Consider the following 72,089-nt stretch of genomic DNA (forward strand, 5'->3'; position numbering starts at 1 on the left):
TTACACATGCACTTCAGGGACACTGGTTGCAACATTCTATCGGACTTTCCTACCGATCATATGCACTTCAATGACACTGGCTGCAACATTCTATCAGACTTTCCTACGGATCAAGACCCTTCTGCTTTCTTCATTCAGAATGTTAGCAGACAAAGACCAATTATTAAAACTACCTTTGTTTTTCAGGGGAAAAACATTTCGTTGGACCTGATGGCAGACACCGGTGCAGACGTTACCATCGTCCCTCAGGCAGAGTGGCCGCGCGACTGGGAGTTAGTGTCCCCTTGTGGCACAATCTCCGGCGTTGGAGGAGCCGTCAATTCCCGACGCAGTAAGCACCTCGTGTGTGTGGAGGGGCCGGAGGGCCAGGTTGCCACAATTCGGCCTTTCGTAGTTGCATCTAACATCAAATTATTAGGCAGGGACGTATTGTCCCAATGGGGTGCCCGTCTCGACATCCCTAGCCCTGCGTGGGATTTTTAGTCTGGGCCACTGCGGAGCGCACCTCCCCACCGCTTAATTGGAAAACTGATACACCGGTGTGGGTGGACCAGTGGCCCTTGCCAATCGAAAAACTTAATGCGCTCAACGAACTAGTAGAGGAGCAGGTGCGCCTGGGGCATTTAATACCTTCCACCAGTCCCTGGAACACACCTGTCTTTGTTATTAAAAAGCCCGGCAGAGACAGGTGGCGCCTGCTCCAAGACCTACGCAGGGTTAATGATGTTATTGAGGATATGGGGCCCTTGCAACCAGGCCTTCCCTCTCCCTCTATGCTGCCCCGGGATTGGCAGCTCGCAATCCTTGATATCAAGGATTGTTTCTTCAACATCCCGTTATACCCTGGAGATGCTCCCAGGTTCGCGTTTTCGGTTCCTTCTCTCAACCGAGGTGAGCCGTACAAACGGTATCAATGGACCACTCTGCCACAGGGAATGAAGAATTCTCCGGTGCTCTGCCAAACCTTTGTGGCACAGGTCCTTTCCCCAGTTCGTCGCCTTTTTCCAGAGGCCATCATCCTTCACTATATGGATGATATTTTGATTTGTGCTGCTAGCTCAACATATCTACAAGCAGCCTTGGACAGGACCATTAAAGCCATTAAAGATGCGGGGTTTCAAATCGCAGAAGACAAGATCCAGCTGTCGTCCCCCTGGAAATACCTGGGCTTCCTAATTACGGGAAGGACCGTCGCGCCCCAGTCTCTTGTCATCAAGGACGACCCACGGACCCTGCGGGATTTGCAGCAGCTTTGCGGTACCATCACCTGGATTCGACCTCTCCTGGGACTCACCACAGAGGAGCTGTCGCCACTTTTCCACCTGCTGAAAGGCGACGGCGACCTGGCATCCCCACGACATCTCACACCGGATGCCCGTGAGGCCTTGGAGAGAGTCGCAGCTGCTATCAAGTCCCGCCAGGCGCATCGGGTCGCGCGGTCCCTCCCAATCCAGTGTGCCATCCTGGGTAAGTCCCCCAACTTACACGCCCTGCTATTCCAGTGGGACGACAGCCAGAGAGACCCACTCCTTATCATCGAGTGGCTGTTCCTCCCCCACCAACCCGCCAAAACAATAACAACATATCCTGAAATCATGTCTAAACTAATCATTAAGGCCCGCCAGCGCCTCCGGACCCTCGCAGGGTGTGACCTAGCATGCATCTATTTACCATTAAATTTGGACCAATTGGATTTCCTTTTACAAACAAATGAAAATTTGCAGATTTCAGTAGATAGCTATCCTGGTCAAATTCGGATACACTATCCCAAGCACAAATTATTTAAAGACACTTTATACCTGGCTCCAAAAATTTTTAAAAGCAAAATACCACTAAAAAATGCTCTCACAGTGTTCACTGATGGGTCGGGAAGATCCCACAAATCAGTGATCACTTGGAAGGACCCGGACAGTCAGAAGTGGGAATCTGACGTCCAAATAGTTCAGGGATCCCCCCAAATCGCTGAACTTGCAGCGGTTGTGAGAGCCTTCAGAAAATTCCAACAACCTTTCAATTTGGTAACTGATTCGGCATATGTAGCCGGGATAGCAGAGCGGGCCGAACATGCCCTGCTCAAAGAAATTCAAAACAAAACGCTCTACAGCTTGCTCTCAGAACTAATTTGGCTGATCTCCCACCGAGAGCAACCTTATCATATTCTGCATGTTAGGTCACACACCGACCTGCCAGGTGACATCACTGAGGGTAACCGGAGAGCAGATACCCTGGCGATGCTGGCCACCTCCACTTCTGTAAACCAGACAGTTCTAAGACCCACCTTGCCAGATGTCCATATGCAGGCTAAGATGAGCCACGCCTTTTACCATCAGAATGCTCCAGCTCTATGCCGCCAATTTAAGATCTCTAAGGAGCAGGCGCGAGCCATCTTAGCCACCTGCCCCAACTGCCAGTCCCACGCATTACCATCAGTAGCGACGGGGGTTAACCCCCGGGGACTGGGAGCATTGGACATCTGGCAGACAGACATTACTCATTTTCCTTCCTTTGGGCGGCTCAAATATCTCCACGTGTCGGTGGACACATTCTCGGGGGCAGTGTTTGCCTCCACACATACGGGGGAAAAAACCAAAGACATTATAAAACATCTATATATGGCTTTCTCCACTCTGGGTGTCCCAAAAACTATAAAGACTGATAACGGACCAGGGTTTGTGTCCAAACAGTTCATGGAATTTGTGCAACTATGGGGCATTGACCACGTTACAGGAATTCCACACAACCCTACAGGGCAGTCAATCGTGGAACGAAAACACCAGGAAATTAAAAAATTATTAGAACAACAAAACTATTCGGCCATCACCACGAGCCCTGTAGAGAGGTTGTGCAAGGCCCTGTATGTTCTCAATTTCATGAACTGTTCAGACCGCGAGCCAAACCCCCCGATCCTGCGCCATTTCCATAATAACACCAGGGCGCAGTTGAAGGAGAGGCCTCCTGTGCTCATAAAAGACCCTGAGTCTAAAGTTATCAAAGGTCCATACCCTCTAATAACGTGGGGGAGAGGGTATGGATGTGTTTCAACAGAACAGGGCCCCAGGTGGATCCCCGGGAAATTCATCAAACCGTACCGGGAGGACATCTCTACAGAAAGCCAACCCCCGGAACACTCCCCCGAGACGCCAGCTCCATCAGAAACCACCGTCGCGTGGAGTCGAAGGAAAAGGAAGAAGACTAGACCAGCCAGTATCGCCGTCAGGACTTTAATAACTAACCGGCATTTCCCGCCGGCTTGGACTGCTTATCCTCTGACCCCATCCCCTACCATCCCTCACCCTTTTCCGTCCTACCACTTTCCTCACCCTTTCTTCCCTCATACCTGACCTGATTTTGTTTTCCTGTTTTGTTACTATTTCGATTTACACGGGGGAGGATGGGGATTCAAAGGGGTCACTATTCTTCTTAATTTCTGTTGCGTTAAGAAATTGTTAACTAGGACAATGGGAAATGTTTTTTTAATAAACCAAAAAGGGGGAGTTGTGGGAGGGGTCCCCGCCCTCCCTTGGGAGGCAACTTCAATATAGCCAGAAGTTGTCAATCACATGCTGTTTCCCTCCCCAGTTGAGGCTGTCTGTCAAAGCTTAACACACTCCCCGGTTCTAGAAAGTTCTTCTGTTCTGTTAATCCCATTGGACCCTGTTAGAATGCCACTCCTCTCCTGTATCCCGATTGGTTCATTACATGTCACCCCATCCCGTCTCCTCCCCTCTACCCGTTACCCATTGGTTGGTTTGTGCCCTAGCCACTCCTATCCCTCTGCCCTTATATTCTCGGTCCCGCCCTTGTACTAGGCTCCCTGAGTCAGTTTTCCCTCCAAGAGTGTTGCTGCTCCTTGCCTTCTCCTCGTGCTCCTTGCCTTCTCCTCGTGCTCCTTCTCTCTCCTACAATAAACCTCTCGGATCCTGCTGCTCGGGAGACGTCTCGTCTTTATTTGGTGGAGCTTTCCGGGTTTCATCTACCCCTCCCTGCGGACCGGCCAGCCGAGGATCACTCTCCGGACTGGCTGGGAACCCAGGGAACCCCCGGAGGACCTAAATTTTATACAGTGAACCATACCTGTGTTTAAGAGTAGAGAAGTGGAGTCAGCATAAGGAAATCCCTTTCACAAAAATCACAGAAGGCTGATAAGGACTGGCACAGCTGTGGAATGGCCTTAGTGACTAGAGCCCTACCCATTATAGGTGATGTCCCCATGGTCACTTGAGAAGTCTGGCACAGACCCTTGTCTTGAAACAGAAAGAACCCCCTGTTTCCTCACCTGATAATCTACTTTTGAACTGAAGAAGGGCATTGCCAACAGTTCCTTATTTGAAAGGCATTAAAATATGATATGGGTACGTTTCTTTAGTAGAGATGTGTGAAGATTTTATTGAAATATACAGAGAAAAGTTTGTGAAAAAGAGCAGTAAGTATTGACAATAGGTATAATGAAGATGATATTGAATCACAAAATCACTGTTTCTAATAATGAGCTGCCAGTGCCACAGTTGAAACCTCCAATTTGGTCTGATACGAAATGAAAGTGAGGAAGTAAAAGAAGCCCAGTCTACTGGGAAAGGGAGCAAAATGTTAAGGTAACTGTACAAATGGTTACAGAAGAAAAAATTACTTATTTAGTTCTGCCAAGCTGAGGATCCTCCTCCCTGGTACTATGTTTTGTAAGGAACAAATGGCAGAAGCAAGCCAAAGCTGAATTAGTTTTATGCATAACTGTTTCTTGGAGCAATAACCAAACCTATTAAGCAGAAAACTCTAGGGTGGGGAGAATGTATGTGGAAAGAGAAAATTAGACTGGGCCTTGTATTTTATGTTATTACTTCTTTAAGTCACTAAGGTCTTTGTCATTATTACCACTGATGATATCTTAGAATGCAAATGAGTTGAAGACATAAACATTTTCAGCTTTCCTACGCAGGATACAGGTCTGCTCTCCCCACGTTTTCCCTTGTAATTATTATGTGTCCATGGTTATCATGTCTCTCAGACTAACAATTGATTTACAATCTTACTTCAAAGCATTTGTCTTTTCCCTGGTAGCAGTGAGTAATGACAATGGGCAAGAGACCCAGATATGGGATGCTATTTTGCATCCTGAAATACCTGAAAAGTATTTCCTTTTTCTGCATTTCTGAGACTGCATGGGCAGAAAAAGCACTCTGTTATGACTGGTTCACAATATTTTTGATGTTAAACCTCTAACATGTTGTTCTAGCAATGTAATCTATTCTCAAATACCTAATAAATGTTCATTAAAGCTAAATTTCACCATAATTCTATTTTCCAGCACACTCTTTATCTCAATAAATAGCTCTTCATCTCATCTCTGGGCATTGGAGGTCCTATCACATTGCTGGAGGAAGCACCAATGATAAATGATGGGAATGCTATTCAGCAAGTATTTGCATTTTTCATCTCTCATTAAATAAGAAGAAAAGTCTCATAGAGAGATTTGAGTGTAGGTGCAACTGACACATTCGATATCTATCAAAATATGATAAATTGACAGTTTTACCCTAGCCTCTTAACTCTTTGGACTGAACAGCTGGAGGAAGGCCTTGGTTTTTTTATGAATTACCATCACATTCATGAGGTAAAGTGGGCTAACCATAATTCCTTTCACTGAGGTTTAAGGTAAGGGCAGTGTCAGAAGCCATTACTTAGCGTTTTAGCTCAAGAAGTTTTCTGACAAATCTGCTTGACATTGCACTGGGCTGAAATGAATTTTTGCTCTATGATAAGCAGTGTAGCCACTTAATGTATAGAGGGAAATTCCTAGGCATCTGTGTCTCTGCTGTGCTCTGCCCTACAAAGCTTTGCTGACTCCAAATTCTACTGATTTCTCAGGTCTTGCTCAGAATGCATTAGTGAGGAAAATGTATCCCTTATGCTTGTCTTTTTCCCCATCCGTGTTAACATTTTGAGTGCTTTCCTAATCTGGAGAAAACTGTACTTAATGAATAATTAAATATTTCCAGGTGGAATCTGTTTACTCATGAGGTCCTTAGAAATGTATGAATTACCTGTTTCCCAAATATTGGTGAAAGTGCTTAGGCGAAGAAGTGAAGATAAATATCAGACATTTGAAATATCAGACATGGGGAATTGTAGGCAGGGAAAATGAAAGAGATAACATAGCTGATTGAGATGCTGGAGGCCTTTTTTAAGTCATTATGCTGTATCATTCTTCCATTTAGTGTAATTTATATTTTCTCTCTTGAACTTTTGCAGATAGATTTATTATAACACTGAATCTATTCTAAAATATGTACACATTTACCTGCAGTAAAATTGCATTTGCCATACAGTAGTCCAGGTACTTAATATAGATGACATAGTCCTTCTGGTTTTTATTTAGACAGCCCAAATAACTTGCAGTGTTGATGTGGTAATTACAATTTTGAAGTTTTAATGTTTTTTGGCTGAAAAACTTTTTTTTTACTGTTTAAAAGAATCTAATTCTTTGAAATTACCCCAGACATAATTTTCTATAAAACAGAAGTGGAAAAGAATTCGGAATTGCATATATGACTCTAACTGCAGTAAGTAGTATAAATTTTAGTAGAGGTTAGTTGCTGATAAACATACACCCTCATGTTAATTGTTTAAATACCCTGTGCTTAAGTGGTGATCAATACCCTGTTTTAATCTTAAGGTATCTAAAACTGCAAAATTAAATCTCTGGCTAGTCTTAGCTTCAAAGGGACAGAGAGCTCATCCAAACAGATACAGTATCCAGAATGTAAAAGTTTAATACTCTACCCTAACCCAATCTATGGTGAGAATATCTTCTAGGGAGCATAGAGTCAGTGGAGACTCATGATCAGTAGTAGAGCAGCTAATGATGTCGGCACTTTACTTTTTCTTAAGGGGCTTTTAATAAAATATATGTAAAATACTTTAGGGAGCCTGATACATCAATGAGTTACATATTCACTGCCAGATGAAGTAGGAAATGTGCTCTTCATTGAGTCATTAGGCCAATTTCTCTAAACCTATTGGAATTTCTGCACTGAAAAAGGACAGCATGAATTCATCAACCGCTTCCTCCCTTTACTTGCAAGGCCATTCAAGAATCAGACTGCTTGAGATACTCCTTGCTAAGCTTTTGGATTTTAATTAATATTATATATTCACATCAAAAAGATACTACTCTTGCAATGTATAAAACTATTCTATACATTTTCTTAGAACTAAGTATCCTGAATGTATCCTCCCTCGCTTTGCTATGTACAAGGGGGTTATTGGGGGTTATAGCACTAACAAATTCTGCCTTTACAGTGGTTATAGCTGCTGGTAACTGTTATGGGTTGGCTGGAAGCACACCAGAGACTCTAAACTAGCGTATTTCTCTGGTGCCCCCAGTTCTCTTCAAGATATCAAGATAATCAGCATAAATGTTTCTACTATCCTGACTGAGTGAACTTTTGACAGTGAACTGAAGAAGGTGTTCACATTCAGGCTATATATTTGTAGATTTCTCTGTAATTTCCTTTTATCTTCAATGTCAAATATAGTTTAGAATAAAACTATACTTATGTTCATAAGGCCTGCAAGCTTGTGGTTTAAGCCAATGATAACTTTGCAGCAGCAAAAATCTAGACAGCAAGACAATGGGAGATCCAGGGATCTTAGCTTTATGAAGAATAGCCAGATCCTGAACTGGTAAAATATTTGCTAAATTGACTGGTAAGCAGCATAAATTGTCACCCTGGGCACCTCTTTGGTGAAATACAACCTGGTATTTCTGGTTCTGCACCCGAGATTTGAAACACACCTTGAGAGATCATATAATTTTAAGGCAGAATTAAGTGTACCTCTTTTATTTCATTAATATCATTTTCTTACCTAATTATCAAAAGTGTGTGTTCTAATGTTTTAGAGATCTTTAAGAACATGTAACTGGAATGAGTGGCTGCTTAATAAGTTTTTCTTGTCCCACATACCCTGAGAAGGTAAGAAATGCCTCACTTCAGGAGAGAAAATGATTTCTTTGTAGAGAAATGCTGTTGAGGGAGAGCACATCAGCATCCATGCTTTCTGTGCCCTTGCACTTCACTAGCACCCAGACCTCTTAGAGTTTACATGCCTAATTCTGCAGCCCCTTAAAGAGTTTGGTCCTTTTGTTATCTGGTTGTGGATCCATATATTTCTATCATCCTCCTTTCAAAGTGCACCTGACAGGTGCCTCCTCAGTGTCCTGTGGCATAAAGTTCCAAAAGGTCACTGCCTGTTTTACAAAGTACTTATTTTTATTCATATTGAATTTCTCCTACTAGTTTAATCTTATTTTCCCTTTTTCTGCACTATTTTATGGGAAAATGTTGTGCATTTTCTTTATGATGGATTATTGTATTTGTGATAGGTATGGTAATTTTTAAGTTTCCTTGCTTTTTTTTTTCCTGTAGTTTGAATGCTTCAGGACTGTAATGACTTGTCTATTTATTTTGTCTTTCAAAAATACTGGTGGCAATACTTTCCCTTCTTCTGATTTATTTTTCAGTTCTGTTTCGGTTGTGCAAACATAAAGCTTTGTATCTGGCCTGAAACAAAGTCTCCATGCTTGAAGCCATTCCAATGCTGAATGAAGCAGAAGGCTCCTTCCATGCCTCTCCCTCTCTCCTACTGCCTCAGCCCATTTGCTTGGCCTGTCTTACACTTCAGCTGCTTTGGGAAGTTTGAGTTCCATAATCTAGAAATCTTATCAACCAAACTATTTTTTCAGAAAGCCACCTTGAGGCGGTTTCAAAACCTTTAGTTGAGATTTATGGTTTCTCCACTGTCTGTAAAAGAAGCAAATAGTTTGGCTTGACATGAAATCTTTATTACTGTGATACTTATCACACATTTCTTGCTTTTTTCCCAAATATTCACAAATTGCTTCAAAATTTTCTCAGATTTATCAAAATGGATAATTTTTATTAAATTAAATAATGACATACTTATGGTGTTGGTTAATTGCCCCAGAATTATAGGTGAGAAAACATGTAAATTTCTTATCATTGCCAGGAAATTAGTCTGGTTTTTCTTTTATTTGCCTACTGGTCCACAGAAAGAAAAGTTTAAGCACATGCAAAAGTGTGGATTTACTACTGCTTTCCTGGTAGAAATACAGCATCATTCTTCAGCAGCGTCCTGCAGCATCAGCAGATCTGGGTAGCTCAGACTGTAGTTGAGTGTCATCACAGAGACAAGGACCGAAAGCAAAGACCTCAAATTCACTGGTAGCAATCAGCAGCAGATCCTCACTCTTTCTTCTCCTCAAGAGCAAGGAGGTGCCTCTTCAGAAGCATCCCTGTGCCCCTGTTCTCAGTTGCCACTCCACATCTGATGGTTTTCCATAACTTTTCCATAACTGATGTAAGACTGGAATAAGGCAATGCTGAAGGACATGGCTGTCCTGTGTTTTAAACAGAGGAAGAAAATCACTGCCTGAATACCAGACTGAAACTGTTCTCTGTACTTAAACAGATTGTTTTCCATATCAAGGGGAATGGTTCCAAACAAACAACTGAATAAAAAAGGGAGTGAAAAATGATCTCACTAATGCTAAGCTAAAATATCTTAAGATGGAAAGTTCCATCCTATAAAGTGGAAATATACACATGAAATTTTTATAGTTATATCACTTCTGTTCTAGTTCTCAAAATAAAGCAAATCAGTGCATCTGATGAGAGTCTCAAAGCAAAAAGAAGCATAAGGGAAAAATGGAAATATTCATGCTGAGCATCATTTGTAAGTGTTATATAAAAGACTGTAATGTTACTCAGCTTTTATTCTATACTAGAGACTAAAGAAAGAAATCAAGACTTAGATGCCATGATGATCTTAGATCTTTTATCATTCAGTTACAAGTAATTTTTAGAAAATGCTTTGAAAACAGCAATGGTCATGTTTCAAATATTCAAATGTATCCAAATAAAACCTGGTTATTTTTGTAATGTTGAAACAATATTGTTTATGCTATATTTTTGTGCAAAAATTCACTATGAGTTAATGTGATAAAAATCTACTGAAGACAATCCACCAGGTCAGCATAAGAAACTCCAAACATCTCAGAACTTCAACAAAAAAATGGAAATAAATTTTAATAAAAATCAACTGAGATCAAGCTGTGAATGCTTAAATTTCCAGCAGCTTACTTGTGGTCCTCTGAAAAGTACTGTCTGGAGCTCAGTGCAGAAAAGTGGACAGAAGTGCTGTTTCCTCCGAAATTTTGTCTTGTTTTGAGTGTTTGTTTGGGAGGAGGGACACGGCTCTCCAGTTAAGCCAAAAAAGATTGCTCTAACACTGTACATTGTTGCACAGTGGTTATTTGAGCTTCTCAGATAAAGATCCATTATTGTTGCCAGTTTATGTAAAAGAATACAAAATATTTTTAAAATACCAAAAAGGTACCTTTTCATTTCTCTAAGAAAGTCTTGTGTTTGCTTTTAAATAAGAACTTGCCTGAACTATCTGAAAATGAACATTATTGCCAAAACCATTTCTACAGAAATGAACGTTAGTTTTCAAATATATCTATCTTTCTCTGATATCTCCTTTCCTCTTGCTAAAGGCTATATTACATTGGAATTTATCCAGTGCACTGTGTCTTCTTAATTGTCCATCAGCTTCACTATTATTGTTCTTGCAACTCTTTCTGACATAAGTTGTGCCAAGACTTCAGTACAGAGCAAATGTGTGGCCACAGAGGTTTCTCCCCTGGTGATTTTAACTGGCACAAGTTACAACTTATGCTGTGATTTTTTTATGGTGTGATTTTTAGTTCAGTGAAGATCATATGTGGGTGTGCTGGAATAACAACTTCTCTCTCTTGTATATTCAGTTTGTAATTTTTGATTCCATATCTTGTGGATTATCTAAGTGAAATTCTGGTTGGTATTTTATGTGATGGCACCTTTCTCCACAGAACTATAGAAAAACTCTAATGCAACTTGTTCAAAGCGGGGTAGTTGTGAAATCAGATCAAATTGGTCAAGGTTTTACTCTCTCTTCCCTCATTGAGAAAAATATTTGAATAGATTTCAGTAATTTTATTTTTATTTTTGAGGAAATCTTAATCTAATTTTTTGCTTTAAAATTTGAATATTCAGTATCATTAACTGTAATACTCCAGTTGCTCAAAAGAGTTTTAGCTAGAAGACTATTTTCTGAAGGACTGTTAGCTTACATTGCTATATTCACTTATTGCTCAGTCGTGTAAGGTATTTCTAAGTGTGAGTAATCCTATCACTTGTATTTCTTTTTCTGTGCATAACAGGAAAACTGAAAGGTACCATAGCAAAGTGATTGCAATTTGAAGTGCATGTGACTGTTCAAAAGCACAAAATGAAACATATAAATCAAAAGTAGATGCATGAATAGGCACAAAAATATCCTGTCTTATAGTATTACACTGAAGAAATTCTCATCTGTTTGTCACTATCAAAAGCTGTGCATGTTTAATAAAAAATAATTCCAACTATGAGTTAAATTGGTTATTGTGATCCCCCATAAATTATAGATGGAAGAGGTACTGTTCTCAGTAAGAAGGAGAAAGGAGGAAGAAACCTGGCTTCTAACCCAGTTGTTGAGTTAATTGCTACTAACAAAGTCACATTTTTATTCAAATTAATGTTTAGCCTATAACAAGTCCAGTGCATGAGCTCAAGAACAAATCACTGGTGCATTATTTTTTCCTGATCAGATGGCTTTGATTTCATGACAGTAGAGGAAACAAAGACATGTTTTTAAATATTTCAGAGAAAGCTTCCATCCACTCTGTTCTATCTCATGTAGTTCTGAAAGAGAGAGAAAAAAAATTTCTTCTTTTGTGTTTGGGTTTTTTCCTTTCAGTTTGAGATGGAGTCCTTTATACAGAAAAGCTTTTATTTCCAAGCTGTGTTATAAGCCCCTTGGAATGGGTCTTAGTGATGAAAGTGCTGAGCCACATTTGCAGATTGCCAGAATGGCACATCTGTCACTATAAAAGCTGTACTGTGAAGTGGCAAAAGAGAACCAATATATAATATGATTTGTTTTTAATTGTAAATATAATGCAAAGCAAAGACAGGGCATTTGCAAATTAAACTTGGCATGATCTAATCCTGGTTTTGCAGTGTTTAATTTTCAGGTGTCTGAGCTATGTAACACACAAGTTAGGAAGACCTCTACTAACACAAATTACAGTAACTGATGGAGGCGTTAGCTCCTGCGCCTTTTAAATTGTGGTTTTTTTCTCTTTATGCAGTCCATCCCTGGATCACTTACAATACATTATAATTATTGCTTAGTGACATCGCAGGGAGTAAAGCTGTTAGAACTGAAAAATGCTTATTCAATCTTTCTCCTTAAGTAGTGCCTCTTGATAGCTCATTTCAAAATGGGAACTGACACCTCATCTCTTTGTCTCTCGTAATCAAATTCTCTTCTTCTTTCATGGGCTGCTGTTCAGAGGAAATTGCATTTTGCTGTAGTTTTGATGTTTTGTGAATCTGTGTTACAGGTAAAGGGGTAGTTGAAGGTACAGAGTCTCAGTTGTGCCCTCATAAAAAGGTAGTCTTAATTTTGTTTGTATTAAATTGAACTGAATAGCAGTTCCATGAGGGCAAATAGAACTGAAACTTAGCTGATTTTAATTTTAGTTGCTCAGTTGTTGAGCTGTTGATAAGACTAGTGATATTTTGTACAAAAAAGAAAACTTTTCACTGCAGATTTGGATAAAATAAAAGTTAATGAGACCTCCTCTGGTGGCATTTTCTCCTTTGCATCCTGATCTTCCATAGCCCTGCTTATTTTCCTACCCAAATTTAGCAACCCAAAATATGCACCTCAAGTTATCATTCCAACTTGAAAAATAATCATACCTTAAAAATTTTAAGCCAAATATATCTATAGATATATTCAATGCAAAGAAATGGACCTTTTATTTTAAGCAAGTAAATAGACTGTTTGCATCAGCCCTGCACAGCTGAAGTACTATAGCTAGGTGTGTAGTCACTGTGGGTGTTCTCTCTAGTCAATGGGGAGGAAGTAGCTCCTGAGGAAGAGTTTTTCATCCTCTTCATTTTTTCATCCTCTTCATAGCTGAACTGCCTTTGTGGACTTGTCTCCATTTACAGATGAGAGGTAGAGTCCAGTTTCAGTGACATCCCAAAATATGCATGCCATATGATGAACTTCTGTCATATTGTAAAGCTAACTGCAGAACTGCAATTGCAGAGCCGGGGAGAGGGAGAAACTGTTTGGCAGAAACAAATAATTAACCTGGAAAAAGAGGAATCTGAACTGGGCTAAGATAACTTCAGTGAGTATTTTCACAAGTGATGTTTTCCTCTCCTGTGTTTGATTCTAACTGTGTTTCAAAGATCTTAATAAGGATCAGTGTAGATACTACAATGCTTCCCACCTGATCATGTTATAAATCTCTGTGAAAAGCAGAATGAGGATCTGCTGGTGCTGGAACACTTACAACCTCCTCTATGAGAACCTATTCAATGCAGAAGTAAAAATTAATTATATATTCTGTTCTGTTTGAAACAAGTTTGTTTCTTTACCTGTTCTAATATCAAGGGTGGAGGGGGTGGTGAGGGGGGGAATGCCATGTCCTAAGGCAGCTGAAGTTGTGGGTTTTATTTGTGTGGGTTTTTTTTTTTTTTCCCACCTTAATGTGTAAATGAATAAAAACAAATTTGAGTACTATATTTGTTCTTTATAAAGTTGACTCTCATGAAGTTGAAAACAAATAACTTCTTCATTGGCTGTTTAACCACAAAGCCCAGTGTAAGTTGATACTGATACGTGTGATGCAAGGATTTGGATTCTTCAATCAGATATCTAATGTCTGGTTTAGCATCCTCAGGAAAGGGTTTTCAGTAGGAATAACTGTAGAATAAGGCTGTGAATGCTGTGACAATTTGAGCCATAACCCTTTCCCTTTCCCTGTCCTTTCCCTTTCCAACCTTCCTTTTGTTCAACTGAATTAGAAACTGTGCAGGGAAGTACTGCTTACACTTCTCTGCCCTATTAAGAAAAAAAAAAATCTGTTCTCTTTAAACTGGACAAGTAAAAAAAGGTGAGTTCTACACAGTGCAAATTCAAACACAAATCTCTAGGCTGCTATACTTACATTGGGGAAAAAATTCTACTGGAGGTAGATTCCACTGAGATTGCAAAAGCCTTCACCGGACTTGAAAGACACACGCCATTTACAGCAGTATAATTAATATGCATTATTATTTTTAATAGCATAATTGCTCCTGTTTCCTTTCAAGGCTTGTTGTTTTTTTTTTATCTTCAGTATGGCCCATACATGTGTGTGGTTTTGTTCTTCAGTATAGACCAGGATTGTTTCTCACTGCCAGCAGAGATGTAGGATGACTCATCAGTTCTCCTGGGCACACAAAGGGACAGATGGCTGCAGACTGTAAATGCTGAACACTATCTGAAGGAAAAGGCTCCCTTTTTATTGCCTTTTGCCCCCACATCTCACAGCCAATATCAGCCAACCTGATCAGTTGCCAGCATGGTTTCTTTTACGGATGTTGCTTCCAAATATGCATAAAGTGTCCTGTGCTTCCACATTCCCTCCAGCTCAGTAACAGAAGCTCATAAGTTATTTTGGACAATTTATAGAGCATGTGGTAGGATGTGGACAGCATGTTATGCCCCTTTTTTTTATACAGTGGAACTACTTTTAAGAGATATAATTTTTTCACAATTATAATTTTCTGCACTTTTTTGTGGTTTAATGGGAGAATCTTTTTTACCAGAGGAGAGAACATACCAATATATATGACTGATGTGAAAAATAGGTGGAGCTCAGATGCTGTGAAAATGGCATCACATTAATATCTGCAGATACAAGACAATATGTCATTATAGCTCTTTTAATTTTCCTTTAAGTTAGGTGTCAATATTTAGTTAAAATTTACAGTATAACAGAGGATTTAGTTTTGATTTTTCTTTCTACATTTAACAAGAAAATTAAATCTATTTCATTTACAGAAGTATAAATTACAGTTCTTCACAAAATCCTGCTAAATTCAAAGAGAGAATATGTTCAGGACAATGATCTGTGGAATTGGAGAAAATTGTAATTAGCAGTGGTCAAACAGCATGGGGAGAAAATGCAGGAAACCAATGGTGAAATTTCTAATTTATTGCAGGGATAACATATTTGTATGTAACAATTTCCTGAAAGGTCAAGGGTTCTGTACTTTTTCTGTAAGACAGTGATCACTTGGATTCAGAATAGGCCTGCTGGGACTTTGCTCAATTTAGGTTTTCAATTATTATTTATTAATTTTGTGTTGTTTTTTTGACTTATCTCTGAGACTGATGACTTTTGTTTATGTACTATGAAAGGTATCTTCTTCCAGCAGTTCATGTCTGCAATGGTTTTTCTGCTGTAGCTCATACAATTTAGCTTTATCTTAATTTCTTTAATTTCTTCCTGTGTTACTTTCTATTTTGCAACATAATGTGTTTGATTTTGATTTCTTCTAAACCCTATCTCACTGTTTTCTGCAAACAAGGCAACAAACTTTATATTCAACAGGTAGGTCACCTAAAAAGTAATGGAATATCATACATCCTACAGCCCTTACACAGATAAAGTACAGATTGCTTATACTTTCTTTCTAGTTTATGTAATTCAATCTAAACGTAGCAAAATAAATTCTGTCTAATTTTCCATTTTTCCTCTCAGAAGACGGTAACTGAGCCACACAACAATGCAGGTCGCAAAACTTTGTTTATATACCTAACTTTTAACTCTTAGAGGAGAGAGCAGGAATTAAAGGGACTCTCCCAGCTAAAATGGTAGCCTTTTCATTCCTTTTGCCTTGCTAGTCATAGTGTCCCTGTGCATGGAGAGCAAAAGTGGGAGTGGAGCACTTCCTTATCTACTCAGAGCTTTTCTGCTGTGCTTAGGAAATTCAAACAAAAAATCACTGTTTAGAAAATAACAGACAGCACTTCAGCAAGGCAAGTAAATGAATGTTTAATAAAATTATGCCCCAGAATACAGTTGCAGTTCAACATTAAAGAAGGAAATCTACAATTAAGAGATCAATAAATCATAACAAGGAATTAAACTTCTTTTAAAATAAGAAGTTTCGGTAGAAATAATTTCCAAGTCATCTAAGATAACATATTAATTTTTGTAATGTGGAAAACAAGGACTGATGAAGACCATTGCATGTATTCTGGCTTTAATTTTTTCACTAAAGAAATGTTTCAAATAAGTTAGAAGCTGCTTAGACTCACTGTTTTAATTTTAATTTTGATTAGAATAGCCTAATTGAAAATGAAAGTAAAACTAAATATTAAAATTAAAATATTTAGAAAAAATTATTGGAAGAGTTTTGAAACATTTAAGAAGGCTAGAAAAGCTCAGAAAATCTTCTCCCGGCTCAACAGGCTTTTGAAATGTTCATTGGATGCACTCTGGCCCAATCAGTTGTAACACCATAATCATTATTTATTTTGAGACATCTCACAATCATAATCATTGATTAATTGTGTCATGCTTATATGCAGACAAGGATGACATCTGCCCAAATTACAGTGTATTAATTGTCAATACCTGTTATGTTTCTTTGAGATCTTTAGTGTATGGACCTTATTTTTTTCTTAGCTTTAATTCTAAAATTTCAACTCAATAAAAACTTTTCTAGCTTTGGAACATTTCAGTATGGGAACACTATAATAGTCATATACATGCATTTGGGGTTTCAGCTATTACCACAGCAAAATCTTCTGGTTTTCAGAAACTGCCAGAAGCAAAGGGAATAAAGGTCATATATAGTTTTGATAGCCCTCATCATCATCCTTCTATGGCTACAAGGATATTTTTATTTATATGTACTCCATTTTTTTCTCTGCTCTATGCCAAGTTTTACTCCTCAAAAGAGCCATTTCATTTTCAAAGAAAGATCTCAGGAAATCAAAACCTTTTTTTATAGCTGACCTACAGTGCTTATAAATCAAAATCACCCAGGCAATGGAGAAGAAAGAGAAATGTATACATTAAAAATGGAACTCTATAAAAATAGAGCTGTGAGCATCCATGAGTACAAGGAGTCCTTCAAATATGGGAATCATGAATAATGTAGTTCTCTATTGGACTCAATATACCTCAAACAGAGGGCAGGTACATTTTGCCAATACCAAGGGCCATGAAGCTAAGTAAGAACATAAAAGAAATTACTTCTTCCTTTTCACTCAGCAGGGCAGTGACAGAACTTGCTCAATTTTGAATTTTTCAGATATATCATGACTGAGATAGAGTTGACTGTAAGATAATGAAGTTCAATGGAGAAATTGGTTTAATGGAGAATATTCAAGTCCAGCAAGTCCCGTTTTGTATCCTGGTCTTGCTGCTGATCAACACCCTGCTATGCTTGGAACTCTTACTTGTGCTGGCACTTGTGCACCCTGTGGCATTATTTTTTCTCTGCTTAGCAGGCGCTAGCACCTACCTTTGCAGAGCATGACATAGAAATGTGATTTTGTGCTTGAAATCTGTCAGTAAACACATGCTAGTTTGAAGGAATTTATCCTATTCCTATAAGCCTACCACCCTCTGAGACTCCTTTTCCCCTTTCCTCACTCCCTGGACAACTGCAGGAGGTAATTTTGGCACTGTGCAGCTGTCCTCATTGGGAGCATTGCTGTGCCATGAAGGTGACCATGCTCGTCTCTGCTGAGGTTAGGTGTGCTTCCCTTCTACAAGATGGACTTCTGTCTTGGTCAAGCCAGGCTAGAGTTTGTCCACCTAGCAGATTAGGCTTTAATTGGCCTGGTCTGGGGTCACCGGTGCCACCACAATGGCAAAGGATTCAGTCTCTCTTTAGGTCTAGTGCCCTTTTTTCTGAAAATGCTGCAGCATGCTGTGGCAATATGCAACAGGACCGAGTGTTGCTACCTCTCCTTCTGCAGCTACCTCTCCTTCTGCAACTGCCTGGGAGTGAGTGAGAATTGTTCTCTTAACTGGCTTGTCTGTGTCAAACTGGAGAGGAGTGCCAGGGTTGTCCAAGACCTGTCATTCCCAACCACTCAATGCTTGGATGCTGCTTCTGAGCTCAGAATCATACAATTGTCCTTGGACTCCCTCCCCATTTAGCCTTCCACTACTAGAAGAATAACATCAAGAGTGAGCTCCAAATACTTTGCATGAATTTGGTAAGACCTTTACTGGAGTGGACTGACTCTGGCTGCAGGCAGACTCCCTTCTTTCTGTATCTATTTACATGGCAGTGCCCCTTTTATCACATGCTGACTCCCGAGCCAGTACATGCATAGCAGACAATCTAGTTTTGAGAGAGTATTATTCCTGTAATAGGTATGTGGTGGGAGACTAAAAGGTCAAATATATAAGTTTTGCATAGTTAGCAACAGAAAATGAACCAAATTTCAAGGCTCTCATTTAGCAGAACCTCTAGAAATTAACTTTGGCAGTAAGTAATTTTATTGGAGTAATCAGTGTGAGACTGGATGCCACTAATAATAATGTTAGATGTGTGAATTTAAAATCAAGTCGTCATGACTTATTTTCAGGAAGACTTAATGCCTAATACTTCAATTCACTCTCATCAAAAACTGAGATAATTATCTCTAATTCTCTCCTCTGGTCCCATGATTTTTTTATTGTGTAGAGACTATGTATTCTTAAAACATGTAATTTTTAAGTGCTAATCAGACCACATATGACAGTTTCCATGACAGTCTAATAGAACACTAGCTTTTAAGTCAGAAATATGAAATCATTTAGACTTTTTATTTTGCCTGCATGTTAATTAATCAAATACATTTCCCAAGGTAGTGATTATTTTACTCAATATTCATCTTTCATGTATGCACGCACATCCATACAGATTAGCTTTTTAATAAAGTTAAACTTCTCCCATGAATATCATCAGAGTAAAAAAAAACCCAACTTTGTCAAGCAATATTATTTTGGCCTGAACATTTAGTTTCCCATTTCCATAAAATAAGAATTATTTCTTAAATTATCAAGGTATTATATTTTATAATGTGTATCATCTGATATTTAAATAATTAAAATTTCGAATAATTAAAAACTTTTGATTTCTTAATAATCTTAATATATACTAATTAATTGTTTTTTATAGTTTTTGGTTCTGATGTTGACTCCTGTAATGATATTGCATACTGCAAGATAAGCATGTAGCAAAAAATTGGGGAAAAAGCCATTAGCTAAAGAACATTATATATTTTACTGTTAAGTGATTAATGCTTGGTCACATTCTGGATTTACTGTTGCAGTATACATTATTTAAGGAGAGATTGAATTTATCATTGTTATCATATGATGCAGATTAAAAAATTAAAGAATTTAAAGTCCTTTATTTCTCATAAAGATTAGGAAAAGGGTTTATGTGAAAAATTTTAAATTCTGTTGACTGCCTAAGGCAAACTTTCTCATAGAGCATCCTGATCTTACATCATAACTTTTTCATAGCTAGTTCACCTGACACAGCTGAATTTGCATCATCATAGGGTCTGGCATTGGACAAATTGAAATGATACAGGAAAAAACAGCCTTCTTTTGCTAACAACAGTTGCAAGAATATCCTACAAAAGTGAGAACATTTAGAGACAACATTATCCTCTTTGAAGGAAAATTCAGTGTGTTTTAGAAAATTCCTCATTTCACCACTTCCCAACACCCAGAAAGGGAAAATCCCTTCAAACTTGACAGAGTACTTCAGGAGGAAGTTTGATATTGTAAACTAATTCTTAATGTTTACATATGGACACATCAAGGCTCCAAATCCTTTGATATGTACATTGGTTTTTCTTGCTGTCATAGTTGTATCTTTAAGACTCCTTGGTGTGATAGGCTGCGGCCAAAATGCTGCTAGTTATTCCTGGTTTCTTTTTAAATAACGTGGAGTCTAGCTGCACAAAACAAGATCTAATGACATTCTTCTATTGCTAAGTGTGACAGACTGGTGCAAGTAGATTTTATTGAATTGTTTCTGCAGCAGTTGTTGCAAAAATAGAAAACAGATTCATAGATTAATAGATTCATGGGGTTGGAAAAGAACTCTGGCAATCAACTGATCCAGCTTGATTTCTCTATTCAGGCAGTGTCAGCTACAGCAGATTGCTCAGGACTCTGTCCGGTCAGATTTTAGTTCTAAAATTAAACAGTTTGTTCACTTTGGAAGTATCGGATTGTCACAGGAAACTGTATTTTTTTTTTTCTGGGAATAAACAAAACAAAACAAACCACAAAAAAGAAACAACACCAATGTGCGGAAGGATTTTGACATCTTTGCTACTTTTGCTTTTCATATTTGACTGAATCCTGAGTAGTGACATCTATTTCCACCTACAGATATCTCATTGTTTGACCAAAAATCAAAATTTAATAGGCAAAAAGCTGTGTAGAAGTATTTTAATTCAATTTTATGCTTTCATGGTAGGTTGACCCAGGCTGGATGCCAGGTGCCTACCAAAGCTGCTCTGTCTCCCCTCCTCAGCTAGAGAGGGAGAGGAAAATATTGCAAAAGTCTTGTGGATTGACATACAACAGGGAGAGATCACTCACCAGTTACCATCATAGGCAAAAAGGCCTGACTTCAGCAAAAACTAGTGGGTTTTTTTGACAAAAACACTACAGAAATATTTAGTGCCTTGGTTACAGAAGTATAACTCTCCATTGAAGTATTTTTCTGAGCACCACAAAAATTTGTGGTCACTCTGCTGCTGCATATGGGGTTCAATACTTGCAAAGAAACCACACAGTTTGTAGTGTAAGTTCTGAGAGGCAGTCTGCACAGGGTGAAGCATTAGAGGGAATGAGTTTAGCAAAGCACAGAATCCCATATTCAGCTCTGCTGTGGGTAATGCATTGCCTCTGGCAGCAGTCAGGCTTTTTTTTTAGTAGCTCAATAAGTAACATCTTCAGAGCAGATCACTCCGAATTTATACATGCACTCATAACAACAGGTATTCTGTTTCAACCCTCTCTGCATCTGAAGGCAATGAAATTACTTTTTTTTTTTCAAAAAGTACTTTCAAACACAAGACAAACGACCTAATTGAGAGCTAAGTATCCCCTTTGTACTTGTGTAAGCATCTTAATATGTATTAAGGCTTACTCCAGAAACCATTGATGGTTAGCTCATTCATTATATTCATTGTCAGTAAAACATCAAGAAAAGCATCTATCTGTGACCACTTTGTCAAGAGAAGTACTGTCTGAATGCTGCTGTCACCGTGTAGTGTATGTTGGCATTTTGGCACAACATCTAAATCACTAACAAACAAAATGCCATTCTAACGAGCACTTTAATATTGGTTCTGACAAAGCATTTAAAAACAAGCAGAAGATCAGAGAATCCCAGCTCAAGGACAGCATTGGATCAAGTTTTATCTGCAGAATTTTTCTTTTTGTTTGCTTTTGTCTTCACACCCATAGTCTCCATTCTGTATCTGCCCTTTCCTCTCCCCCGCTCCCCTCCTTCTCTCTGATATTTCTTTTTATTTCAAATCTTTTAGAGAAACAATGACAGAATTAACTTTTTTTTTCTTTTTAAATTTGTTGAATGTTTATGAATCTAGAAGACTTTCAGTGCTTCATTTTTGTTAAGATTTTTGTTTTGATTTGCTTTTCCATCAGGAACTATAATTAGCCAAGAGCGGTATTCAGGATTGTAGGATTTCAGGTGGGGTGAAGCAGATGATGCTATATAGGATGAGTAGCACTGCAGTGAAACCAGTTAAAAAGCAAGCTTATCAACATGAGGGCTTACAAAATAATTTGTGAAGGTATTCGGTTAATAAGATAGAGCAACTAGTTTCTTCACTGGCTTAAGAAAATGAGGCAAGGCAGCTTCCAGAAGACAATTTGTATTTCACTAAAATCTAGAATTGCTCAGCTTCACCATTCATTGGGAAAAAAATCATGGCATTATCTATGAAAGCTCTAGCAGCCAGATGAAGACAGTCCTTTACATTAAGCAATTAAACAAAATTAGAATTGACAATTGAAGTCACAGCTACATAAATTTGCAAACAATAAATGGATTGTATGGAACTGTAGAATCACAAAAATTACCTCTCTTTATTGAGTGATCTGGACTATGGTGATCCCTTTATTAAATCTATGGCACATCTAGGTGCATAGTCGATGGACATTATACTTACATTTCCATTCATGTTGAGAATGATACTTGCCATGAATATCACAGGTCTCATGGGACTGCATGTCAACTGGTTTTGAACCATTCTTCAATAGAAGTAAGTTTTTCTGTACAGTTTGATGTGATAATTCTGTGACAGTTCAAGAAAGTAATAGCAGCTAACAACCCAGAGAAGTACAGTGTTGACGGAGATCAATATATGTTACTTGCTTGTACTTGTGAGCCAAATTTTAGAAGGCTATGTGTGCAGGTTCTGGATTTATCTGCATATACTGTTGTTTCATATTTATTAATTAAAAAAAAAAAAGTAAAATTTGGGTGAAAAGCACGTTTGATTTGTACTCAGCCTTGGGGAAGGAAATATCCAAAAATAAAAGAGCAAGTCTTCTGCAAAGGCAATTTTGTACACGGGATTGTAATTTCAAAAGTTGCCAACGAGAGTAATCAAGCTCTTCAGATGAAAGTCAAATTTAATAATAGACCATAGTTTAAATGATTCTTAATGTACTCATTTCCTAAATGGGAAGATAATCTTTTTTTGGAGGCACTTATGAATTATTTTTGGATCCACTTTTTCTGACTTTGTAATTCTTTTGCACAGACATTTAAAATTCTGCTGTACATACATGCTGAGAGACAAAACAGTCTGAAAAGAACATCCCAAATGAGAATTTTGAAAAACAGGAGATAAAAAAACAAAGCTCCACTACAATGATATGATTCCTTCTTTGCAACCTTGCTTTCTATCTTCCAAAGATTTTCTTATCTGTGAGTAGTTATTTTTCTATGTATATTTATATTTCAAAATAAATTCTCTCTCTCTTGGCATTCTTCATAAGCAGTATATGAACTGAATCCAAGTTAATGTCAAATTGAATTTTGGGGTACTTTAAGCCTCTTGTATCTATTTCCATTTAGAATGTTGTCACTCACATCCAGATCAACTAGGCTTCCAAAGTCCCCAGTGGATATACTCTCCACTCCATTTGTAGTCTCCACTACACAGTGGTGGAAGCAGAAAAGGACTTGTTGTCTTGGCATCATGCAGGACTAGCCTAACTCAGAAGAGACATGAGTCAGGCTCAGTGTGATGTATTCAAACCACAGAGAGTCCAAAAACAAGTGCCCATTGTAGAAAACAGTGCAAAGTAGACAAGATGGCACTGAATTGGTGACCTCCACTACCAATGAACAGACTTGGAAGGGGGAGCATATCTTCTCAAATTGCCAGCAAATATGGTGTACTACCGTCTGGTGGGTTTTGTCAGCCAAGAAACACGCAAGATATGTAACGCTCTTGGTCTGCTGCTTGGTAGCTGATGTCATTTGAGGAAAAGAAATGTCTAATTTTTCTTCTGTTATTTCATACAAAGAAACCAGAAGTTTGAGTGGGAAACAAGATGAAACTTATTCAAGAGTCATTAGTTTAAAAACCTCTGTTGGCAGTTAAAATTGTAAATATATTATCTGTTTGTTACAAGGTCATTAGCTCTTTGAAGTTGCAACAAAAGGTTTGAATGAATAAAAGATCACAGTTAAAGTTCTTAATGTGACATAAAGGAACATACTCTCCCTGAAATATCAACGAGTAGCCATAGCTTCATACAAACTGAAAAGTTACCTGGACATGCTTTGTGCAGAAGAACGTATAATTAAACACTTCCTGGGCTACATGCTATACAGAACATGATTCTTCTGTATCCAAATGTTAGTTAAGGACCACATGGTTAAAAAAGAGAAGAGAGGTAAGCCATTTCATATCAGCCAAATATTTCTTCTGTTCACTGAGGTGTGTTTTAGGTAACAGCTCAATTGCTTCTCCAGACAGCAGGTAGTGATAAAGCAAAGGATGGTCGTTTTACTACCAAACTTGGTAGTAAAACTCCAGTAGCCCTGATTCCTTGCCTCCAACAATGAGTTCAGGCTATATTTTCAGTTAAAGTGATTTGACATAGTTCTACTTCATAATTCTGTTTAAATCTTGTGATGCATTATTTGCAATTAATATTTTTCATAAGTATAAGCCTTGCCTGTAAACAGTATAATGTTTCCATAGCACCTGACAAGCCTGTTCTTGCAAAAAATTAATTCAAGTGAAGTGAAATCCCATGATACATATAATAATAGCCTGTGGAAATGCTATTGTGATGCAAATTCTTGGATGACAACCTTCTACTTCCCAGGCAAGGCACATGTTTAAAGCTTATTGCTCTAAGCTTGGGACTCAAAGCCTATCCAAAGAATTTATTGAAGTTACAGAATGTAATTTAGAAGAAACCTTTGAAATATCCAAGATCAGGACCAAAAGTTGATTTTAGGTAGAGACCACATAATAAACATACAGCTAAAATGATCTTGTATTAGAGATATGCCAACTCTTCTGCTTTTAACTAAAATTGAAGACAAGTATTGTCAGAACGCTCAGGAGAATTTCATTGCAAAATATTAAAGTCTTATAAGTTCCATCACTCCAAGAACTACTTTAGAGTAAATGCAAAATTACCACTGAATTGTTTCATAAATAATTGCTTTCATTTTGGTAACCTCTTACTAGAATTTCAGTAGCAGTAAAATAAGAAACCTGACAATTAATCATACACCAGTCAACTATCGATCACATAAAAGAAAACCTCCAACTTCAGAGTTGTCTATAAGTAGCAAATACAATTGACATTGACTTCTGATCCTCTGTGTATTCCTTAGGTTTCATTAATTTTAATTATGTTTATCTTGCTCTATGAGCAGTTTCAATAAATGCTGAGCAATGAATATAACAAATTATTAATGTCACATCATAATTCAAAGGCAGCTGGAAATGTGCATACATTTGTTCTTTTAATTTTCATGCTCGATTGTCAAAATGTAGATTATGCTAAGTGTTCTTTTGGGAATTATTAATTAGTCCAAATTCCATCACTAATAATGAAGTTAAAAGTCTCTAATTGTATGAGTACTTTGGCATGATTACATTATACTAAAAATGCAGTGGATTGTGAAGAGTGATAGTGGGGACTGTTGGTTAAGAGCAAAACACTGAAGAATAGAATACCTGCATTCTAATAATGTGTCTCGATGTGTAATCGATGAACCATATTTTCAAAGGGTGATGTTTGTTTTTCTACCTTTGCCTCTGTCAAATAAGTAAATATTTAGCTTAGAAGGGTATCAGGGTTTTTTAATACTTGCCATTTTACTATCAAAAGCACTTTTATACATGTAGAAGAAAACATTGTAGAAGAAAAAGTTTGTATAAAAACATGACTGTTTGGGACCATTTTATATTATTATTATTATATATATAATATTCTAGAATATGCACATTAGGCAGAAGTGTGACAGGTGAAAGGCATAAGTCCTGAACTTCATAGTCTCAGTTGTGTACATTAACATATGCAGTAGCTGTACAAAGTCATGGCCACTGTGTTCTTACACAGACAACAGACTTCCAAATGCAATTTGCTCAGCTTTCCAAACAAGTCAAAGAAGGCTTTTGGCTTGTTTCATCATTCAGAGTTTACATTTTGAAATTCAGTTACAAGTCTGAGAAAGGTTGTAGGTGAGTCTCCCAGGCCAGTTGTGTTTTCTACCCCTGCTGATTGAGATCTTCACTGCAGAAAATGAAAAAAACTCAAGCCTATAAGCTATTTGCATCCAAAAGAGATGGTGTGATATCTTCCTCAAATGAGGATACCAGACAAAGATAGGACAGGACTAAGTAATTCTTGAAACTTCGGATGCTTTTGTACTAGAACAAATAATGTGTTTCTGTTTTTGTTGTTTGGGGTTAGGTGGGGGTGGTTGGGTTTTCTTATGAGTTTGGTTTTGAGAATATTTTGGGGTTTTTTTTGTTTTTCTAATAAGAGAAAATATTAAGAGCTGTGTAATATTGTGCACAACATCCATAACTGAGATGTAACTATGCTACTATGGATAACCGATCCACAGTAACTGTTGTAGTGAATTCCCCTCTGCTCCTACCTTCTGTTTCTACTGAACCTTGAGAAAGCAGACCAGCTCCCCATCTTGTCTCACGTTGGATTTGGTGGAGGTATAAGTGTTATTCAGTTTGAACATCTGGCCACATATATTTTAATCTTAGCCTTTATTTATATTTTCCAAGACTTTGAAAAAAATCATGTATGTATACTTTGAGCACATGTTCATTATATATGGAGACATAGCTTGTTATATGTCAGCCTGATCATCTTTCACTTTAAATGCTAATTGAACCATGTAGAAGCAATTGAGTAGAAAGCAAAAGAGGTGTTTATTTTCCAGAAAGTATATTCAACCTGAAAAGGGGAGGACGTTGCTAAAAAAAAACAATCTCTGTTCTGCTGTGTAGATCTATTTCCTGTTGAAACTCTTAGTCCTTTGGTGTAATGCCAGATTTAGCTCCAGAAATTTATATATTTTCCTCTCTTTATTTTATTTTATTTTATTTTCAATTTGTTTGTTTGTTTACACTTTTTTTGCTGTGATACCCTCTGGATTTCAGGATGAGATTGCTTTTTGTCCACAGAGATAGTCTCCATAGATTAATGCAAACACAAGAACATTCTGTGAAGCTTCTGTACAATTGAAATCTCAGAGTTTTGAAGGTGGAGCATGAATGAATGCACATCTTCAGGGCCGCTGTTGCTGCAGGTGTTTCAGCGGCATATAAAGAAAAGATTTTTCCCATTAGGGTTCCAGTAAGGAAAGGCCACAATCTTCACTTTGAATTGACAATGAAAAGTCTGTCTATGGAGAGATGAAGTACAATAGGCATTTGCTGGTTGATAATAAGTTGCACCAAGACTTGAATTTGAATGGATATGGATACTTGACTCTGTTAATACAGAGGAACAAAACAACATTTCCAACTGAAATGCAACAGGTACAGAAATTACTATATATATTGTTCTTAAAAAATAATTTAAAAAAATGAAAGTAAGCATTAAAGAGGAGATTAAAAAAGACCTAAAAATGAGCTGAGTGTTTTGATAAATATTCTTGCTCACTGTTACTTGTAAGCTGTTTTTTTACAGGGAATTTTTCTATTTCGGGGTGACTTTTTTTCCCTATTTTGAAACATGACTTTTTAGCAATGTCAATTTTTTCTTTTTAGTGTAAAAACATATATGGGGAATTAACAATGTCCTAATGAAACATTTCCAGGCAGCTCTGGTTACTATAAGTCAAATCACAATCCTAATTGGCAAGCTGAGCTACCTAAATTATTCTAGCTACTTGCAGCAGGACAGAGAAGGGTGATCCCAGTGATGTTGAAGGGGATTTGTGCAGGAATCAGATCAAGAAACTTCAAATTGATTTTTTTTTAAATTTACATTTGATTTTGGATAGAATCTTGCATAAACTTCTGTGGAAAGATAATTAGTTTTGCATACTGCTACTGTAATTATTTCCCACCTTCTGAGTAGTCTTAATCCAAGTATTTGCCCCCTCTTTGGTTTGCTTTTGTAATTTCTTTTAGATTCTTCTTTGGAGAAAGACGGGATTTGAAATTACTCCCTGTTTTGCCTAAGTATATATCTCATGAGATCTCATCATCTGTTGTTGAATTTCTTATTATATTTAATTTATTGCTGGAATCATAGAACCATAAAATGGCCTACTGTCAAAATTTTATGCTGGCCAAATGCCTAGCACCCACAAAAGCCTCTCAGTCACTCCTCTCCACAACTGGACAGAGCAAAGAAAATTTAATGAAGGGCTCATGAGTTGAGATAAGGACAGGCTTGACTTAAAGATATTAAGTGAATTTATTACTAACAAACTCAGAGCAGGAAAATGAGAAGTAACATAAGCCATTAAGAACACCTTTATTTTGCCTCAACCCCTCCCTGCTTCCCACAAACAGCACCGGGAGAGAGGCAGTGGGGATTTTTGTCAGTATTTAATCCCAATTACAGTTATAATATTGGTTTTTAGATAGTTTCCTGAAAAGCTAAAGACATTGAGGAATTGTGGTGTGCTCTTCAACGTTGAGGAAAATTTATTCAAAAAGTTCTGTCTGATGAGGTGAGATAGTGATAGAATCATAAAATGATTCAGCTCAGGTTGTATGGACCTTAAGAGGTCATCCAGTCCAACTTTTTGTGGGAAAGGGAGGCAAGACAAGCTTATCTGACACTCTGTCCAGCTACATCTTGAAAGTCTCCTGGTGGGTGCTCCACCATGTCCCTGGGGATGTTGTCTGAGTGAGTGATTGTTCTCATAAAAATTTTCATTCTTAAACCAAGGTGAAACCTCTCCTTGTGTAACTTGTGCGTATTGCGCTTTGTTGGCTCCCTGTGACTGACTTCCTGTGAAGGGAGAGAGTGCTTCTGTCCTTAGTAGCTGCTCTTTAAGTACTGAAATACTGCAGTGAGTTTTCTTAGGGTTTTTGTGTTTTTTTTTTTTTTTTTTTTGCCTGTTTATTACTTGATGCATTTTGGTTTATCAATAAAAATATCAGGTCATAAAACCAAACTTTTATGTTTTGTTAATAATCTCAGTAAGGAGTCATTATTAATAATCTCAGCAAGGAGTCTAACCTTGGTCCTGTAGAAACTATGGGATAATTTGCTCTTTGCACTGAAGAGCAGTCATCTGGGCCCACAGTTGCTAAGCCAAGGTGCTTGGTGTGCAGCAGCTTCTCTTCACCAGTGCATGGCTGAGCATTTTCTCTAACTACAGGTTTTGGAATGTTTGCCTACAAACAAGCTCTCATTTCAGATGAGACCTTTGCATAACTACCAGTATGAAAGTGAAATGCTTTCCACATTATTTGGCTTAAGTTCATTTGAAAAGCCTTTTGGTAAGCTGCTCTCAATTGCAAGTTTCCTAATAAAGACTCAGAGGGTCTGAGTTTTGCTTGACACAGTATTTTGTGACTTGAAATCTGTGCAGGATATTATGACCCATTTAAATCTGTAGCTTCAGTTGAAAAATATCCTGAGATGTGTTTGTGTTCCACTAGGGCATTAGAAGAACATCTTCAGAAGAAAGGTCTTCACAATGCCTCAGTGTGCAAGCCAGGCTTTTAACAGGCTGGACATTAAAGCCTTCTTACATACTATCTGTCGCTATCGGACACGAAATGAGTACGCAGAAGCTTGGTAAGTTCAAAAGAGAAAAAGAGACAGTTTTATTCAAACATCGGGTATTTATAGAACTCCAAAGGTGACCGTGGATTGGAGGATGAAATTACCACCTCTCCAACTACATTGGTCCAAAGATCAATCAATCATTTCTCTCCACCACAGAGAAATATGTAAACTATTCGATTTATACATGAAATTGTGTGGGAACTCTGACTCTCAAATATGTAAACATTATCAGAAGGCTAAAGAAGTTTTATGAGAACTTTAAAACTTTCAAAAGAACTATAAAAGAAAACACTTTTAAAAATCAGGCCAACAACTATCTAGCTGAGTCTAGATTATAGAGTATATTAATTACATTTTAAGGAAAACTTGATCAAAATACAGTTTAGTTGGAAGCTTGTCCTTAGGAAGACTCTTATTAAAATATATTGAAAATAGTTTTACTTGATAGGTGGATTTGTATTGGATGCTCCATAAACACTTTTTGTCAGAACTAGTCTTCAATGTATTGCTGTAAGCTACATTATTTTTTGCCTAGACTCTTCATATTTGTGCAAATTGATTGGAATAGTCTAATTCTGCATGCTTAGCAGTATGTCTCATTTTAGGTAATCTAAATTAAGTTTTAAAAGTCTTTCTATTTGCAGGGGATTCAACTTGCTTCCATAGTGATAATTAATTGCATTAATTTTGAATGTTTCTTTCTATTTATCTGTCTGTCTACCTATTTATTGAATCATTTGAGCTGTTTCTTTTTTTATTTTGAATAACTTCTCTGAATAAATACAGACAAATCATCATCTCTGGTTGAGGCGCTTTTCAAGGGCAAAAGTATTTCTTCCATTATGAATTCACCATTAATACTAGAGCAGTTTTTTCTTAATACACGAGAGATACATACATACTTCTTAATAGGGAGTTAATTTGCTGCTGTGGTGCACTGTGAAAGTATTTAAGTTATTCTATTATGTTATATGTTACTGTATTAAAATTATCAAACTCTATAATAATTTAAATTCTTTAATAGTGTTTTCTATGGAAATTAAAAATAAAACCATCTTTTCATAAACTTGTTTTAAAAAGCTGCTTCCAAATATATGGATTACACTAAATTCAGAGACACTGTCCTTATTGAAAATTCAATGACACAGCTCCTATTAACATAAATACAACTTGCTATAGGCATAATCTGTCCCTTCCCAGAAAAGCCCAACCATACTCTGGTGTCTCAAGGTTCTGGGTAAAAAAGGACATTTTTAGATTAAAACCAGTTGATATATTTTTGTCTTCCATTCCTCAAGGCAGCATACTTAAATTTAAAAAAATTCTGAATTACAAAAATCATAAATATTGAAACAGCATGGTTATACTACACAGGATTTGCAATGAGGCACTTGTAGATGCAGAATTAATTTCTGCCCTTGATTGATGACCTCACAACAATCATTCATAGCTGTGCTATGCTCTGTCACTCACAAGTTACACATAAGGTCATCAGTAATGACTAGAAATGAATAATGTATTTACAATCACTTCGTTCAATAGCCTTTATCCACATACATCTCCTTGAAAACAGGTTTCCAATGAGGTCAAGACCTTAAGAAAGACAAAACAGTCATAAGCAATAAAGTAGATATTTAGACAACAGGTTTTTTTAAGAATATTTATTGCATCTAATTTTTAATACTTATTTAGTTATGTCATCTTCAGGCAGATGCAGAGAGTTCTGACTCAGTGGAAAGTCCTACATTGAATTCAACAAGGTTTGAGCTGAGTTTACTATCCAGATTTTGACACTTGTTTGCTTTGCTGAATAGGAGATGTGTAGAACTGGAAGTGGCTAAGGAATCCATTTAGTGTTCTGTCATTGAGTCAAAAAGTAACAGGGAAATTCTTTCTCAAAGATACCATCAACTCAATTAAAAAAACAAAAAAAAAAAAAAAAAAAAAAAAAACAAAAAACCCACCAAAAAACCCAAAAAGAAACCCCCCCAAAAAAAACAAAACAAACCCCCCCCCAAAAAAAAAAAACAAACAAAAAAAAAAAAAAAAAAAAAGAAGAAAGAAAGGCAAACCTTCATGATTGTTCTCCTGTCCATCAACCCCTTCTTCCTCACCTTCCATAAGCCTAAGCCCTCTCTCAGAAAACTGAGACATGGAGGGGAAAAAAGAGCTCCTCAATAACCAAATGTCCTTGCTGACTGCAAAGTCAGGCCAGATGGATTCTTCAAGAATGACACAGGACAGAAGGAGTTACTTATAAAGGAGGCCAGATTTAGATTGCATAAAATTCAAAAGTTTTCTCATCACATACTTGTTAGAATTTCTTTTTGCTTCATCTCTGACCTTCTCTATTCCCAAGGGCTGCATTGTAACAACATTTTCCTTCTTTCAGTATGATTTACATTCAGTGAGCTGACGCAGCACCAATTTTTCTTCCATACTACTATTGCAAAAAATTCAACTGCAGAGCTCAGTGTGACTAACAGACTTTCAGCTGCCTCATTGTATACTGCCTCAAAATGGTCTCTCTAGCCTAACTAAAAGTGCCATCAGTGGACATAAAGGAAAAAAGAATCATCTGTAATCTATGCCTACCTGCTAATAATGAATATTCTTTATACACAGAATAATTTCAGATTTCAGGTTTTTTTTGAGTGGTGCTCTGGGGAAGAGGGGGTGTGGTAAAGAAGGGGAGGATTGGCATATACCTAATTCTAAGCAATATAATAAGTATGAAAAAATGTCATCTTATTTCCTTTCAGAAAGTTTGTCACTATCTTAAAAAGAATTTGTACAGGGCCAACACACTTATTAAAATTCATAAGGTCTTTACTTACCTGGCTATGCCATTAACTGACAGGCTGTATTTCTATCTGTCTCCATTTCTAATCTCATTCTCACATGAAAATGGGTTATTTTTAAACGTGGTAAATAGAAAAATGATGTCAATTTGATTTCTCTGTCCTTTGTTTGGCTTATTCTTTGTCAATCACATTATCTGTGTTAGGTATCTGCAGCCCTTCAATTCCCTCCTTTTGTTCCTCTTATCGTTCCTACTGTGTACATACACGTCTCAACCCCACACCCACGAGCACACACCTATAAAATCTTGACACGCAGCACTGACAGGCCCCTTAGATTACCACATGCAGATAAACAGATGTGACACTAAATATGTCATCGCTCCTCTATTCAAATAGTTCTTTAGCTTCAATGACAAGATAAAATAAATTTTGTCTTTTTACTTTCTCCGGTCTCATTATATGTGCAAGGGACTTGATGCATAAACTCTTTTCATTTCTTAGTCATAGAAACTCTTTTTTTACTCCATAATGAGATGCTTTGTTGTTGTTGTTTTAAAACTTCTTTTCTGTACTCATTTGAAAGGTATGAAGTTAGAAAATATTCAGAAGTTGAAAGTAGTGTTAATTTAACCCCCTTGATATGATAAAAGCATATTGCAGGAAGGAACTTATTCTCAGCCATAGGCTAAATTAATACCAGCAAAGTCAGCCTTCCTAAATGCAAGCCTTCTCCAGAGCTTAGTGACTTTGAATTTGTACTGATTGAATAAGTACTGATTTCTTCACCTAATTAAAGTCAGTGCAAACTTTGGCATTGACTTTATCAGGAACACAATTTGAAAAAAAAAAAACAAATTTAGTTCATGCCATTTCTGCATACCTCTTCCTCTTTATTTGCAGCTGTGGATTGCATTGGTGAGTATCCTGAAAGGATTGCAAGCTGATGAAGAGAAACATGGAGAAGCTTGCTCTTCAAAAGTAGCCATACACCACTATAGACCAAGCTGCAAAACAACGTGGTGAGGTTTTATAACTTTTTACCTGTAAGTAATGTTAGTAGGGGTTTGTTTCTAAAATGTTTGCTCAATTCTGGAATATTCTGTTTTATTGTCTTGTTATTACAGGGGAGGTCTCTGACATTGTCACCAGACTCATTCCCTGCTGGCCAGCTTTTTCTATAATTTACCTCTGCTCAGAGGTTTTGTTGCCTAGGCAACATATTCCATTCAATTCTGCTTTTGTTCTAAAACAACCACAAGCCCCTCTTTAGTATATATCTATGTCCCTGGAGGTGGACGAAGGTTGTTTGTTTGTTTAAAAGGCCAGGAGTCAGCTCTTTTCCTGATGTGAAACTAATGCTTTTCTAAAGTGAGCCAACCAAACCCACCAAAATGCTTCTAAATATGAAAGGTTGGTCTATTAGGACATAAACTTATTACTGAAACAAAATACTTCCCAAAAACCTGCCACACAAACCCAATACAGTCCACAGGGAAAAAAAATCCCCTTTCTACTTCAGCAAATTTGCACAGGGTCATGCTTGTTTATGCTCATGACCCCGTCCTCCAAAACCTGAGCAGTGGACACCTGCCAGCTACTTGTATTTCCATTGCTATACTCTGAATTCTGAGGACTTCAGAATGTAATCTGCCTTCTCTATAGCTTATATAGATATCCTTGAGCTGCTAGACAAGAATTAGAGTTGATTTGCCCACCATGTATGAGGCAGAGTTTTCCTCAGCCATAAGTTATGAAATGATGAGAAAATGGCTAAAAAGTTCTCAACACAGATACTCGTCTTACACTACATTATTTTAGGATTTAGTAAGAAAATGTAGACAACCAGAGGTTTATTTCCCACTTTTTCTGTATACCTGGAACTAAAAAGTTCAACAAATATTTTCAATAGCAAATAGAGTAAACTTCAGAAGCTATTTTTCTAACCTGGGTGAATGTTTGAGAGATAAAAGAAAAGTCTCATTCAGAAGAGAGGAAAAGAGAACCAAAAGAAACTACAAAACCAGAATTAAAATAAAGCTGAAACAAAAATAAATATTGAAGTGAATGTACCATTAAGTTGAGAAGTTATTAGTGACATTTTATGAAGAATTAATTTATTTAGAGGTCTTAAATAAATTTAAAGAGAAAAAAAATCTTAGTGAAAGATCTTTTTGGCCCTCCAAGTTCATATTACTAATATTCAAAACACACAATTCAACAACAACAAGAAACTTTTTCTGAAAAATTTTCAAAATGAGAAATGTGATGTAACCTGCCTTTTTCTTTCAATATAGCCCCTTTTCTGTTGCTGGTGTCAGAAACATTTGTTTCCAAATCCTACATTGTATGTGGTAGAAGGAACATCTCATGTATCTGCTTCCAAATGCTATCTTCTATTACTTCTTTGTACCCCAGCTGCACAAAACACAGCTACATCTAAGATTTTGGGAAACAAGCTCAAATATTTGATAGAAATATTATTAAGTGTTTGGATATTCCTTTGTAAATCAGTTGAGATTTTTTTTCTTTGTTCCTTTCTTTTTCCGCCATGCACTCAAAGATGAGATCTTTATTTTACTCTTTGTCTGACACTGTGGCTATATCATTTATTGAAGATTTAGCTACAGTGATATCATAGTTACAGATAATATTGTAAGTGTTTTGCATTTAAAACACTGTTTCTGTCTTAGACTCTGTATCCAGAGCCTGCATCTTGTCATTGCATTTAAATAATTATTTGGATGTATAGACCCTTAGACAAAATGTTCCAATCTTCCTTTATTGAAAGCAAATACGTAGTGTTACAAATTCATCAAGCATTCAGTAATAATGAATTAATGTGCCTGCAGAAACAAGAACAGTGTAACTGTAGCCACATTCTTTTTGCCTGTCTCTGAAGATTTACTTTAACTATTAAGAAATAGCTAACACAACTCCTTTAGAACAATGAAAAATACTGTAACACATTGTATAGTATTGCTCTTATCCTTTAAATAAGCCTCTTTTACTACATATTGCACATGACATATTTTATTGGAACATAGTAATTCCATATTAATTGGAGTATAATCTATGATTTGAAAAGCCAGTTTTCTTCGTAACAGAAAGCCTTTGGATTTTTATATGAGAATAGTAAAAAATTCGTATTACTTTATGAGGCTTATAAAGCAAAGCAGAAAGATTATACTGCTGTATTTTAAATTCCTTTTTCTTGTCTCTTAATGTATGTAGTGCAAGTTGTATGATTTAGGTAGGAGCTAGATTAAAAAGGTGACATTTTGACATGAATTGCGGTTAGGTTGACTTTAGGACCCTCTGATTATTACTGCCCAGATTGAAGTACCATGGAGGATCTTGATTTTCAGACATGGTCATCATGACATCAAATCTCTTATCACAGCTTGACTACCTGATAGCAAGGTACATAAAATCTGCCTTGATTTTGAAACTGTCAGCCACTATGTCAGCTTCCCCAGTTTCTGAGATGTAGGGATCTTCCTTTAGACTCATCACCAGGAACTGGTGCAGTTCAGCTAAACTGCTTGTCAGATGTCCACAGGAAGTTTATGCTATTTCTTTAGTACAGACCTACAGAGATATTATCAGTATATTTCAGCTGGCTGGAGTGCATATTATTTTTTGTCAGAAAATTACGTTGAGTCTGTCAAAAGTATGAAAAGGATTTTTGACTCGGTGGCCCCACAGCCTTGTTATTCCCTGCTCCAGCATGCTGTGGAGCAGGGAGGGCAGCACTGCTTCACAGTGCTACAGAAGCACAGGACACCTGTCTCCAGCCTTAGCTGTTCCCTGCAGTGGGGGCAAAGCCACAAGGTGGAGAGCATTATTCCCTCTGGAGAGAAGGAAAGAGAGAGGTTGGCATCACCTCCCTTGCCCTTTGGCATGCTAAATGTTGATGTATGCCTACATAAGCACACAGGACCTGCTCCCACCTGAGCTCTTTGGGCACTTCTGTCAGCAGCAGTAGAAAAAAAGGTGTTATTTATTGACATTTCTAGAGGTGCTTGTGGCAGGTGGTGCCAAGCCTGCCAGCGCTGCACTGTGAAGTGCTGTGGTGAGCACTGCACAGCTCAGCCCAGAGCTGCTGTTTAGAGGAATTAGTCTGTCAGCATGGCTCAGCTCTTACAAATTACTAATGGATTTTGTGCATGTGTTATCTTGAGCTCCAGTCCTGCTGGTTTTGTGTGAATGTACTTCTGGAAAACTATGTCGTTATAACTAATAGCTCTATGTCATGCACAATTGGGAGGAAAATTCATTTCATATTTCTGTCAGGTTTGTTTTCCTTTTATTCCAGGTGGCACAAAGTCCTCATTTTTCAGGTCCTTTTTGTTCTTCAGTTCTTTCCTTGTATGTAAAGGCAATATTTAGTTTATGTTTTTCAGCCTTTCAGCTCTGTACTAAAATCATAGAACCATAGAATTTTTGAGTTGGATGTGATCTTAAAGGTTCTCCAGTTCTAACTCCCCTGAACTGGGCAGGGACAACTTCCACTAGACCAGATTGCTCAAAGCCCCATCCAACCTGGCCTTGAACACTGCCAGGAACAGAGTGTCTATGACTTCTCTGGGCAACCTGTTTCAGTGCCTCACCACCTTCAGAAGAAAAAAATTATTCCTAATATCTAACCTAAACCTTCTGCTTTTCAGTTTGAAGTCCAGCTAGGCAGACCAAAGGTATACAGAATCCTGTACCCTATGACAGCAGACAAAAGAGGATGCTGAGGGAAGAGTATGAGAAGTGGACACATCTAAACCCATCCACATTACCTTCTCATCTTTAATTTTACATTCAAAATAGAGAAGGTAGATGATGACTGGAAGAAAAATTAATTGCCACTTTTTCACAGACAATGACAAGATATGGAATAAATTCATGGAAAATTTCACCCCGGCATACAAACCAATAACTGAATTCATTTGTCTTAGGCCTTTCCCAATAAGCAGTAAGATATCAGAGTGAGACAATATCTGATGTTCATGTAAAAATTCTTTTCTTATACATAAAGTCACTCATACTATTAGACTTGGACTAGATTTAGGACTGAAATCTGTATTCTGACTTGAAGCTGTAGCATTTACGTAAATACAAGGAATCTACTATAGAGTCAGTTCCTAAAGTGAGAACTTCTCAATGCTTGTGTAATTCCCAGGTGCAGGGCTATGGCAGGAAAAGCTGGTCACAGTCCTAAGACCTAAATTAGTGTAATGGGAAATTTCAATGTGCAAAACAAGGACAGCAGAAACCTTAGGCCACTGTGCATGGAATTTTCTGGGCAATCCAAGTGGTGATTAGGTAAGATTTTATGAAAAATGGCAATTCTTTTATAGGTGTTAAATTTTTAATATCTATGTTATTTATGGTAATATTTTTATAATAATTAACCTGTTTAGTATTAATAAAGATGTACTATGTGAGATGAAATTCCAATTAATTTTGTAATTAAAAACCCATTCAATTTTTATGCTGCAGCATCAGGCCATGGAGATTATAATGCCACAAAACCAGGTAGACACAGTGGGAATACTATTTCAGCAATCTACAATACTGGAAAAAAATCTCTCCTTTACATAACTTCAATCCTCAGCTGATGTCAGGCCCAACATCACAAGCACAATTTGGTGAATTTATATGAGTCATATGCCTTCTAAATTCTAGCTGAAAATTATAAAAGCCTGATGTTTCTTTTTTTTTTTCATTTTTTTACCTTTCTGTCCTTTATCTAGCCTCTCCTCTCAGTGGATCTGCAACCTATGAAAGCAATAGCCATATTTTCTTAATAATAATGTCTCAGCTTAGAGTAGTTGGCCCAAGTTATTCAGTAGAATCTTGGGCTATTGTGAATAATAGATTTTTTTTCCCTTTCTATAGGAACCCATAAAGCTGTGCATGGGGATTTTTACAGAAAAATAGATTGCTAGACCTGCACCTTGATTTGGCTCAGAGCTACACACCTTACAGTGCAAAGCAGGGTTGTTACTTTTTTTTTTTTTTTTTTTTTTTTTTAGTTTTCTGTCTGTTTGGTTGTTTTCAGTTTTTTGGTTTTTTTTGTTTTTTTTTTTTTTTTAAAGATAGACCTGTCTGGCTGCATAGTAAGTCCCGTGTTAGGAGTAAGAGTCATGTGTTATGAATTTCTAGCCTAGCACAATGAGGAAGTGTCAGCAATGCTGTTCTAGAGGAGCAAGGCCCAAGGCCCTTTTAGTCTGATTCCTACTCTTCATGGTCTCTTTGTAGATATTTTGCTTAGTAGGCATCCTCTTTGTTCTTGTCCTGTAGGGAAGTTTTCCACTACATTGATTTACTTTCTGGTTTACAACTTGAAGTAACAGCAATGTCCAGAGATATGAAACTTCCATGAATTGCTTCATAAATTTGAAAATATCTGCAATCTACCTCCTTCCTCTGATGTTTCCTGACTGGTCATTGTTCCAAAGGCCATAGCAGAGATAGGAAAGAATTACACAACAAGCTTTTGGTAAGTGATTTCTTTCTGAAAAAATTTCATTTGTTTTTACCAAAATTAAGCATTTTGTTTTAAAACTTAAATTTATTAGAGCCCCAGCTCAGGCAAACTCTGTTCAAGGTCAGTGAAGCTGCATAAACACTTTTCTTGTTGCTTAGGTTAATCAAAAAGGAAGGAAGGATTTTGTTTTGATTTTCTTGGTTATTTGGTTATTTTTGGTAGGCAATGCTACAGAGGTAATTTATTCATATCTGTTATAAAATATGCCTACAATAACTTTTAGAATATTAATTTTTCCATCACTAATGCTGAATGAAAAAGACATTTAAGGCTCTCAATTTAGTGTCTCATCACTAATATAGTTTTTCTATGTCTATTTTAGTACCAACATTAAAGGTAATCTTTTTTTAAAAGACATAGTCTCATGTATACTTACATTAATATATGAGTTGACTAGTGAACACTAAAGCAGTTTGAAGGTAGTTTTTTAAACAAGTGTAGGCATGCAGCTGCAACAATACTTATCTGCATTTTATACAAAGAGCTTGTATACACACAGATATTTGTGTTCTAAGTCTATGACTGCCTTTATATACTGAGAGCTGAAAGAGCTTAAGATAAAAGGCTGTCAGGAATTGCTCCTTAAAAAGCACTAAAATGTCGTGCGTTTGCTGAGGTTTTTTAATACATATTCTGATAGTTTCCTCTGCTTCTAAGGAAAAGCTAAGGAAAAAACATGGGGCTTATCTAGAATTTTCTGATATGTAATATATATTTCTGATAAAATTTTCTGAAAAATATTTTCTGTCTTACACTGAAGGTTGTACATAAATTTTTGTTACACACACTGATATTCTGTATGCCCTACAGTCTTAACCTTGCTAATTTAGAAAAAAGATGAAGTGGACTTATCAGGAAAAGGTACACATGGCATGGTTAAATCAAAGAAACCACACTCCCTGAGTGGGAATATCACAGTAGCACAACAAGGAAACAGTGGTTTCAGATATGCCTACATGCTAAATATAAGTCTCTCTTTATCTTCTTCCCCCCCACCCCACCCCTGCCTTTTATAGGTGATTTCTTGCTATGATGCTTAAACAGGTCTTTGAGAAACTTACACTATTCTAGCCCTTTCCTACTCTGTATCGTCACTTCAGGGATCACCAAGCTCTCTGTGAGCTGGTTTTCTTGTCCATGTTGCTCCTGCTGGTTTTCTTGTCCATGTTGCTCCTGCAGGAAGGGCATCAGCAGCACCCCAAACAAACACTCAGGTTCATATCTTCCCATCAATTTGTCAAGAGGAGATTCAGTAAGTTCCAAAGTGTCACCTAGGATTTTTGTATATGATACTCTTATTCAAGTAAAATTTCCACAAAGCACTGAACCTCCTCTGTTCTCTATACTCTAAAAGCAGTGTTTCTAAGTGATAATCACCTGTCTTGGCTCCAAAAGCCTATGGCCTAGTTGTACAGAGTGTGGGCAGGCAAGTACATTTATAGCTATTTGTTGATGTGTGTAAGATTGCCCTGAGCTACCTGGATAGCTAGCAGAAGGACACAGCAATTTTTGCCTCTCAAGCTACGACTCATGTACTTTCTTATTAGAAATTAGCTTAGCAATTGCTTTCTTATGTTTGCAAACACAGGGAATGAATTGAACCAAAAACTTGATCAAAATAATTTAACAAAGGAACTACTGTTTTTCTACTTATCTGTGAAAGAATTCACATTATTTTAACAGTATAAAGAATTATCCTTGGAAAAACCTTACTGTCAAGATTTTGTGTCCTCAGAAAGAAATTCAGTTAATGTTCTGTCCTCTTCTGAGAGATAAATACTGAGGAAAAACATGGCTTATTCCTTATTTAATTTTGCTGGGTTTGGTCGTATAGCAGTTGCAGTTACAGATCCTAATTTTATACACTGCATGTTTAGGAGGTGTAAAGTTACAAAGTGTATCCACTTGGTATATTTCTGTAGCAAAAATATTTATATGGGGCATGCTGCTGATGCCCCAAGCTGTTATGAACTGATTATTGAGATGTGTCTCTGCCTGAACTAAGGTGCAAAGAAAACCATATGCTGAAGTCAATACTATGGATTTTATTTAGGAGTAAATGTAAGTTACAGAGAGATAGAAAGAAATAGGAAAAATAAAGGGGGGCAGGGGAGAGACAGAGACAGACAAATCAAGCAAAAAGGTGTCACCACATGTAGATGTACATGGCATCTCATTGGTCCTTCTTCTGCTGCTCTTCTTGGTGGTAGGGGTCTCAAGAGTCATTCCTCTGGAGATATCACCTTTATACCAAGTTCCAAAGTTCTTGGGTATCCACAGGGCAGTCACAGATGTTGCCATAATTTGGGGTGCCATGTGTATAAGCAGTTGCTTCATTTCTCAGAGTTTGCCACAGTGGGATTTTTTGTCAGGATGCATTAACTAGGATGTGCTAACCAAGTCTCAGCTTCACTTGGTCTGGAATTAACACCTTCTTGTTGCCAATTCCTCTCTTCTTTGCTTATCTCAAGTTCCTGCTGTTCCGTGGCCTTGACAGTGTTTGAGGCAATTGTGATGTTTAATCTCCTACACAAGTTCAAAAACTCAATACAGGTGGGCCAAGATGGCTAAATAAATCCTTTCTTATCCTCTTTCTGTGGGTGGGGTTAGTTCTTGAACTGTTATATGTGCATGGGAGTCAGACTGGAGAAGGGAAGCTCCCTTCTGTGTTCTGATGGGGTGCGCGTGGTTTGGACGTCGGTCACAGCGCACAGCAGTGTCTGTGAGGAAAGGAGAGCCATGTCTTACTGTTTCTAAGGGGCAGGAGGTAAGCACAGAGTTTTCCAAGCTATCTGTGTCAGGTTTATTAGGTATGTTGTTAGTTACCTACACAGCAAGGGATGGCAGTCTCTTAGAGATGTCTTAGAGCCCAGAGTTAGGTGGCTACATGCAGGCATATGTACCCTGCTCAGAGACCTGTTCTGGGTCGTGGGGGCTCCTGGGGCTGCTCCAGAAGCAATGAAAACTTTGGCTGCTACCAAGTGACTTTAGGGTGAAGCACTTGATTTTTTTGCCACTGAGAAATCTGTCTTATTCCCCAAAGCAATTGAAGCACAGTCAACTAAAACAATTTCCCATTAAATAAAGAGTGTGCAACAACAATTTAAAAAAAAGTAACTCAGTGCAAGCTTCTTTTTTAGACACTCTGCACTTCTATTCCAAGGTCTTTTCCTGTTAATTTAATTAATTTACTATTTTGGAGTGAGGAAGGAAAGACTGTCAGTCTCAAAGCATCACATTTTCTAACAAGTTATATCTGCAATTGATTTTTTCCACTGTACACTAAAAATTACACCGTCTTGGGATAATAATAAGCCATTTCCAGAATAAATTATAGAAATTATTTTTCTTCTGTTGCAAGTGAACCAAAGTAAAATTACAACCCCTACTGGGCCTGCATGCTGGTGTTTATTTAAGAACCAGCAGAACTAGATCTTTTACCCTGCTTGTTCATGGCACACTGATTCCCTCACTTTACTCTGGGCTTTATTCCCAGGTCTTAAATTTCCTTCCCCACAGGGAAGAGTGAAGGTCAGCCCAGAGAGGATGGCCAGAAAGTCATATCAGTTCTTTCTCCGCCACCTGTTCAGTCACCAGTTCTGGGTGTTACTGGTCAAGGTCCTGGGTGCTCAATGACATTGATTTTCACCAAAAATATGATCTCCAGGATCTCCAGGATCTCCAGGATCTCCAGAATCTTTATCTTTTCAAGACTGTTTCCTCTTTTTGGGAACACTTCTTTTTCACACCTGCTCTTCTTTCCAGAATTCAAGCCCCTGATTTCCCAAACTAAATAGTCTCTGTGCAGAAGCAGAATATATGACCATCCCTAAATGTGGTGTTTCTTGTCTCTTATCAATTGGCAGACTGGGGTCATGCCACTTGTCTTTCATCCACACGTTCATTCATCCACACATATGAAATAATCTGTTACCTGTCAGCATTACCAACTTAAAGTTCTTTCATCTTAAAACACCTCCTATTAACAATGATTTTTTGGTAAGATGTTTTGACAAACATCTTTTCTTTTATGCTGCTGTTCAGTTCAGGATCTATTTCCTTGTAGAGACCAAGGCCAACTGTAGATGTTTATTAATAATAATCTGAGAAGTCAAAGGAAATAAGAAATCCCACTTAAGTGTCCTCTTTTCCTCTCTTCTTTGCTACTTTCATGTAAGAGCCTGTCAGGCTGATCTGTCTGTGTTTTCCTTTAACTGCACTTGAGAAAGAATTGGCTGCTTAAAACTTACACCATTGTCTTTTAATATTTTATGGATAACTCCAAAGCAAGTGGTATGAGTAATGAAATTCATCAGGCTATGTGAAAAACAGAAACTGATTTAATAACAAGAACTTTTAGTCTGCCACAAGAGCTTTTCCCCATCCCTGGAAGAGCTGCTGCAAGTGTTCAAGGTCAGATTAGATGGGGCATTTAGCAATCTCGTCAAAGTGGAAGATATCCCTGCCTATGGCAGGTGGCTTGGAACTAGATCCATTCCAACACAAACCATTCTGTGATGCTATGACTCTATGAACTTCAGGGCTTTTAGCTGCTAGACAAAGGGCATTTTCTTCAAGTTTAGCATGGATACTTACCTAATTCCTTAGTACGAATATGAAACTGATATTGTTAAAGCGAAGAGGTTGCTTGGGTGATCATGGTGATTTAGAATAATGACATGAGCTTCTCTTCTCCTCAACTACGAGTAACAATAGATTTTTTGCTCTGTTCTAAGTGCATTTTTTGTATTCAGTACATTCTATGCATTCATTACTTTTATGCACTCAGGAAAGTACCCTGTTTCATCCACTGGGTACAGATTGTTCTGCTTCTGCAGATCTGAGATTTCAAGTCACAAGGGAGAGATAACAAACTTGGAGTAAAGACAAGATAATTACTAAAAGATATCTGGAAAGGTTGATAGGACAAATAAATTTTTTGTCTAGTCAATATTTGTGTCGTATCCATCCAGCTCAACTTAGACAGGTTCTAACAGTTATGGTCAACTCCTCTTAACTGCAGAGCGAGGATCATCCTCTTCCTGCTAAGAAACTGACAAAAGAAAGCATATGGTATGGTACCACATAAAAATGTGCTATTATGTGGTGATTCCACCCACAGGTTTGTGAAGGTCCCACAGTACTATTCAAAAACTTGGTTTTGAATGGGAAATGCAAAAGTTCTGGTAATTTTAGGGGGATATAGGATTTTGAGACTTTTTGTTGATTTGATTTATGTATGTGTAAAGTGTGCAGTTTGAGATATTGATATAAGAAGAAATTGAGTCATTATTATTAAACTATATTTTCCATGAAGTATTTGTTCCTAAAATATGAGAAAGTATTTTTTCTTCAGCATGCATATATATTAAGCATATATATATGTATACTGAAGAAAATTTAATATATATATATTTACATATATGTAAATATATAAGTATAAAAATTGAAATATATGTGTTGTTGTTTCATTCTGGATAGGGATAAAACTCCATGTTCTTTCACTTACTGATCTTTCTGCTGAGATTTTCCAAAGTATGGTGGCATGGTTTATGTGGCCAGCTGTCTAGTAGGAAGGGATTACCATGTTTACCTACATTAAATTTACTTGCTGACAGATGGCTATGAATTTTGTTCATAGTCAGCAGAACTTGAATTATTCAAAGGTAAGAAGCTCTATATTGTACTGTGGGTCTATTCTGTATAATTTTGTTGCTGTCTGTAGCCATCTTTATTGGCAACATAATGGAAGAAAATGTGGGAGTAGAGAAGAGGTCAAACCACATAGCCTAAAGGCACTACTTGATGAAACATGAAAATAATATCAAGTTTAATATGACTAAGTCCTAACAGTATTTGGGAATGGAGTAAATGTTTCTGACTGAACTCATAAAATATTACCACAGGTAACTAATAAGGGATTTCCTATTTATTAGGAAAATAACCCAAAAGCAAGGTAGGTCTAGGGAAATTAATTTGTTTATATTAGCTGGAATTGATTTTAAGATTATGTTTTAGAAGTATAAACTTTACAACTAGTTAAGACTCCATTGTTACTTTCCTATTTTTCTTACAAGAAGGCCTACTGATAAAAAAAACCGTCTGCCCTGGTTTCTATATTTTTGGAGAAAAAGCAAAGAGATATCTTTCAGGGAAGTAACTCACTGTAAGTGAGGATTCTAAAGAGGACTCAACACTGGGAGCAGAGTAATAAGGGTAATTCCTCCCATAAAGACCAAATGTGCCTTTACCATTTATGAACAATAACTATCAGAAGATCACTCACCTCTCCATGAAAAAACTTACAAAGAAGGAAGTAATAATTTAATCTCTCCTGCCCACATCTAAAAATCCAATTCCGTAATCAAGATCTAGGACACTGGGCTTCAGCGTCTATGTCTAAAATCATGAAGATAAAGAACAAAGGAAATAAATTGAAAATGCATAAATTTCTTTTCCCTTACCAACTCTTATAGGAATGGTTTTGTTCTTTCAGTTTATGAGTGAAAATGGCATGTATACATTTTGGGGAGAAAATGGTGCGATTAGCACTTTTCTAAGAGTAGGTTCAGCCTTTGCCTTTATCTCCAGTTCTATGTAAGAAGCAGTGTTGTATAAAACATGTGAGATGTCCAGCAATTATTTCTGTTCCTGTGCTGGTGAATTGAGAGAAAACTGATAGACAAGGTGGGATAAGATTGAAGGGGAGGGTGTACATTTCACCATTGTTGTCCCACCTTGTCTGCACATTAGCATGAATAATTGTAGTGATCTTCAAGAAATATTCAAGTCATAATTCATAAAGAAATTGGATAAACCTTTTTAAGTTCATATGTGAAATAAATTTTAAAAATCCTCTACTCAGAGAGTTTTTGTAAGAAGCATACTTTTTTAGTCTATCTAATGATTTAATTTTTTCAGTTAACTTTCAAAAAAAAAAGTCATTTTTTAACTTATGACAGTGGTACTATGACCTATGTTGATCACAGTTACAAGACCACATGCAAGTCCAAATTCAATATCAACACATGGGTCTCTTTTATTCATAGATGGAAATGCCAAACGGCAGATACATTTAATTCACAATGGATAACAGTGATTTCACAAAATAAGATACTCTGGTATCATTTCATACCATTCATGTTTATCATATGGGATCTCAAATGTTGAATCCTGGAATATAATTTTCTCATTTGATGTGACCTCTTGATCACTTATTCTTTCTAGTCCCTTTCAGCACTTCAGAGCTATGGGCTGACTTTTCAGGGAGTTAAGTCATCAAAGTTTGGGTCAGGCAGGTGCAATCCGTGTGCAGACAGGTTTGAGATGGGGAAACAGCAGTCATAAAGTGGCACAAGTTCTGCACAGTAATGAAGGTCCTGAATTTGTTAATCAAGAAGATAAACAAATAGTCCCAAGCTTCCATGGTCTTCCATGCTCACTGTAAGGGTACCCCACAGACAGACTGTGCTGTGGTTAGGAGTTTTTTTCCATTTGGAGAGGGTTGACCTTCCTATGGTGTTGGGCCATACACAGTGTTCAGGCACCAGTGTTGGTGTCCCATGCTAATATTGCTCAAGTATATGGAATACTAACTTACAATTAAAAAATTAGTTTTATAACGGGAAGAGCTTGATATTGAAAACATAAATCTAATATCTACTTCACTGTTTTAAGCGCAGTACAAACTATGAAAGGTACAAAAAGCTTTTCTATGAGCAAGACAATAGTGATTTTTTTTTTGTTATGCAAATTGCTTCAGCTGTGAGTTTTATCCAAGCATGGTTCAAAGGGAATGGATTTTGGCGACAGGCAGATGTTGGTTTCCTTTCACACTCAAGCTAACAAGCTGTCAAATATGAATGCTATCAAATTATCTTTGGCACATTTTAAGTCCTAGTACAAATTCTTCGGATACAAAAAGAGAAATGGTTTTATCTGATCATTTTCTGATAAAACTTATTAAAACTATAAAAAAGTCTTGAATTAGAAAAAATAAATCACTTATGATCCAAGTGTGGTGTCTTTCCTCTGTCAAATTGGTTCTTGTTGATTTCAAAACTTGTGTGAGACAGAAGAATCTTTGGCACTGCAACTTTTGGATGATTCAATAAATGGTCTGTATTTTCAGGTAACACTCAGAAGTGGGGTCTGCCCAGAAAGACTCGAGGTTTCTTGTTGATGCATGCAGCTCACACAGGTCCACGTCTACCAGAGGAGCTTGATTTGAACAGGACTTAACAAACATGTTCCAGTATTTTATTCCATTATACACTCTGATCTGTTATTTTGAGTACATTCTAAGCCAATATAAATTATTTGTAAAGTAAAAATAAGTTTTGAGTTTCTTAGTTATTAAACAAAAAAAAAAGTAGAGAAATCTTTTTTCTCTTGGCTGCTACCTGCTATACATTCCTTTTGTGGCCTAGTGACTGAGACATTGTTGGGGCATTTTGTGTCTAGGAAAAACTCTAAAGAACTGTAAACTTATATACACTTTCCATACTTAATCTGGTGTACATTTTCAGACATTAAGCACTTCTTAACCAGACCTTTGGAATCTGCAGTAAATTTCCTATACAGTATTGATATCTACATCAAATTTATACAATCACTTTACCATAAAGAAGAGTCATAATTTTATTAAAGCAGTCTTGCAGATGAATTACTAATAAAGTAGTTCTTGCAAACGAGAATATTCTATCTTAACAAAAAACATTGTCTTTGATTCTACCTAGTAAAAAAGAGCAATATAACCTTTTTGACTTATAGAATACCTTCCACACAGTATTAGAGCCACCATCCAGTAAAACCTGCATTTAAAAAGCTTGGTGGAAATAATTTTGGTGGGCTGGACAAATTCACTAAATAATAAATTATTGAACACAGCAGGACGAGATTGAGGGAAAAATACTTCTACTTCCTTCACGTAAAAATCTAACCCTAAAAATATCCACAAGGTCATGAAATACCATTTCAGTTTAAGGGATGCTATATATCATTAGCACTAGCCTGTTGCTTCATGCCTTACCCTGCATTCCTTACTGCAGTAAGGAACCCACCAGTTCCTGGTGTTTTTTTCCCAAATTAATCAATTCAAAGATGTCATAAATACCATTTACATATAATTTATATGATCTTCTAAAAAGATCTTCCATGTTTCATCTTGTAGGGAGTTAGAAATTTGTTTTGTTAGTAATTCTGCGTTTGCAATTCACTTGTGTTTTCTCCTGGGAGTGCATTATAGCAGAAAAAAAATTGGATGTGGTTAATTTTACAGTACTGTTCCCCTTATACCTTTAAAAATCAGTCCCTCATATCTCTGGAAGATAGATGTATGAGAATAAGGTGTGAATCTTGCATATGGACATATGGGAACACCATACTGAAATCCTGGTACTTACTTAAAAATTACAGTTTTTCTTGTTTTATGCTCATTTTGAACAAGTTATAACATGTTAAGAAGGCTTCACTTCAGTTGCATATCCTGGTGCTTAAAGACACCTTTATTTGTATCCCGCAGTGGGAAGATTCCCTATATGCATGCAATATAGCCAACAATATAAAATAATAATTAAAAATCCATGCTAAATTAACAAGGAATTTTATAATCTCTGATGATTGTGTGGCAGTGAGATTCTCTCCAGCTAATCACATCACCTGTCCCTGCAAGAGCCATCTGAGTATATCTATTCCAGAACTTGCTAGGTATTAATGAGCAGATTTTGTTGTAGAAGACCACTGATGATTAAAAAATGTACACAGAAAGTATATCATAATCAAAATGAAACAGTAAAAGACCGAGTAATTATTCTGTACATGAGTGACAGCCCACTTAGACATATTTCAGTCATCCAACAAATTGTTCTCCAGGCAAAACACACATGGGCCTCCAGTAGTATATTAACTAATCTTCTCAGCTTGCCTTTCTGCTGACAAGCTACCCTAGGTGGTTAAACCTGAGAAGGAAGCAAATATGGATGTGAAGGTGTCAAATGAGATTCAGCCAGCACTTTCTGAACTGTCAGCAGCCTAAGTCAATGATGATTCTGTGTGTCCATGTACTTCCCTAGAGATGTGATGTGTGCCTGTGCCAAAGCTATTACTTGCTGGTTTTTAAGCAAAGAAGTAAAGTGAATTATTTATTTATTTTTTCATCTGATATTGGAAAAATAAGGCTGTATAAATCCCTCACTGCATTCAGCTGAGTTCCAATACTTCTGATGGAATGTAATTATAATAACATTCTAATTGAAGGTAAATTAAACAAGACTATGACCAAGTGCTGTCACACTAAATGAAAATTTAAATTACACCAGTAACAGACAGGTCTGTCCTAGGATTATGAATTAAAGAGTGTGACATTTTGGTTTCAGGTTAATCAATGAACACTCCACAAATATTTTGAAGCCTTCCTTGATGTATTATAAGCTAAATTAAATCTTAAGTTCTGACAGACACTGAGCAGGAAAGCAAAGTAAGTTCACTTTGGAGCAGAAAAAGTATGAGAGATGGAATGAGGAGGTTTTTGTTCAGGAGATGTGAGGCCCTCTCAGCTTAGGATTCCTCCTGTCCTTCTACCAGTACATACAGAGTTCCACTTGGCTGATATCTAACCAGCTGGTATCTGCTCTCCTGAGTTTCTGAAATGTCAAAGGAAACAATTTTTTTGACAGGAAGAGAACAGGTCTGACAGATCAGTGAAGCTTTCCTTCATTTCTCCAAGGTCTTGTTTTTGAAACCCTGCTTACCACAGAACGTGCTGCTATACTTTCCCAAGGGAGTGCAGCCAGTGCCTCAGCCAGCAGGGGGAACGGCAGAGGGAATGGCAGCTGCTGTGTGCAATGTAATTGCCCTAAGAGCTTGTGTGAATGCAAGGAGGGACTGCACTCAAATTTTTTCCTCCTTTCCCTCTGTTTTTGCTCAAAACACAACTAGAATTATATAATTTTATCACATTGACATATCTATCACAATTTTATCTTGCAACAGTTTAACTCCCAGCTCCCTATGGAACCCTTTGCTTCTGCTTCTGCTTTTGCAGCCTGCTCTGGCCCCCACTCTGACCCAGAAAGAGCTCAGGCAGTTTTACTGACTCGTGCTCTCCTCGTGATCACAAACTTGGCTATTTCTTCACTGCCATCCACCCCCTCTAAAACAAAACCCCTGATATGAATTTGTTCCACTCTAACTCACCCATCATGTCAATCTCTCCCCTCCTTTCTGTTTCTTCAGATGTGTAGAAAACAAGCCTCGGAACAAAAAAAAAAAAAAAAAAAAAAAAGCCCTTCATCAATAAAGCTTGTCAGCTGTGGGCTCTGTGACTGCATTTTGCTTCTCTTTAGCAGCAGACCTTAATATCTCTAAGAAAATAACTGCACAGCTCACAGCCTGTACTTTTCATCCACCCATAAATGCACAGCTGGCATCCTTATGGGATTTTCTATTATGCATATTCAGTCTAGCCTTTTTTAACATTCAGATAGTCTGTATCATTTCTCCTTTTGGGGAAAAAAGATATTGTAGAAGCAGAGGGTGTTGTCTAAATCCTCTGGGTTTGTCTAAGGTTAGATTTGGGATTTGAATGGAAAGCCTTTCCATTTTTATTCAATCATATCTTTCTTGGGGGCCCAGAATCCAGAAGGTTGCTAGTAAAGAAAAGGTCTTAGACTAGAATAAGGAAGTATGAAGCCTAGCCTAGCTAGGTAAGGGTTGTTGAAAACACAGCTCCCAGTCACCAGTTCAATGCTTTGTTCCAACTACCATTTTTTTGACAAGGAAAATTGTTTGTTGAGTGTTAGAATTAAGAGTCCTACTAATTCAACCAGAAGGACGCACACACACACACAAAATGAGAGCAGGTTTATCAGTTTGCTCCAGTTTAAATAGCTTTTGTTTACTCATTTAAGTAGCTTTGACACCATTGTCAAAATGGTGATTTGGAGATACTTGCATATTTAATCCTTGTGATTAAATTTTCCTCATTTGCCCTCCTTAATTCTCAAAGGGTTCTGTTTGGCATCATAATTTCTCATTTCTAGTCGTCTTTTCAGAACTAGAGCAAATCAGAAATGGTCACGAATGCAACTTGTATCAAAACATTTATTTTTCGTTTAGACAGATAATTCTTTCTTATTGAGGGCCTGTCCTCAATTTCATTGATGACTACCAAGAGAAATGGATTGGAAAAATCTCTCCAACTAGAAGTAAAACTGTGTTTGCTAGAAATATAATGAGTTACATCAGAACAGTTTCTAACACTCATGAATCCTACTTTCCTAACTCTGTGTTGCTGCTGCACAGTTTAATGCCAGTGGCGTGCAATAACCCATCCGGAAACTAATAATCAATACAAACATTGCAGCTTAGAAGAAGTTATTAGCCCTTCTATTTTTCAGGTAGTAGGATAGTAACAAAATTATTTTAAACAGCTGTTTTCTTTCCTTCTCCTGTCCAAATGGAACCAGAATCACTTCACAAGCTTGTGTGTCTGAAAACAATGATTAATTTGGTGTATAGTGGAATATAGAGGTATGTGATGTGAAATAGCATAAAAGGCCAAGGTCAGGGATTTATCTTTTCTTTTTTATTCTTTTTTATTCTTCTTTTTTTTTTTTTTTTTTTTTTTTTTTTTTTTTTTTTTTGTGGTTTGAGTTGATCCTACTGGAGTAGGAAGAATGGCCACTGGAATAGGATCTTATCTGCATTTCTGTTAGTATTCTGTGATCTGCAAGTTGCAGCACTGACTCAGAAAACAGTAAAAAATGTTTCCCTCTTCTTCTGTAAGAAAGTATTATGAGCAAATAAAGTCATGAGAAAACCTGAAGAAATTGTGTGTTTTGGCAAGAGGATTTCTCTGTCTCAGCAAAGCTATGTCCTCTGTTGCTTTGTCTTGCTAGTTCAGTTTTCAGATTACATCTTGAAAGAGTACTTTTGGATTAAAAATGCCACAAAATCTAATATAACCTTCAATTGGATTATTATTTCACTCTTCTGGGCTGAGGAAAGTTTGCCTCTTTGCAGGCAGAGAAAAGAACTGAGGTTGGTTTCTTTGAGAAGACTGAAACCAGTCTCAGTCTTCCTTAATAAGTACCCTCAAGGAGAGGGGGAAGGGAATCCTTCCCTAGTACTTTTAAATGAAGTGGAGCCTGCAACAGTTTTTTTGCCCAGTTTTAGTTTTGTATGTGCTCGTGTTCCATGATATGGAATGAGCTACACGGGGAGCAGAGGCAGACAGTTATATGGTTTCTTGATCCTGGTTCAGTAGGTGAAAAATTGGCAGGATAGTTTTGACTGTGATGTCTCAGACAGAATAACTTTATTGCAAATAATGAAGATAAAGCTGATAGGTATTTATCATTTTCTAGACATTATATGTTGTGTCTGGCTGGGCTGGAATTCATTTTCCCACAGCAGCCCTCCCAGTGCTGTGCTTGGCATTGGGAGCTGTAAAGGTGTTGGTAACACACCAGTGTTTTGGGCACTGCTGGGCAGGGCTGGCACAGCTTTATTGCTGTCTCTCAACATTCCCCTCCCACCCAAGGACTGGGGTGGGCAACATCCTGGGAGAGGACACAATGAGGTCAACTGCCCCAAATTAACCAAAGGGATATTTCATACTTTATGATGCCAGCTTAGATATAAAAGCTAAGGAAAGAAGGAGCATTTTATGTTTACTATGTTTACCTTCTGAAGCAATCCCTACATCTGCTGAAGCCCTGCTGCTTGGGAAGTGGCAGACACAGCCTGCTGATAGGAAGTAGGAATAAAATTATTGGCTTTTTCTCCTTTCTTGTGCACCCACAAAATTTTGCTTTTGCTTTAGTAAACTGCCTTATCTTAACCTATGAGATATTTTCCATCTCATTTTCTCTCCCCTGTCCAGCTGGGAAGGGGAGTGATACTGTCAGCTTGGTGAGCACCTGGCATCCAGCTGAGGTCAACCCACCACAGTGGCATTTCTATTTTGCAACTTGATTTGTAACTTAAGACCTTCTTCTGCATAACACTGCTGCTCAGAGATCTGTAAAGAGTTATTGCAAATTTATTGTGAGTGTTCTTGATGAGTTCCTATTTTATTATTTTCCCATCATCCAATTTTGAGATTCAAGTCAACAAAAAAAGGTAATCTGTTATATTGTGTATTGGGATGTTGAACGTTAAAAGTTCTTAAAACACTGGTCCAAATTATTTGTTATTCTGTATGAATTTATTTTTCTTTTTTGCAATTCCTGGGATCACAAGACAGCTCAGTTACAGAGTGATAATGGTAGACACACTGAAACTGGCTATGATGCCACAGTTAGCTTAGCTGTTAACAACTAAGAGCCAATGGAAGTTTAGGAGTCTGATTCAACATATATATTGTTTTCTGAAAATATATGGTTTCCTGAAGATTGCCAAGCTTGATGACAAGTGAATACAACAAATGAAAAATCACTCTCATTAGGGCTCAGGTGAAGCTTCATAGGGCCAGAGTTTTTCTGAGATATTTGTATGACCAGGCCAGTTTGGTCCAAGAATATGCAGGCACTTTATAAATGTGCATTTCTAAAAGATCAGTCTTGTGATCCCTAATTTCTCAGGACTCCTGCAGGAATTAGAGAATTAATGTCATCTGTTACCAGCACTTATCTAAGCTTGGTGGATGCTTTTTAGATACTTGCAAAAATATACATCTGTTTTCAAGGATCTGGGTGTCTAATCTTCTCCATCATCATGTGCTTAATAGAAACAAATTGCCAACAAGCTACTGATGGATGTCATAAAACTGTTTTCACAGTATGATTTAGACTTTTCATCAATCTACACTGTGTAATGGCATTTGCACATTATACATGTGCTAAATGATAACTACATGCATAATACAGCCTGTGCTCTATATTGCTTAAAGGCCTTGTTGTTCAGTAGTTATTAATTCCATTTCATTTTGAGCCCTTTGGACAGACAGGTTACAAGTCTGTAACCTTGTTTGAGAATAGATTTCCCAAATTCAAGGAGCTGCCTGTTTTAGTAAGTCTCCTCTCTGCTCCTCTCTGAAGTTTTTTTTTTTTGGATGATGTGTGGAATGTTAGGTTATGGATTTTTTTCACATCTAAAACAATGCATCCAGCCCAGTTCTTTATAAATGCTTCCTGTTTTCCCTTTCTTCTGGGAGAGGAATGAAGCATCTCTCAGCTAGAAGGTAACATCTGTAAGGAGCTGCAAGGGAAAGAGTAGGCAGAAGAAGGACTGGACAGCAGAGTGAAGAAAAGGATGGAAAGCTCAAACATGGAAGCATTGACAGCATGAGGGGACAGTTTGTTTTCAAAATGGGAGGTATAGCTTATACATATTCTGAGTTTGCTATTATATCTATTTTATCTGGAATCTATAGGACTCAATAACAGATGAGAATGTGAGCAAAGCAAGGAAAAGTGATGCATCTCAGTACTATGAGGTTTATCCCAGTTGACAGAAGTAATCTCTCTAATCACAGAGACAATTGCTAGATAGAAGACTACTTCAACTGAGCAACTGATTTTGTATGATAAGTGACAGTCTCTGTCCAATTAAAAATCATTTCAGTCTGCTTCCTTATAACATTCTGTCTCTACATTATTGACATTTAATCACTTTGAATAAAAGTGATTAAAAGAGTGTAAAACCAATAATTTAACAATGTGACTTGTAAAAGCTTATCCAGGAATAAAGAAAAAAATCTGAGACATTGAAGGTCTAACTACATTTCTTTCCCCTAGATTAAATTCCTGACATAGATAAAGTGGCTACTTTTCAGGGTGGCTTCTTTGGGATGAGTGTGCAGTCACTTTCAAAAAATTTTGTGGGGAGGCAATAATCACAAAATAATCTTTATCATAATCATATACCACGTTAGCCATCAATTTTTTAAAGGAAATGGTGATCCCAGATATTCTAGGCACTGGTATTTCCAAAAAGACTATGGGATCATCTGCCCTGAAGTGGAAAAATGTACTGAGATGCACAACTGCATGAACGCTGCATGAGAAGCTGCAGTTTTGGAAACCAGTTGGTGGCTAACATGCTTTACCAATCAGGATTCATAATGTGAGGAAATCATCAATACATATATGATTGTAGCAGCCATAATTAAACCTTTCTTGAAAGTGCTAGGATGCTGCAGTCCAGTAAACTGACTTCTTGTTATTGCTTAATAGATGGTAATACACCTTTGGGCAGACCCCACCTTAGCCAACTCTCCTATGTCCAGGAAAAAAGAATTCCTGTCACAGTTTAGAAAGTTTCTATCTGTGGCAATTACAGATGATAGGGCAGGGTTATTTGCAGGGTTATTGTGCTGAGAGAGCCAAACCCCAGCCAACACTCAACCAGTCTGCCATTCCTCATATGCAAAATATATTATGCATGTACATGAGCACTGCATAAAGTTCTGCTGCTGTCTTCACAATTTATGAAATAGTAGGGTCTGACTGGGATGTAAGTGCCAAGTGTTAGATAGATATCTTGACAATAAAGTGTTTAAAGACAAATTTCATGAGCTTTATCTCTAGATTCAGACATTACTAAGAGGCACAAAAGAGACTATAACCCACTTTTTTCCCCCTTTGCTTTTCTCTGCTAACACCACCTGTTTATTTCCCTCATGCACTGATAAACAGTGGTTGCATGACCCCTATACAATGTTCTGGTTGCAAAGCAGCATCTGCATACCCACCTTTCTTCCAAAGGAGGTTAAGACTCCGTTAACAGGTAGGGGAACTTTATAGCACAACTGTGGTTCTATTTCTCAAATTGTGCTGGTGCTACTTAGGTGAGAAGAGCTGTAGTTTGCACACTGAGTGTGCTAGCTCATCTTGCAGAAAGTAGAAAGCATGTTGCATGTTTGTATTTTCCTTTAGCTCCCGTGTATAGGGGGCACAAGCATGACAGGACTCAGGCTGATTCTGCAATCATAAAACTAGAAGTAAGCAAGCTATAGCAGCAACCTGGAACAATACAGGGTTTTACCTCTTTCCTAGATCACGACTTCCAGAAAAATGCTTCTGCCACCGGGAAAAAGGAGTGTTTCAATTTTTTTTTTTTTTTTAGAGCAGGAGAACTTTTTTGTTGATTTGGGCTTTTTTACAAACTTCTTTGAAACTTTACTTTCAGCATATTCATTGTTTATATCATTGTCTATATACTTAACTTTTCTCCTTCATGAACAAAATATTATTTCTTCTTTAAAGGAAAGTATGGAACTTGATAGTTGGAAAAATATAATCTTTGAAATTGTTGTGGCAACAATTTTCTCTTGAAATCTGGCAGATTAACTCATATCCCCTTAGCTGCAGCAATATTTGAGCAAATAACAGATGGGGATGATGTCAGGGCAAATAATGTCTGCTTCTGATGATTTTTTCCATAGTTTAGGATAGAACCACAGGTCTCTTTTTATGGTTAGAGAAATCAACTAGTGCTGTAGATAGACAGTCATTTAGAATACCACTTAGATGGATTAGCAGCATAATGTAAACTTTCTGCTAATTTAAGGAATGAACTCTCAAATATTTCCTTTTCAATCTCCTCTTGATTTAGAAAGGAGCTATCATTATTAATAGGATAAAAAAAATTATCTTATGCTGTTATCATATATAAACAAATGTGGCTTTTTGCATGTGTGTGACAAAATTTCTCTGCCCAGATCAACCTCTGTCTGAAAGAGGATAGCACCACTGATAATTCTAGAGTAGGACAGATATAACAATTACAGCACTGAAAGAAATGTCAAGGAGTTTACCATCAAGAATCTAGAAATAGAAGGCTGTGTGTGTAAATGGTTCTGTATATTGCATGAGTCTTGAATAAAATGTTGAAAACAAATACATAGGTATTCCACAGTTGCAGTTGTCTTCTTCCAGTTGCTGTTTTTCTGTTGTGCAGGTACTGTTAGGCGTGATACAGCTGCTGGCCCAAGATGTAATTGAAATGAAACTTCCAGCTTTTCTTTTGATCTGTATAAAATGTTTCCTCATGGAGTGGGTTATGAGAGCTAAAGTAGAATAAAGGGAAGCAGCAAGAAGTAATAGCTTGGAATTTTGTTTTGTTTTGTTTTGTGCTTTTAATAATACAGCAGGCTACATGAAGCCCATGAAAAGCAGATTTTGTTTGCACAATTAACATTAAAGGTGTGGGATTGGAATATTTTTTGGCCTGCTTTTTTAAGGAAATGTGACGTATGGAATTTCGGTGTCCATCTGCCAGCTTTTTAGTCTTCCACCTCTCCTTCAGGGATGCTTTTGCCCCCTGGCCAAGTTCAACCAGGATCAAAAGACACTGAATTCCTTAAGATCACTGAAAATTGACTGGGGAGTGGTGGATAAGGCTGCAACATTAGCATCGTTGCAGCCCTCTGGCATGATCACAACACATGCAACCTCTTCCCCAGCTGATTACTAAGTGACTCAGGCACATACCACCTCCAGGGAGGGCCTAACAAAATAGAAGGGCTTAGAAAGTAATCAGACAGTCAGAATTGCCAGTGGTGCTCATAGATAATGCAAAATCGTAAAATCAGTATGCAACCAAACTTCGATTGTTTTGCTGCTTGTTACTGGCTGCTGATTTAATAATCTTTTCAGAACTTCTTGGAAGGAGCTAGGCTACAAGTGTTAATGGAGACTATATATTTATCATCCATTTTAATATTTGCCCTTTTGCCTCTCTTGTTGATGGTTTGTGAAAGTTGGGGCTCTTCTAAGTGCTATTAAAACTATGAGATAATTTTCATCATAAAGAATGCCTGTGCATTGAAAAAAGTTTATGCATGTTAGTAAGTAGGTTAATTAGAAGCGTATTTCCTGGCCGAGTGGCAAGGAATATCTGCAACCTTTTACAAGAAGTGGAGCAACACACTGCAACTTCAAAATACAACAGAATGGCTGCTCCCTAGTTTTTTGAAAGTAAAAACTTCAGAGCCATGATTGTCAGCTTGTGTCAGACACACTTTGGCAATGGTCTGCCAATCTCTTTCCACAGTGTTTTTGAATATAGAGATCACTCCCTTCACTTCTTAGCTAGAATTTAAGGCATTCTAAGTTTCAAGTGGTGTAGTTTCATCAGATTCCTGTTCCTTGTGGTTTCTCTGGTCTTGTCTTAGCTTGGATGCGAGCTCTGACCTTATTACAATTCCTTCCACCTGTCCAAGGGCCCTGTACTGGCTCTTGTTTGTGGTCTTATTTTGTTTCCAAGAATATTCTCTACTCCTCAGTTCCTCTGGCTCTCTAACCTTTAGCCTGCCGTGACATTTGCCTTCAAATAATCCTCTCAGTATTTCATGTAGACTCTCAGTTTTCCCAGAGTCCAAATCTGATTACATCCCTAACAAATCATTTGTTTGACAGAATACTCAGTATTCTGACTATGATTCTTGGCCTGCCCTGATCTCATCTCTCTGGCCTAAGGTTTTCATACTGCATCCACATTTTAACACTAAACTGGCAGCTACTCTTGTGAGGAGTGTTCTGATTTTCTCTTTGGAGTTTTCCTGGCAATCTGATTATTCTTAAATCCAATGTATTGTAAATAACAGTGTTATTATTGATGGCAATAGTAGTTTTGATTGTTATAATGTATAAATTAAAGATGCAAATAATAACTATGGAAGGTCATATTGCAATATTTTATACACAACTTTGTAACAAGGAACCTGGTTTTCCTTTTTTTAGAATTAATGATGATGTGGGAAAAAACACCCATTTCTGTCATGTAAATACAAACAGGAGAAAAAAATCAATGATTTCTGCTGATTTTCAAATTGTTGCTGATATGTACCAATTACACCTTTACTGTCAAGTAAATGCAATTAAAAATATCCCAAAAAATAAGACACTCTTCTAATAGACATGGTAAGATCATACAGAGTAAGAGGAATTAAGAATTGAACATGACTCTAATTTAATAGTTTTACAAGATTTTTTTTCACAGCAGATGCTGCATTTCCTTAAAAGGGCTTTTCTTTTGTTTAATTCAGTGGGCCAATTTTTTCATTTGGATCTTCAAGTGTAACAACTGGGAGATAAGACAGCTGTGAAACAGTGTCCATGTATTCCAAATCTTGGCTATAGAGTACATCAAGTATTATTTATAATTTCATTTTAAATGTAAAATAACTGCTAAGCCTTGATTGTTTTTAGCATTATAATTGGAATATAGAAATAAAATTTTACATAGCACGAAGGGATTATTTTTTTCACTATTAAAAGTTATCTGTTCTAGTGTTGGAAAATAATGTCTGTCATTCCCTTATTTCCACTAGGCAAGTCATATCTTTACATAATTGCAAGAAATAGTGCCTCTGGAAAACACTTCTGTATATGAGGGAGCAAATTAGAAGCAGCTGAAACCCCTATTGTGCGGCAGTGACATCTCTGCCAGTTCTGCCTCGAGTGCTATAAGAAGTTGTAAGCAAGAAACCTTACATAGCAGAGGCAATTAAGATTGAAAGAGAGGAAAATTGAAAATTATCAGAAAAAACATTGCAAGTTCAGGACATCAGGGCATCAAGGAATGTTAACCATCTGAATAATGACTACCAAATTTTGTGGCATTTGAAACTAACATGTCTAAAAATATGTTGAAGCACTATGCAGCTCTTGGGATGTTTTTGTATTTTCTCAGAAAGATGTAGTAAACAATCACCAACAAATGGCATGTAGAAATAAAAGCTGCAGGGAAAGAAAATTATCTGTGTCTACATTGTTTTGAGAATATTAATAACAGCAAAAGCACAACAGTATGTAATTTTTTTTTTGTTAGGGGAGCATTTTTTAAAGTATGAAGCAGCCTTTGTATGACAAGATGCAAAATTTAGACACTTAAGCTAGAGGTTATTTTTCCTTTTGCTGGAGGAAAATCTGGGTTCGTTTTGTTTGTTTTCTGTCATCATTATTTTCTACTTCACACAAGCCAAACAAAGCCAAACATTTCCCTGAATTCCACTTACAAGGGTCTTGGTGTTTCTGTATTTTGATTCCACATAAATCTGTAAATGAGACTTTTCCAATTCTTCTGCCTCACCAAACTGCACACAGAACCTCTGAACTGTGGAATAACTAAGCTCTAAGAGATTAGGGTGCTCTAATGTGTTGAGTGAGAATCCAGTGAAGTTTTTCTTCTAATACTCCTATCAATTCATACTTGTTAGCATAAAGAGGAGCTATCCAAACAGAGAACATTGTACAAAGCCAGTCCTACAGCACAATGACCACAGGTCTTTCCTGGGATTTTTGGGAACTGGAATAGATTTCTTACTGTGACACAGATACAACAAGCACTGTTTTCTCAACTGACAAGAAATTTCACTCTCCAACTGAGGGAAAATTGTGATGCAAGTTCAGCAAAAACATTCTGAGATAGTAATTTCTAGAACAAGAAATTAGCAACATGCCTTAAAAAGCTTCCTTCAGATAAGTCCTACTACCTATAATCTAGATAAAGATTCAGAAAACATTTTCTCCTTCATAGTTTTACATGTGTGTTGTAAATTCAATGATTTATCTAAATTTCTTGAACCCAGATGACAGGCATGTCATGAGGCATGTGCTATAACACATTTCAAGAGGTGGGCTTTTTTTGATAAGAGCAGTCAAACTAGTCAAAGGAATGTAATCTTTAAGTTTCTAAGAAAATGTCTGATCCTTTCACCTACAAAGAATCCTTTACAGCTCCTGTGACTGCCCTAGGTATGGTCATGTTGCATTTCAGAAACTGAAAATCTATGCCTGATGTATACATTCACCCCAAGAATGAAGGATTTCCAAAATATACCCAGGGTAAAACAAAAAGCCATATCAAATATGTATTAGGCAACATTTCTTTTGATCAGTATTGACAACAAAACCCAACATATCATTATAGGATACTATGCATATGACCACAGAATTGGATCAAGGAACAAGAAACAAACAAAGCAAAAAAACCCCAAACAAAGCCTGACCAGTTACACTACTAAAAATCCTTTATTTTGAAATTTTAACCACTTTTTCCATTGAATGCTGAATTACTGCAATCAAAACTAACTCTCTAAGAACTTAACCATTTCACAGATAAAGGTTTCTAGGATTTAGGATGCTGTCTGTGGTCAAAATTTAAGGAGAAAAGCATTTAATTACATGAACACTTTCTTGGTATATGGAATAACCAGGTTTGAATCTGTGGTATCTGCGCTCAATAAAGGAAGGAATTAAAACTGAGACTCTTATCTCTTAAGTACATATTATAGATGAAAAAGTTGCCCTTTTTTATTAGAAATTTAAGAATTTAGGTATTAGTCTTTGGAAAAAAATTAAACTTTGGAAAATGGTAGTTTTGACATGGCGAGAGGGTAGAAATATTTTCCCTAAGGAGTCAGTTCGATTGTAATGAAAAATGGGGGAGCAAATTTTATAAAGCTGCAAAAATATCAGCCTCTGTCCCCCAGAAAATCTTGAGGTACATTTTCCAGTTCATTTATCACATTTTCCTCATATTTACCTTTTTTCAGCTCTTTTATGGCATATTAAATATTTCATGAGAATTTATTGGTTTAAGTTGTTAGATTTAAGTTGTTGATTTAATTTTGCTATGAATTGTTTAAAGCTACAAAATTCTATCATAGCACCATTGGGTCAGTAACACTTTTAGACAAAAGAGGTTATTACTATATCAAACAATGTTCCTTATTAAGAATACCAGTGTTTAAAAATATAAGAAATTTAAAAGAACAAAAAGGACACTGCCTCATTGTACTATAACTTCTTTAGAAATGCAAAAACAAAATAAACATGATGCCAGCATGAGCAATACAAGAGATCATTGTTCTGTTCTATTCTATTTATCTTACTCTAACTGAACCCATAAAGACCACTGGCAAATATATCAAACAAGAAATTTAAGTATAAACTGTGTGGGAATCTGTGATCACTGCCGAGAAGTTCGTTAAAAATAAGAGGAATTGAATTTAATGTGTGCATTACAAATAGAAAAAAATATACATCAGAAGCATACTGTTGGTGCTTGTAACATGCTGAGCAGCTGGTGTTTAATACAAAATTCAGGCATGAGTCATAACAGCTAAAACCAAAGCTATATACATTTAACCCTAATATCAAAATCCTAGTTTCATCATAAGTTTTATAGTCACTCTTGGATTTTTTTTTTTGAAGAAATCTACTTTGACTCCACTGCTAAAACTTTTTCAAACTCACTGATTTTTCAAGACATTTAAATTTACATTGAAAGTTTTTTTCCACCAAGACTCTTGTATTTTGAATTATTGTTGTGAAATACGGTGGTCAGACAAGGTAAGCATACTTCTTTGATAACAAGATGTAAGGATCTTTATTAGGATATTGTTTGTTTCTTGCACTATGAGAAGAATGAAGTTTTAGCTCACTTGAGTGCATGAAGATAGACTTCTATTTATTTCATTTAATAAAATAAAAAGAGGGATAGGAATGCAATTCCTGGCTTTCATTACGAAGGCTCTCTGTGCAAACCTCTGAACATTACTTTACAATATCCGTGCTAATGTGTAGCAAAAGTTTATGCAAATGGGTTCTTGTGAGGTGCTCTAGTCAAGAGCCAGCAGTGCAATGCTCCCTGTAAACAGCCTGGCTAGCTGTGGATAAATGAGATGCAGAGCAATACCACAACATCACATCACAGGGAACTGCAAGTGCTTTAGCTCGTGCCATTATATTGAAGGCCATTAGTCATGTCAGCTGTTCAAAACATTACAGCACAACTCTCTTAGCCTTTACCATGCCTGAATGAAGAGTGACAATTTCAGGCAGTGCAATAGAAGTGAGAAACTTGAACAAATCTGACTGATAGTTCACAAGATTTCAGCACACATTGCCCTTTGTGCCACGCTCACTAATGCATCCACAGTGCAGCGCATTAATTGCATTAGATTATGCCTCAGTCCAAATCTACTGCCTCAAAAGCTTCTTTTCACAGGAGAGCTTTGCAAAGGGGCTAATGACCTTCTTTAGCTTCATCTAGAAATATTGTCACAAGGCAAAGATTGGTATTATGTGACTATTAGCATCATAAGTATCCTGGTATTACAAATGGGGCTGGAAAAAAATATTTCTGACTGACATAAAATCATAGCATCATAGAATGGTTTGCGTGGAAATGGACACCACAGCTCCCACTAGACTATTGGAGGTTGCTCAAACCTCCATCCAGCCTGGTCTTCAACACTTCCAGGGATGGGGCACCCACAGCTTCTCTGAGAAACCTGTTTCATTCCCCTCATGACCAAAGGCAGCTTTCTCAGCCTGGCCTCTGGTACTTCTGTGCCATGGCTCCTCACCATCCCAAAGGCACGGGATCGGGGCCACAGTGCACCCATCAGTGTCCTTCCTGGGATTGGAGAGACTGGGAGGGGATAGAGGAGGCAAGATGCAGTCACCAAAGTGCCAGATAAGAGGAAAACACTTTTAGTCTTTATTTCTCGTTATCTTGTCTTTAAAATTATTCACTGTGTAATTATGAAAAGAACTCTTAATGATACATCTAGGAGGGACCTTGGTGCTGAAGGCCAGCACTTAGGGCTGCAGTGTCAGCATGACACAAGGAGACTGTTGGGATTCTTTGCATGTGAGTGCATTCAAAAATTATGACAGCTGAGCTCTAGGACAAAAAGGAACTGCTGCACATTGCTAAGAGGTATCTTCTAGGGATAGTTGAAGGGGGAGTTATGGGAGGCCACCAGTGTTGATTATTCCTGCAGGCATGTTACTGGACTAGCTACAGGCCTAATCTAGTTTGACAGCTGAGGTGTGCCCATCTCCATTTCAATCAACCTCTTCCCTATCAACTTGTGTTTCACACAGATTGTGCTTGCAGGATTTTCATGATGGAGATTTTCTGCAGAGACATAAGGTTGCCAGTTAATTCAGGAGATTTTGGCGTTCTTCACAAATATTATTTATAAAGCAAAATACTTTTGCTCCTTGTATGGATTACATAAAGCTCAGATGTTTTGTCCTGAACAGACAAAATCTCATTTAAGTGGCTGTCTTCACATCCTCAGATATTTTCCTCAGACTGTGAGCTAACTATGGCTGTGGAAGGAAAGGAGGGAAATCAGTAAATTTGCTGTCCTAATAATCAACTCAAGAGGCATGGAAAAACATCAGTGTGTACGTCTGCTCTGTCCCCTGAAAAGAGCTCAAATGAAGCACTCAGATTTGTGTCTAAGATTGTTCAAATCCCAGGAGTGAAGAACAGCTTTCTTCCTAAGTCCACCTGTAAGAATCTTTTAAAATTGCATTCTGCCTTCAGCATCCCAAAGGAGGTAGTGTATCAGCCATATATTACTAGTCTGCTTACCACCCCTGTTTGTGAAAGAAAAAAAAAGTCTCATAGGAATTAAACTCACAGAACAATATTGTCTTCCACCTTCTTCCCCCTTCGGCTGAAAAGAAATCTGACTGTGACAAAAGTCCCAGGTGCTGTTCCCTCTCTCTCTGTCGATCAAAGTCATCCTTGTAAATACAAAGTTGTCAGTCCAATACATTTAACATTTCAATATGGGTTGTGTTACAATTTTTTGGCTGAATACCAAAGTTTAGTCTAAGAAAAGCAGAGTAATAATTTTGATTTCACAGAAAGGGTAGCATATTGGAAGTATTCCTCCTAACTAGGCTTTGATTTATGCCACTGGCAATGTTATCTTTTCCAGCACTGAGTTACTAGCAAACAGTTTGTGGTTAAAAATGTCCTGAAACCAGGCAGCTAAATCCATTCACTAACTATATTTATGTATTTCTGAGATGTCAACAACAATTGTCAGTAACAATGTCAAGAGAACCATAGTTTAGTTTCTAGAATGTTTCAGGCAATGCCATTTTCTTAATGAATATGCATCTCCACTTGTTTTGAATGGTAGATTTTATCAAGTTCTTGCATTCATTTTTCTCACATCATGGCTTCTAAATTTAAGAGAAAGAAAAATAATTTTTTTCCTATATTTTCCTGAAGTTCTGAAGGATAATCATTGTTTAATATATTATGCCCTAAAACAAGGGCTGGACTTGCTGTCTTTGTTCATTAACTTCATGACTCATCTTTAGTTCTTAAAATACTTGCCTTGCCAAAAAAAAATCTCTTTCTCATAATAAAGAGGAAGAAGCAACCAAACTATTAAATTAATTCAAGGAAATTTTTAAGTAGGCTTGCTCACCTTCTGAAGGGATGACAGAACTAGAAGGATAATGTAGGTCTAAATTCCAGCTTAAATGGAAAAGAGGGATGGAAGCATGATGCAAATTGTAAAAAGCTATCAGCAAAGGCGGGAATTGTGGCTATGGGGGGATGAGGGATGTACACAGTGCATGGGAAGATAGCTTTTATAGACCTGAAGTAGTTACATAATATGATGAAATGCAGAGAGGCAGAGCTCTAGGGCACAATCATTCTCTACTAGCAAAATGCTCATTCATGCAAAAGACATTTCCAAACAACAAATTAACCCAACAGGAATAGAAATTGCAGCTGTAAAGAAAAAAAAATGCCATACTCAGCATTAAGGTTATTCTGACTGATAACTGTGTGTGTGAGGAGTTTTTTTTTCTTCAGCTCCACATTCCGTATCCATGACACAAAGTATGCAATACAACCTTAAACGAGGTGCAGGAAAATACTGGGGAGATGTGTCCCTGTAAAAGTTTTGTCTTTTTGTACTTTTAACCTTTTGTCCTAAAGGAGTAGTATTTATTGTGGCAGTGCTGACAGGATGTCCATTAGCCTGTTCCATGAATGTTCCCTCTCTTTTCAAGAACCTTGGGACCTGTTTGCTATTTTTTATCAAATTTGAAGAAAAGCCAGAAATCTAACAACTCTCTGTAAATTTGTGCACCAAGCAGAAAATACCTACTCTTCCACAAGACAGGAGACAGGCAGAACTCACAGATTATGCTGGTGCTTAACATAAGTCAACTTAATTGTAACATTTTGTGATTTTTATACACCAAATTAAATAAATATTTAATTTATTGTAATATACAACCTCTGTGCACACCATGGAGGTGGTCTAGATTGCTTAAGCAGAAGGATGTTCAGTATGATGATTTTGGGAGGAGAAAAGTGAAGAAACTTCTATTAAGGAGTGATCTTACTGAAGTGTCTAGAGCTGTGTGCTCCTTTTTGAAGAATTTGCATTTGTTACTGTTTCCAAGGCCAAAAGGAAACTGGGTGTAGGTATATGGACCAACAAGCAGAAATATATGAGCTGGAATAGAGATGCTGATGTCAATTTGTAGCTTATCAAACATATTTTCAATGACAGAAAAGTACTAGTCTTTCAGCAGCACCTTCTAGACATCAAACAAGTCCCTTCAAAAACCGTTTCTCTTTTCCTAATTGTATTTACTGTCCTTCTTGTTTTCATGCGTTAAACAGTGTCTGTTCTTAGCTTTGGCTGACTACCTTCAAATCTTTAAATTTTTCCACAAAGCTTTATTTACCATGCTTTTTGATCCCATGTGTTCTCTAAGGGATGCTTCATAGGTTCCATTTAATTTCATATCTTCTCTCACTTTCCATCTCATCTGTTGAAATACTGACACCATTTCACAGTAGTTACTTTTATTAATAATTGATTGATTAGTGTATAAAATTAATTATTTGTGGTAATGCACAGCTATAAAACATGGAAGTTACATATTTCCCATATTATTTATAAAATTTTTGCATAAGAATATGTCAGTCATATAATGAAAATGAGAGGAGAATCCAAGTATTTGTTATCTATAAAAGGTACATTCTCTTTGCCAGTATCAGCGTCTACTGGGCTAATTTCCATCTCTTGTTTCTGTATCAGCATATTCTATCTTTATCAAATCACAACCCTATTGCAGAGGTGAAAAAACAAGGAAGTTTCTCTACATATGAATCTCATTAAGAAGTTTGAGGTTCATAGAAAGCCATAAGGACTGTCCTGGAAGTTCTTAGGAAAAAAAATGTACAAATTCAGGAGAACAAATTCATTGTACATGCTGATACAATCTGAGACTGCATTATAGCCAGAGTATAGAACAACGGAAGCCTATCTCACTATAAAGACAAGTGGTGGTTAGAAATACAGCCTGTAATAAGAGCCATAGGTCTAATAACCCGATAAAATGCTATTGCATGTTGTGACTAGAAATGCTTTGTTTTCATTACTACTTTGTCACTCTATTTACATTTTTACTTGTTTTCATCTCTGAATCTGGTTTCTGTACCCCAAATATATGCAAAATAAGGGAATTTAATGATTAAATTAATAAAAGCCTTTATCTCCCTTCCTATAGATTTCCTTCAAATTACTCACTTTCTAAATGCTCTGGTAGCTTTTAGTAGCACGTCCTGGCTCATAACTGTAATAATCACTGAAATAACATATGGTGATGCACTAGTTGATGAAAGGTTTGATATTTAAGAATTCTTCTGAAAATGAACACAGAAAGCTGGATGATTTGCAGCAACCAGCAGAAGGCTCATCTTCTGACATTGCAAGAGAGGGCAAGAAATACTGTAGAAGGTTAGTGAAAGATGAAACTGCTGTTTCTATCCAATTTATTGAAAACAAGAGATAGATTGAAGCCAGCAAATCTAAAATTTCTAATACACTCATACTTCTAAACTCCTTGGAGAAGCAGCACCTTAGAGGGTAATTTTTGTAGGTGAAGTTGTTCATGCATCTGGTAGTACAGATTAAATTTTGATTACAACATGGAGACACTTCTTAACAGTCTTAATTTTGCTAATGAAATTTAGCATACTTTTTTCTGAAGGAAAATATTTCAGTATTACTTTACCATTACAGAAATTCATAGTATCAAACTGTGCATGTTTTTAAAATTATTTTCTCCAGTCAGATTCAACTGATTCTCATTAACGTGAATATTACATCAGGAAAACAGATTTTATAGTCCTGGATAACCTCTGTACCAACAAGAGACCCAGACTGGACTGGCTGAAAATGGGTGTTGGAACATTCCCCTTTCATTTGAGAAGAAGACAAAAGTCTTAATTTTTAACATGACCAACATATATAGAGGTTCAAGGGATTAAATAAATTCTTGGTGATAGTAACTAAACAAATAAACTTCCAAAGCACTATATTTGCTTTCTGATAGTTTACATTTTGCTTTTCCGCCAGGCAAAATCTTTTCAGTCATCTCTTTTAGCTCTGTAGCTTATGTCATATTTCATAAATGCATTCTGTGCATAATTAAACCAGCACTGAAATTCAAAGTCATAATGAATTTAACATTAATTTTGACACTGGTTTATATAGAGACAAGATTTCATCTGGAGTAAAAGGAGGGACTTCTCAATGACTGAACATGCAGAAAGGAATATTTTGCAGTTGAATCAGATAAAAAGATCTGTTTAGGAGATGCTGAAAGAAATTCAAGAGAATAAATAATAAACTCTGCAGATGTAGCAATTAGTGGTTCTGAGAAGTCCTCTAACTGTTACCATGGTAATATCAATTTTTTGGCACTGAACATGATATATTACCTTAATATGTTACCAATATATATATTACCAATTAATATTACCAGTACAATATGGTATTAAATGCCAGTACAAGTCCATTGTGATAGCTTTGGAGTATAATCTGCATTATTTGACAAGTGTTTGCAATTAACTTTTACTGAGGTCACTGGGTGCTTTAATGGAGAACTGGTAATTTTACTGAAGTCTGATCAGTAGGAAGAAAGATGCATTCTTCTTCTAGTATTTCCAGGTTTAGTTCTGTGTGCTCTCTTTTCATCCATGAAATGCAGCACAAGCACCCTGCAACTGCAGTCTGACAGTTCGCAGGAAAGCCAACAGAAGCATGGGAGGTCCTTCAGCAGTGCAACAGCCTTTGGTACTGCATACAGGCTATCTACAGACAGCCCTGCCTTAAGGCAAACCCAGCCCTAACTCAGCAGAAAATGATCTTTTCTGCACAAACCTAAAACACCCCTTATGATTTTGTTGTCGCAGTTCAGGGCACGCTCTTTCTCGCTTCAGTGGGATCAGCATTCCTTGCTGAGTCCTGTTGTGACGGGCTTTCATTACAGCATGTTAGATTCATGTGCCTCTTAGATTTCCAGAGGGTTTTTTTTTGTTTTTGTTTTTTCCTCTTGAGAAGGAACATGGAACAACACATCATAAATAAACACAGATACAACAGAGGATATGATCTCTTGCTGGAGGTTATCCACTTCACTGAGTGAGCTTACACAGGTCTAGAGATGTCAAGTTATTGAGAGACAGCTACAGAAGGACTGATACCGTGATATAAAGAGCATGCTCAAACTCTCTGATATGCAGCTGCGTTTAAGAGCAAATGGGACCAAATACAGTCACAATTCCTGCAAGGACACAGGGTAGAATGAAATTTGAGCAACAATTTGAGAAGCTGTTTAATAAACCTCCCTTTAAAAGATGGAGTGTTGCATTTTCCTGGGACCATGACACAAAAAGGCTCAGAACAAATGGAATTGCTAATTTCCAGTGAATTTATTTAAAGATTAACAAACCTTCAAAACAGAGTTTGGTGAATTTTGGCTGTTTTATTCTTCTTTAAGCTTGATGTTGGCAGTTTCTCAGTGGCTGTTGATGGCTGTAGCTCTCTGACAATCTGCCAGATATAAATACTGTGCAAACCAGTCTTTGAATGCTTGCTGAGTTCCTTTTTATTTAGTTAGTTTTTTGACATCCACATGTTAGTATTTTCCCTCCCCCCAAAAATGAATAAATTAATGTGTGATCTAATGAGGAATAAATGTGTTCCACATAAATTTCTTTATCACTTGTATCTGTATCTTTGTTATCCTTTCACCCCATAGGAGTGGAGTTTCAATTTCTATAACACACCTCATCATAGTATTTTATCTAATTTAATCTGGAGACAAGTGTATAAGCTTATTATATATATTTTTTTTTCTGCAGAGTATTAACATTCAGATTTCATCCAGCTAGGCAGCTAGTTCCATTTGAATACTTATCTGATCTGATTAGCCCTTCTGCCCTGATGAGTTGATGGGAAACCTTAGAAAGGTTTAGAAAGGTATTTACTTCTGCTCCTTTCAGCATTCATAGTCACTGAAATCACAGTCCCATTAGAATAAGTGTGATTTTATTACTGACTTTAAGATTTTCTTTTACCAGAAGACAGTCATGAAGAGATGACAGGCTAAGACAGGCTTCTGTTCTTGACCTGAAGTATACCTTGTATTAGAAAATAGTAATAAAAAGGCCTTTCACTGGGCAAACTCCCATTTTTGGCCACTGCTAAGACAGCGTTGTAAACTGGTAGTCCTTTCTAATCATAGCAAGAGACGAGATCATATCAGAAGCATTGCTTATGGGAATGTTTGGAAGCACACTCTGAGCAGAAATTTTAAGGATTGTAGGAAACAGAAAAAGCTAGCTACTGAAGGAAAACACTGACCTTTTCACTGTTTCTAGGAGCATTGTTTTGAGAATCGAATTTCGTTCCTCCAGCTATCTCTTGCCATTCCCTGAGGGACAGAGACAAGCTTCCAGTGGCTGCAGAAATACTGTCCATCAGTACAAATTGACCTTTACTCATCACTCAGTCTGGTCATACCTTCTGTTTATCCTTTGCTTCATTGCAAAGCAATGGATGTTAGCACTGGCCTTCTGGACAAGGCTGCTAAAAACATGGTTGAATACAAATCCGCAAATTGGGCTGAGCTGCCGTGATTGTCGCCAGCCTGGTGACCTGTCCAGTCAAAGCTGGCATCATCCCCTCTCAGAGGATGTACTAGTAGGAATGGCATCAAGGGTCTAGCCAAACAATATTCAGGAGAACATCAGTGATTTTTTTGCTGGAAGTGTCATGCTTTTGGCTCATATTATGTTGCAGGGTATTTCAAGTGTGTCATTTATTCTCGGTATTGGAGCCAGTGAAACTATCACCCGTGAATTATTATATGTGAAGAATTCTGGCAATTTATATCCAAAATTTTAATTCTGTGAAGACTGGTATTTCACACAGATACAAAGCAAATGCATATGTTTAAAGTAATTTTTTGTTCTTTTTCTCTAGCCAATAAATTCAGTGTATACACACATCACTCATATGTAAAAGTAATCTGCCTGATTCATCAGTAGCACTTTCCTTCAAAACTGTATTGAAGTTCTTTTGGTGGTAAAAAGGAATTGGTATCTTCTCACTTACTTGACTGCTGGTTTGTTTTACAGGAATCTGCGCATGGGGTGAGGTTTCCCAAAGCCAATGGAAGTAGTCTGAATTTCCTCTTGCACTGTCAGAGGTTCATTTCTGTGGGAGCAGTATGCCACAGTAATTTTTTCTTGTTTCTGCCTTTCACATTCCGTTATCCTAAACTCAAATATGGTAAATAATCACTTCTGAAACACTTTCTGAAACACTTTCTGAAACACACTTTCCTAGCTACTGGATGATTCAGATCAATTTACTATCTCTTTGACTTTTGTAACCCTCTGGAAGTGTGAACCCTTTACACTTTCTCTGTGTTGCAAAGCTTCTGCATTTTATACAGGCCCATAATATTGCTACTTCTGGAGGGAAATATAATTTTTTGGTATTTTTTTGTCTTTGAATTACTGTAACAATGGTAGTATGTTGGCTGCCAGATGACTATGTACATTCTTTCACTCCTTAAACCTTTATAGTATTCTCTATTGGGCAAAACAAAGTCTTGTGCAACTGTGAATACTTATGTGACATCATTTGATTTGCACAGCACCTGTGTCTGGAGTGCATATGTATATATTTTATATGTATAAATGTGAGCATATACAAAAAACATTTGTAATTTCTACTGAAATGTCAACCCTAATAAGCATATATTCAAAAGGAGAAGCATGCTTTCCCATAGAGTTTAAACTCTAATTAAATTTAATATTTCAGATTTTTTTTTCCTTTATTGGAGAAGGAGAATAGCAGCTTATTGTGAGGGAAAAGGAACTTTAAGAGTCTACAACATTTCATCGATACCCACAAAACAGAAGTGCTTCCCTTGTGTGAACAAGCTGCTGACCTTTTATAGTTCATGAAGCAGAGTAAAAAGTGGAGTGTAAACATTTTCTCGTCTTCTTTATCATGTCCTGCTACTTTATCTTCTATTTACCTTCTAAATCTTGGCATGGATTGCTCAGATGTGCCATTCACAAGCAGTCAATATTTGTTTCTTTATTGATCATAGCGGCTGGCTTCTCTGTTTAGGAAAATCCTGACATTGACATTCCCTGCTTAAGGGCTGGAGAAAGATCACAAATAATTACATCTACTGATGGGATGCTGCTAATAAGATCACCAGGAACAAACTGGAACTTCTTCATTAACATAAACAAAATGGTGCATCTCAAGACACTTAAAATGAAAAGTATTTTTCTGTGCTACTCAAGGTAACTGGGATCCTACCTCTCAAAAATACTCCTTTAAAAGCAGAAAGGGAATGTGTGAGAA

Source organism: Vidua macroura, chromosome 1 (genome assembly GCF_024509145.1).
Source record: "Vidua macroura isolate BioBank_ID:100142 chromosome 1, ASM2450914v1, whole genome shotgun sequence".
NCBI classification, from domain to species: domain Eukaryota; kingdom Metazoa; phylum Chordata; class Aves; order Passeriformes; family Viduidae; genus Vidua; species Vidua macroura.